The sequence below is a fragment of the Pinus tabuliformis genome, chromosome 9 (assembly GCF_031772625.1).
Source record: "Pinus tabuliformis cultivar Carrire ecotype Pingquan chromosome 9, CPIR1, whole genome shotgun sequence".
In the NCBI taxonomy this organism is placed as follows: Eukaryota; Viridiplantae; Streptophyta; class Pinopsida; order Pinales; family Pinaceae; genus Pinus; species Pinus tabuliformis.
Window position 1 is genome coordinate 898,666,932 of NC_142307.1, and position 72,089 is coordinate 898,739,020.

Consider the following 72,089-nt stretch of genomic DNA (forward strand, 5'->3'; position numbering starts at 1 on the left):
TCAATTTCTTCATGACCTCTCTAAGAATAACATCCAATGATAAGAAACCCCCCCAACTAATTCAACCTCATCTACTAGGTGAATTAGAAGATGAACCTACAGTTGCATGAAACTTGTTGGTAGTTCCTTCTCAAACATACAAACAATCTCAACTATCTCTTGATGCCACTGTGGAATGCTAGCCATATGAATCTCCTTTGATGTTATCCAACATAAAAATGTAGATAGTTTAGATATGGCACATTGTAGGTGTTGGAGGAATTCATGGTTCACACATGCACACATGAGTAGAGGATAATTACATTGCATAGTAAACACTATATAAAAAAATTATTTATAAAATATCCCATTGCATAAAAATAAAAAAAATTTTTTTTTTTTTTTTTTCACATATGTACTCTCAGAAGGTTCAAATGGTCATGTGATTTTAACCCTGAAAAATGGTCTTCCATAGTGAGGCAAAGTCGTACTGACGACCCATATAAATAAGTCATAGTGAAGTAATGTCATAGTGATGATAAAATAACTTCTTTTTTTAAAATCCATTAGACAACACCTTCTTTGAAAGACCAATAGGGACCAACCTCTTATCTAGTTTGTTATCTTGTCCAATGTTTCTTTTTTAGTTTTTGAAGAAATAATATCTCTCCTAACAACCAATGTGTCATTTTATTTTGATGATATGTTCCTCCATAAAGAAAATGAAATGTTTTTAAATATATGCATGGGATCTAGTAAGTGGGAAATCTTAAGATGCTTCCAATATGGGAGCTCATAAAGACAAATTTTATTTTAATCCTGATGGGAAATTTCTCAACATAGGTTTCAAAAAATTCTAGATCATCAAACATAGGCTCCTTATTTGAATCAAACATTTATGCAAACTCCTCCTATTCCCATATTCTCGAAGCCATCTAGTTGGTGTCGTTATTACAGTCACTTATGTTCTCTCTAGTTTACAATTGAAAGAGAATGTTTCTCTTCTATAAGGGTGTTCTTCTAAGAGGAATACCCTGGAGCAGTCATACACTAGATTTCGTATGTGGTCAGACCACCTGTCCTTTAGAGAAGGTCCACAACATTTACATCCATGATACCATTTTGTTACAAGACCTACGAAATTATTGTATACAGGCCGACACATTAGTGACCATGAAGATTAGAACAATTGCAGAAAATTAAATTAAATATATGTGAAAGAATATTGTTACATATATAAACAAATAATTTTTTTTTTAATTTAACAGACCAAAATCCTAAGCTTAGATAACCATGTATGGTGTAATTACATATTTGATACAACATAAAACTCCTCAATGTCGCAATAGGTCTTTGATACATCGTATACATGTATCCCTTCCCATAATTCCTTCAATTCATCAAGCAATGGTTGTACGTAGACATCCATATTCTTCACTTGTCTTCTACTAGGTACTATAAGAGACAACATAAGATGTTCATTCTTTACAAAAAACCATGGGGGGATATTGTTACTGATCACTGCTACAAGAAAAACATAATAGTTAGTGTTTTGGAGGGAATATGGGTTAATGCCATCCATGGCTATTCTGAGTCGTAGACTTCCTACTTCATCCTTGAATGTTTTGGGCCATGTATCCTCTATATGCTTCATGTTTATTGAATCTATTGGGGTTCACATAACTCCCGAATCACTTTTGGGTGAGGCATGTCATCCCTACAACATAGATAATTCTTTGCAATGAAAGAGCCTTTGAATCGTTGTTATTATAAGCATGTGCCTCAATATCTTATGAGGAGGACCTTGTGATTTTCTCGTTTGTTTGAATTATGGTACCTGTCATGCCCACATTTCAGAAATATCTCTTTATCTACATATTCTCCCCTATATAGAATACAATCATTCAGATATGCATTATATGATATTTACTCAACATCCAACATTTTCAATAATTGCATTGCCTCTTCGTAGCTACTCGACAAGATACTATCACTCGAAATACCCTTATCTTTGAATAACTTTCATTTTATGGTGACTATAATTTTTCAATGTTAATATTTAACGTTCGTAAAATTGACCATTTTTAATGTTTATTGTGTGAAAATATTTCTCAAAATATAATGAAATTGATTGATCATGCAGGTGAATTACATTAGTATTTCTGAGAAACATGCATTTGACATTCCAAACTTTTGTTTCAATTTATAAAACAACATCATTGTCCCCAACTAAGCATATTTTGACTTGTTTCCAAGTCCAAAGAGAGGAGTGGTGGAAGCAGATTTCATCCTTTCAAATAAGGTATCAGTGACATGAGCATTGTTGGATAGTTGGCAGCGCAGATAGCTAGTGGAAGTGAGTTTGTTGGCATCGATGTCAATCGCCATGGGAGAGATATGTTGGAAAGTTGGCATTGTTTGACAATTGGTAACACCGTTGGCATTGATGTCAACCAAGCCAGCATGGATGATGGGTGTTAGAAGATGTGCTTTATGTGTCAAGCTCAAGGGGAGTCCCATGGTTGTTGCAATATTAGGTAGAGGACCATGATAGTAGAAGGATATGAATAAAAATATAAACTCTTATAGCTATGATGGTTAAGGAGTCCTAAGGTTTGGATAATATTCTATATCAAGAGATCATCTTATATACTCTTGGAGATTACACATTTTGATAGTGCTCAGAAAGATATTTCTAGTGGTATATTGAAGTCTGAAAATGGCCTCCTAGATCACAACTTATTTCCAGTCAAAGTTGAGGTGCCCCAAAGTGAGATGGAAAAGTTAAATGTGGCCTTGTAGTTGGCCAATGGTAAAACGTATGTTGGCATTGATGACAACTGGACTAGAAGCAAGGATAGAAGAAACATTTGTTGGCATTGAGGATTATATTGTTCATGGGGAGTTCCATGATTGTTCTAGTGTTCTGTATAGAATCATCATAATAGCAAATGTTGGTTGCTAAATTTTCCCACTTTTTACCTACCTTTTTTTATCCCTTTCTTGTAATCATTTCATGTCCTTTTTGGTCAATTTGTATTCTAAACAGCAAAGGTATACCTACTGTCATGTCTTTGTGAATTGTTAATCGATAAAGTGTAGTCATAGGGGACTATTGCCTAAAGTGACATGCTAACTTAAGTTTCCTTGCATATTTGAAGGAATGATGATCAAGACCATCATTCAAAATGCGATTACTATGGGTTGGCAACACTATATTTGGATATCAACTACAATGGTGCCTCAACTTATCGACTAGCACAAGTGATATATTTATATTATTTTATATCTTGGGAATCACTATGCATTTGTAGGAAGACAACTGCCACAATCTTAGGCATTGTCAGTTGTTAAATGAAATATATAAGTAGTGTTACGGGGCTGGGAAATCCACTGCTAAGAGATACACGAGAATTCTGAGTTGTAACAGCAAACCTCTGTAATGTTATTTTGATTAATACAATTTCTAATCTTCTGAGGATTTTATAGTTCTTGATCTTGCCGCAGCCCTGATCAGGGCATTGGGCCTAATCTCCTGACTAGGCATTGTTGGATTAGTTGTGTGTGTAAGTTTATTTTTGTTGTGTTACTTCCTTTTTGTGTAATGATTTCACTATGTTGTTGTGATTCTTAACTTGTTGTTACAATTATTACTTGTTGTTACACATTGTTATGTTATGATTGAATGTTCAATGTTGGGTAGGGAAATTGTGGCCTGCATATACCTTGTATGAAAGCCTTGAAATAACCAGTTGAGCCCCGGGTTGACAATTACAGTGGAATTAGGTGAATTGTATGATTCATATCTGAACACCGACATTTTGGCATTGTTGTTGGGGGGGCTATCGAAGGCATGAAAGTATTACCAGTGTTGACCATAATACCACCCTCTCGTCCTGGGGAGGAAATATTTTCACCCTACTCCAAGTCGTGAGCATTAGATTGTGTTGTTTCTTTCATAGGAACCTCTCTCTCATCCTCAGAAAGGGAAGTTGTTTTCACCCCGCTTCAGGTCCTGAGCTTAGGTTCTGTGGTTGGTTTGTTTTCCTTATTTTTCTTTCCTTTCAGGGGCCACTCTCTCGTCCTGGGGAGGGAATTTCTCACCCTGCTATAGGTCCTGAGCTTTCAATTAGCTTGAATGTTTTCCTTTTATTTTACGGTTGCATGAACAAAGATACAAATAAAAGGGGCAGAGGAAGACCCCCAAAAAGAGCAAGGAAAGATCTAGGAAGAATTACCTATATCCAATAAATCATTTCAAAATATGAATCAAGAGCATCGTCGTGAGCTACTATTAGGGTGACATCTTATTATTGATCTGGAGGGAAGTTAGTTTCACAACCAAAACCCCCCCCAATAACAGAAGCACAATTTAGGGAAGAAGAAGTAAGAAGCAGAGGATCGAGGGAACTGAACATTGTGAGTTCACGAGAAGAAGAAGACTTGAGAGAATTCACTGCACCATTTGATCAATGAAGTGTTGTTAAATAGACTCAACCATGCATTATAGAACAACTAGAACCTATTGATATTCCAAGTGAATATTAGAAGATATTCATGGCTCATGCAACTTCTTTGGTCAAGTTCCCAATTGGAGATGTCAAGGGTGATGCGCTTATGAAGCCTATTCCTTTGACAACATTACCTAACTTTCATGGTCTTTCGTCTGAAGGTCCGGACACATTCTTGTTTGAATTTGACATTGTCTATTGGGGGTATGACTATATTTTTGATGCCCAGAAATTGAAGATATTCCCCACCACTTTGAAGGGAATGACTTTGAGTTGGTTCATGGGTTTAGGGGGGGAATATATTCCTACATGGGATGATATGAAGATGATTTTCCTAAAAAAAGTACCAAGACTATTGCAAATCCTGAGAAGTAAAGGAAGAAATATTTAAGATTACGCAGAAAGAGGATGAGAACATGGAGGACTTTATGGAACGTTTCAAATATAGTTTGTAGAGATCAGGCCATAGTGATCTGGATAAGGACATCTTGAAGATAATTTTTCTCCAGCCACTAAGGGAGGAATCTTTGGAACTTTTGAACGTAGTAGGAAAGGGAGATATATCAAAGGAATAATTTGACACCATCTGTGAATTGTGCATTATGTGTTTACGTGGAGCTGCAAGGCATAGGCAAGGATCTGAACCCTCAAGACATCCAGTGGTGGTGTTGCGAAAGAAGAAATTGGAAACTTGCTTGACAACTTGAGGACTCATATCTTGAGCACATTGTCCTCACATCTATATGTTTTACATGCAAAACATAAGAATATGGAAGCAGAGAAGGCTATGTCCATTTTCTGCCCTCAATGCAGGAAGAAGAACCCGCTAAAGGAATGTCCATTGAATATTGTCGAGACCTGTGTGATATGTAAACAAAGTCATTCCACTTGTACCTGCCCATATCTTCTTGGGCTCCAAGAAGTTTTTCAAGGAGCAAATGAAGAGGTAGATCAGTTGTATTTCATGGGATCAAGTAAACCATGGAAACCATGACCACAAAAGAAGAATCAATGTATGCCTAAAAACCCCTCTCAGTATTTTAATAATTTGAATTTTGGGCCTCATTCTATACCTTTTTCACCTTCTTGGCCATAGTCCTATCAATATCCAATGTCCTAGAAACCATGGTTCCCCTAGTCTAGTCCAACTCCTTCATGGCCCTAGAATTGGCGTGGAACTCCTCCTCCTTCGGGAAAATTCTCTTAGCATATTCCAAAATAATAGTTACATCTTCCTTCTAATGCCTCCACCAGTAATCCTCCTCATCATCCACAACTTCCTGTTCAATCCATCCCAAATCCAAACAATAGGGGGGCTCAATAGATTGAGACACTCAACCTTCCTCCATACAGTATTGCCATAGCATAATGTAATGAATTAAATCTTCAGCCCGGTCGGGTGGTAAATACTCAGACTTCACCAATAAATGTTGAACATACTGATGATGAAGTCTCAGAACGAGAACCTAGGAATTCTTCTGGAAAAATTGGGGATGAGTCAATGCAAAATCCTATGGAACAACAACCCCCTTCTCAAACAATTGTTACACTAGTCCATCTTATCCTGAGAGAATATCCTTTTGAAAATAGAGTCCTCATCCTGAATTTGAAATTTTAGGGAAATTGAAAAATTTATTTGTCAAAATCTCGTTACTTAGGGCTATGAGGGACTGGTGGAGGCCTGAAAATTGTTGCCTCAACAATGGGGGATAACCACCAGGTTTGGACCTTGGTTGACAACTCCTTTTCTGTTTGGAGTAGTGGCTCCGACAACGGATGATGGGACCAATTTCCCAATCTATTTTTATGATTATGCAAATGGGGTGATGTTTGAGATTTGGAATAATACTTATCCTAAAACTAATCTAATTTAAACTAACAATCATGTGCGGTTTATCCTAATCTAAAACATTATCTAACTATAACTATCCCAGGAGTAACGTGATATATGCGATTTACAATAATGTCTGAAAGCAATTGATAATAAAGATTATTCAATTGTGATGAGAAGTGAATCCATTTAACAATAATCGTTTTGTATATAAAATTAGCTGAAACGATTTTGAGAGATATATCACATCAAAATCATTCATGTACTCAGCATAAACTATAGATCGTCATCATACAAAAGTGTAATAATGGCAATCAACAATTCAAATTATCATACATAAACAACTTGAAGATAAGTTATTGCTCGACCTATAAGTAAAAATAATTAAGAGATAAAAGTACCATTTATAATACGTCTGACTCACATGCTCCAGCAATATTCATCTACTTTCAAATCACCCAACATCATCTAAGAGTACAGAAGTGCAATTTCAGTAAAAGATGTTAAATCAAGTAGAAAATAAATCTTGTTCCATTAATTCCACCAAAACTTCCTTAAAGGGACATAAGTGCATGTTTTGAAGAATGTTTCTGATAAAATTTCTGGACCCCTCTCTAAATGCATGAGAGGGGTTTAAATACTAAAACTATAATGCTAAAAATAGATTATTACAAAAATAGTTGAGGGGGTTTAAACGACCTACCTCAATTTATGCAAAAATAAAATAAAAATTAAAGCAAACAGGGTGACTAACTATGCTCCATTCGATCCTTCAGGTCGCAAATATCCACCATAGGCTTTAGCTGTGCAGGCTGACCGACTTCAGCATTCAACTGTCCATTGAATACGACATCAGTTAGTGTTGGCACCATTTTCCTGGCAGAGGTGGTTAGGCATCGCAGGGTCATCCATTGGCTGTGAGGCTTGACCAAATGTTGCTAATATGCCTCCCAGTCTAGTCTGGTTGTTTGCCTTATCACTTCTACTTTGTCTTCTGCTACCTGTTTCCATTGTTGTTCGAGCTATTTTGCATCTTGAAGGAACCCTAGAATGGACTCTCCTACTAGATTGGCACCATGCAAATTCTCATTTATATTTTCTATGATAATGTTTGCTGCTGCCACCGCATCTGTTGTTGCCTTTTCTGCTTCTTTTAGCCAAGAATCCCAACTTGCAAACATAATTTCCTTATGTGATTCTTCTAGTTTGGGCTGGTCAGCTTTTCTCCCCTCCTCTATATTTTTCCAGGAGATGTGATCAGAGGCCTTTTTAAAGATCTCATCATATTCAAGTTTCATTTCTATGACTTGACTTGTCAGTTTATCACTTGTTTCGCAATAAAATTTCCAGTGTGAAATCTTCTGGCACAGTAATTCTTTCTGATGTTGCAACTGGGTATTAAGTGTGAGTGCTTCGGTGATAAATTGATCAAGTTTTGGATCGTCTTTATGAAGATCAGTTATCGCTTGCACCTGTGCTTCCTTCTCAGCTAAGCTGATTCGATGTTCTATTTGCATCTTTTCAAATTCCTATTGAAGCTTGGCCAACTGTATCCCTGCCTACTGGTCGAATTTAACTTGTTGTAATTATTGCTCGAGTGATGTTAATTTGTTTTCCTTTTCTCTAAGAAATTTGTGGAGTTCTGTTGCTTTATCTATGGTCATTGTAGCATAAGCACCTGCAAACTATGAGAGTCTAGTTAAGTTGGTGGATGGATCAACTGGCGAGTCCTTCCATAGAACATCCATTACCTCGTTTTCGGGGGTAGTAGCAGCTATAGAGTCCAAATTTCTTTTATTTCTTTTCCTTTTCACCATGGCTTTATGCTGCGGGCTATAGAATACATCCAAAGGGGGTATTTCTTCAATTTTTCAGAATTATCTCGGAGGTGGGGGTGACAGGGGTATGCTCTACTTCTGGTTTATTTGCAGTTTCTTCCACTGTAATCTACAGAGATGTATTGTGTTGTAGTGTTTGTAGCTATGGCACCTGTTCCTCTATATTAAGACTTTTATTAAAATTATCCCACTCTTCCTCTAAATCAATTACTGTGGGTTTTATTGGTTGTGCAGAGGTAGTAGGGATTTCAACCTGCATGCTAGGTGAAGCTTGTTCAACTATCTTCTATGTAGATTTGGTTGTATCCTCGATGCTCCTGCTTTAGCTGTTATGTGATGAATTTCATGATTCCTTCATAGATTTTTCTTGAGACTCTTCTGCAGAATCAAATTTGGAGTTTTCTTTGGAGTCACCTTCTATAGTCATGTTGGGAGTAGGCTCCCTTATTGCTTTATTAACAATTGGTCCAATGGGACCATTCCGAGCCTTCTTTCTCTGTAACTGTAAAACTTTTCCAGATCTTCATGGTCAAAAAGTAGTTGGGCCATGTGTTTCACCTCTAAAAAGGTGTTTTTCTAAAAAAGTATATAATCAAAAGCATCCTCCTCATTGGCGAATACTTTTATTTTCACCATGGTGGTGAAATTCTTGACTATTCCAAACGAGTCATATTGCCATCCAGGGAATTTCGGTAATTTCAGAGATAGCATGTTCTCTGCTTCTTTTAACGTGTGTCCTAGGTTGTGTAGTTCAAATGCTCCGCACTGTATAGGGAATGTAGGCCAAATGGCCTTCTTTGACTCTTTCAATGTATGGCTCATTCCTCCCTCAGTACATGTCTAATAAGCTATTTCCCTAGCCATCAATTTATCTGGAACATAGTATGGGAGGATGTGCGGGGAGATGATGCTTCCAAAAAATCTGATATATGTAAATGTCTCCTCCCCGAACCATTTGGCGACTAGGAAGATGTCAACTTCAACTTTTTGAGAAAATCTGGGAGCATCTCGATTATACATCCGCTTATAAATAGGGAGCATAACTCCATGGAAAATCTTGAAAAAATGTGGTTTAAAATTGGATTTCCACATGACCTTGTGGTGCACATGAATGAGAAGCAGATTCTAAATAGTCCATTTCCATCCCATGATGAGGAAATTTGAACTAAAACAAGTAGCATCCATAACATAGGTGCTCATAAAAAATGGAGGGTAAACCCTCGAACCAATGCTTCTTCTCCTTCTATACTTGATAATTGTTTTTGCTAAATTATCTAACAAGATTTGGACCCAATTCATGATGGTTGCGTTAATGACTACTTCTATTAACAACAACCAATCTGTGGAGAGGAGAACATGGTACTATCATGTCTACCAAATAGTCGACATAACATAGCCGCAATAAAACTATAAGGGGGACAAAGAGATGAAGTAGTGTACATACCATTTTTGTCTTTCTTGATCTTCTCTTCATTATTTGACCAGGCATGGGTGCAATCCGCTGGGTCGTTGTTCTCTTTAACAAACTTTTCTACGAATTGTCTGTTGTAGATGACCTATGGCTCTGGTAGGTGGTACAGAAGCCGTAAATTGTCTAAGGTAAAAGATCCAAAGGCCCCTTGGCTTCTCGTCCTAATTTGTCTGTCTGAAATATCTGCTTCATCGATAACCAATTTTATCATATATATATAAGCAATTATCTTCGGTCGAGTAGCTATTTGGTGTAAAAACGAGAAAGTCGTCTCTAGCATGGAAGCGTCTAAGGAATATTGACCATCAACTGTAACATTTGTTTCCATAATCCTCGGCTATTCCTCCTTCTAAGTGTTGTACATACTCTCCGATGTAGAGGTTCCTCCCTCTCTACTGCATGAGGTGTCTATGAACAGGGAAGTCATCTCTGTCTTATCATAGGCTACAGCCTTGCCCTTCTTCCCCATTCTTCTCAACACTCTCCTCTACAGGTTTTTCTTTAAAATGAAGAACAAAAGCTATCGGACACTCAAAGATGAACATAAAAATGAAATGATGCCGATAGCTTGTAAAGGTCGTAAAAGAAGCGTTATTTGAACGCACGTAGCAAGATATCGTATCAAGCTAAATGGCTTTTCAAACATTAATGCAATTATTTCTCACTAATTCCCACTCATGATTCGTTATCCCTTAGCTCTATTGCTCATAAATGTTTGCGTCAAAAAACAGGATGAAAGTTTTTAGGGTAGTGAGCCATTATACTGCGATGATAGTGATTGTGCGATTTGTGAAGCAATATCGCAGATCACAATATCACAAGGTGTGCCTTTTAGCATTGTTACCTCCTACTACATGATTTCGAGATGCGAGATGCGAGTTGCCCATTAGTTGGTTCTTGTATGGTTACTTACTAGGCTTACCTTAGGCAATAGACTTGATGGACTCGAAATATTTGCTTTTAATACTCTATGGTGCGGGTCCGGGTGCAAATCGCATATTGCAATATCGGCTTATGATAAGTGTAAAGTGTTTGCTTGAATACCCAAAATGCGATGCAATAAAAGCCAAAGTACCATCGCGATTTCGCAACTCGCAAACCTTGCTATATCGTATTTAAGAGAGAACTCTTTATGGGTTGTGCTATGCGATGTGAGACTTAAGCCTAAAAAAGTTTAAGGACTTCCGTTTTTGTCGGATTTTATGATAATTTAGACCATGAAGCCCTTATCTTAAATGATTTGCTTGATTTTGGAGGTTTTTAGAAAGTTCCTTTAGTGGGTTTTTTAGACGTGCTATATATGAGAACGTGAGTTTTTAGTAGTTCCCAAAAAGGTCTTGATTGTTATTTTTCTTTATTAAAAAAATAAAAGAAATGACTAAATGCTAAGTTTTGTTTTTTGAATAAAATTTTTAAAGGGTCCCCATTTAGTTAATGTAACATTAACTACTATTATTACTAAATGGGGGGTTGTTGAATACCACAACAATTGGCGATTCACTTGGAAGAACCAGTTAGCTCTGAGAGTTTTTTGAAATTTCTAAAACTTCCAAAATAAAGATAATTTTGAAAATAAAACATTACATGGAATATAAGGTAAGAATTATTGCTTTCGTAATAAAACAATCATCTGCCTAACTACCATTCTTTTGACTATTCTTTTCTTAAAAAAGATAACATTGTCTACATTAGTCTTTACTTGGTTTTTTGAAGATAAACCCAAGAGTCTCTCTCGAGATTGGTTTTTGTTTTACTCGGTTGTCGTAGGTAGAGCCTCTACTCCAGCAGGCATTCATAGCCTCGATAGGGTTACCTTTTAACCAACAATGACCCAGTATTCCACTTAAATCAGAATTTAATTTTAAAGATAACTTCGTGAGTATACTTATTGCTTTATTTATTTCCTGGAGTAATTCATTTATTTCTTCAGCTTTTCATTTGTATTTCCTAAAGGACAATGTCTTGGTTTGGTGACCAATATTGACAATGGCATTCACTTGATTCGTAACTTAACTGAAAAAGCTGGCTCATGATGAGACCCCTTGTATTTTGATTATTATAATCATAAGCCATTATCTTGTGTTGGTATGCAGTTTTGGTAATTTCAGTTCAGTTATAATCTTATAATCATGGTCAGCCGGCTCTTGATGAGACCTCTTAACCCTTAAGTTTAGGTATATTTTAGAATTACACTCTACAAATGAAAATTGACTAAGTGGAGAGGATCATTGGCCCCTTAAGAGGTTCTGGACGATAGTTGTGGAGTTTTTATAGATGCCTTATTGGAGAGAGATTTTGCTTTGTATAGATACTTTTCTAGACAGATATATAGGAGTAGTTTCTCTTTTAAAGTTAAGTTTCATCAAAATCAGATAATTTAAGGAGGAAGACAGTCAATTTAAAAGCAATCAAACTTAAACATACATTTCATATGTGAAGATTACTGTCATAAAAATATTTACTTATACAAGCGAAATGTCAAAATTAAGAAGAGAAACTTATTCTTTGTAAAAGCAAAAGTAAATGTTTTCAACTTGTATTATTTTTTAAAATAAAATTAACTAAAGACTATAATATACAGTGAATAGAAGAGATCATCTTCTATGGAAAGTATTTCTTTAGGACCTGCCCATTAACAAGTAGAGATTCTCTCTTACCTGCTAAATCTTGTAACAGAAAAGTTGATGGGCCTATTAACTTGATAATCTGGAATGGGCCAAGCCACATTCACTGGAACTTGGTATGCTTGCCTTTCTCTTTGTGGGTTTTATCCCATTTTAATACTAAGTCTCCAAGTTGGAAATTTTTTGAAGATACAGAATTTGAATCAAAGGAGGATTTGACTAACTGTTGATGATGTGCATGGGTAATTCTAGCCTTCTCCCTTTCCACTTTAAGCTTAAGAATTTGTAATTGTCTAACCTGCATAGATGAGGAAGGGGTTTCTTTGATGAATTGAACTAAGGAAAATGAGGGAATAGCTACGTTTGTTGGTAAGACAAATTTTTTCCCATAAACTAGATTAAAAGGAGAAGTGCCAATGGAGGTTTTATGAGTTATTCGATCTGCACATAAAGCAAACACTAAATATTTATGCTAGTTATTTTGACTTTGATCAACAGTTCGTTTAATAATCCTGATAAGGTTTTTATTTGTGGATTCGGCTAACCCATTTCCTTGTGGATAATAGATAGCAGAATATTTAAGTTTAAATCGTCTTTTAATATCAAACTCTGTCATAGCATTTCCTGAAAAATAAGATGCATTATCAAACATTAAGGAAAAAGGTAAGACAAACCTGGTGATGATAAATTGATCTATAAATTCAATAATGTTCTCGGAGTTAGCTACCTTGAGTGGAATCACTTCTACCCATTTGGTGAAATAGTCGGTGGCTGTAAGGATATATTTATGTTTCTTTGAAGAATGACGAATGATCTCACCTATTATGTCCAATTGCCATTGTTCGAATGGTTGATCAATGTTGATTGGCTGTAACAATAATGCTAGTTTCTTCTGTCTTCTGATAGCTATATGATAAATCTTACATTCCTTACATAACTGTGTGCATCTTTAAATAGAGTTGGCCAGTAATAGCCAGCACACAGGGTTTTATGCGTTGTAGCATCTCATCCAAAGTGTCCGCTAGCTGGTCCATCGTGAATTTCCTGCAATAATTTCTTTGCTTCAAAATTTTCAGGACATCTAAGCAAAACATAATCATAATTCATTCTAAACAACACATTATTGACAATTTGATACTGTTTAGCTTTCAGTCTCAAGGATCTTTTCTTGATGTAATTCAAATGTGGAGGGGCATATCCATTTTTTAAGTAGAATATAATACCATCATATCTTGATTCAGTGTCGTTAAGGATTACCTCATAGACTTGTACCTCACCACCTGAATGCTATAATTTTGATATATTTGATGCTCCTGCCAACATCCTGCAAAAACCTTGACCTTTTACAATGTTTGCTGGTTTGATTTCATTGTCATATTCTTCTAGAGATGTAACCCAATTTGCTCCCTTTTCACCCACATCCCTTTGTATTAGAAGATTTCTTACTGCTGGGAATGGTACTATCACCTTGGTGTGGGTTTTAAGAATAAAAGGTCTGAAGTGTTTTATTGATTTGAAAATAGTGTAAGCTTGTTTTTCAACATTTGAGTAGTTCAATTTAGCTCCCTGTAAATTTGAGCTAAAGAAAGAGATCGGGGCTTCAGCTTTTTCTTGATTTACTTGTGTCAATATGGCTGCATATGATTTCTCGGAAGCGAAAGTGTAAAAAATGAAATGATTGGAAAAATTCGGTGTTGCTAAAGATGGGGCATTTATGATTGCTTGTTTTATCAAGCTAAAAGCTTCATGTTCCAAATGACCCCATTTAAATAGAGAATTTTTCTTTATCATGGCTTGAAGGGGTAATACAATTCTTGAGAAATTAGGGACAAATATTTTGACAAAATTTATTTGACTAAGGAAAGATTGCATTGATTTCTTGTTATGGGGTAAAGGTATTTCAGAAATTTCTCTAATTCTGTCTGTGTCAATATGAATTTCTATTTTGGACACAATAAATCCAAGGATCTTTCCTTCACTTAACGCGAGAAAAGACTTCTTGGGGTTACGATAAATTCCATACCTTTGACAACATTCAAAGATTTGTTTCAGACCTCTTAGATGATTACTACATTTTTTGGAATACACATTTATATCATCTAAGTAGATTACCACTGACCTGTTTACTTTGAAGGCAATGTCCATGGATCTTTGGAAATGGGCACCAACATTGATTAGTCCGAATGGAATCTTTTGATAGGCATAAGTGCCCCATTATTTTCTGAATGTAGTTTTCAATTGATCATCTCGATGGACTAAGACTTGATTGTAGCCTAAGAAGCCATCTAGAAAGGACATTAACTTTGAGCCTGCAACTGATTGCAATATCTGTTCCATAGGAGGCAATGGAAAATTGTCCTTTTGGCAAGCTTTGTTGAGATTGCGAAAGTCTATACAAATCCGAATATCATTGTTCTTCTTTCTGACTGGGACAAGATTGGAGACCCACCTGGAATGCCTGACAGGAAAAATAATCTTGGCTTTCAGCAGTTTATTTAACTCAGACTTAATCTGGCTTTCCAAATTAGGATGAATTTTCCTCAATTTCTGTTGAACAGGTTTTTCATCAGAAGTCAAAGGAATAGTATGTTGAATAATAGAAGTGTCATAGGTTTTAAGATCGTCATAATTCCAAGCAAAGACATTCTTATATTGTTTCAACATACATATAAAAGCTAATTTCTCTTCTGATGTAAGTCCGAGACCTAGATTAATGTTTTGTGGTTTTGTGTCAGTTCCAAGATTGATCAATTCATACCTCAGAGTTGAACTCTGAAGTTTTGAATTAGTAGATCATTTAAATCTATCTTTGAGGTCATATAAATCTTCCAACTTAACTATGGATTTTGGTATAGCATTGTTGGTGGTTTCTTGTTTCAGTTGGTCATCATGCTGGTCTTCATCAATTATCTGGTCATCATAAGAGCCTTCTGAAGTAAGGAAACTTACGATATCCAGATCGTTATTAAAGACTCTCCAGTTGGTGATATTATCAGGAATAGAAGGTCTAAAAATCAATTCAATGGAAAATAGATATGGGTTGTAATCTTATAGTGGAATAAGCTCTGAAGCCACATTAGCTAGGAGATCAGCACTAGCATTTTGGAGTCTTGGAATGGGGGAAATATTAAACATTGTAAAATGTGAGGTCAGGTCTTGGACTAATGATTGATAGTGTTTCAAATGTCCCGACAAACAGTGTATAGTATTTCTTACTTTCCTAATGACAATTTTAGAATCTCCAAACACTTGGAGGTATTTGATATTAAGACCAATTTCTTTGTACAAACCTTGAACCAACGCTTCATATTCAGCAGTGTTGTTTGTGCAATCAAATTCAAGTCTGCATGCTAACATAGTCTTTTCTCCCTCTAGGCTAACTAATATGCATCCTGCCCCTGCTCCATCATTGGATCGAGATCCATCAAAAAATAATTTCCAAAATAAAGATTTATTTACATGTTTATCTACAAAATTCACACATTTAGAAGTGTCTGTTTGGGAATAATTTTCGATTTGAGATACAACAATGTTTTATAAAAAGGTGAAGTACGAGCATTGATATTCCCTCGAAATGACTCAACATAATAGTTTCTGATTATGTTGTTGCTATATGCTATTGGCTCATTTTCTCCTTCCAGTTCTGTTACTATATAATTTTGATGTTTCTCTCGGTCAACCCTTATTTGATTTGGCTTGTTGTTATAGGGAAGCCACATGTGAGACTAGTCAGTTGCAAAGTAACCATGAAGTTTTTCTGACCAGTCCCTACTAAGGATTAATCCATAGAACTCAAGAATATGAGCTACAAGTTTATCAATGATTTGACAAACTTTTGGGTTTGATGAAAGTCTAATGGTTACTTGATTCAGTTCCCCAACAACTTTGACATGAGACTGATCTAATTGTACTATTCATATTGCAGATTTTTGAGGCTGAACATTTAACTTATCGCATACTGTTCTAGGCAAAATGTTAGATGAAGCACCAGAATCAACTAAACAGTTGTGTAAGTTCCTTTTAAAGACTTCAAAAGTGAGGAGAAATGACGGAGTATGGGATTTAGATCTTCCGCCAATTAGAGCGATGTCGGTTGGATAAATTTTGCTTGAAGAAGTGTTAAGGGGTCTTCCCATTTCTTGAGCAGCATGTGATATTACTACGGCAGGAAGCAGTGTAGTGGGTACTGCTTTGAGTTCTTTCAGAAGTAGCTTCTGCTAATGTTTTAATTTACTAAGCTCATGAAAGGTGATGTTTGCCCTAGTTTTCTTCATATCATCAATAATATTGTATTCCATTTTGTCTGAAACTATCAGAGTTTTAGATGAAGGTGAATAATCCAATTGGGTTGGGTTTGTTTGAGTGGATTTCAGTGAAGATTTCTTTTCTATGAATTTATCTCTGGGAGGTGGCATGGAATTTTTTGTTTTGAATTTGATTGGGGTGGGTCAAGCTGAGTTCTACTTCTAGTAGCAATAGGTAGTGCTTCTTGATCTTCCTCGTTGGGAAGGATAAAATCCAACATCCCTTGTAATTCTGCTACTTCTTCATCGTTTGTTTGTTCTTCATTTGAAATATCTTCCTCATCTCCATTTGATTCAGCTTTTGATACAGCATTTAGAGGTTTAGCATCAGTTGGGGAATTCCTTTTAAATGGTATAAAAGGTTTTTTGGAGGAAGTTTTAGCCACTTGTTTTTTTATGTCAACCATTTCGTTAGACATGGTCTTGAGGACTTTCTATAATCCTTCCAGATCAAAAGGATCCTTTGGTGGTTTCTTCCTAGAGTCATCTCTGAAGGTTACTTTCTTAGATTTTCTTTCTTCTAATTTGTTTTTCTTTTCTACGGCTAGAATGCATTTTTCCATAGCTATTGCCTCTTTCATGTTTTATCCTAACGTTGGTTTGGCAGCTCTATCAATGAAGATGGTTGTGTTTGAAGGTAGAGCAGAAATGTACCATTCATTTTGGACCTCATCGCTAGGTTTGGATGTCGTAGGTATCCTATTTAATAACTTATTGAAGTGAGAGTTAAAGTCTTTAATGGGTTCTTTAGGTTAGGCTTTCAAATTGGAGAGATCATTGATTAGAGTTGTTGTAGATCTATCATCTCCAAATTTAGTTAAAATTTGCTCTTGAAAAGCATCCCATCTATTAATAGAGCCTAATGGTAATGAAAAGTACCATGATCCTGCTACTCCTTGTAGAGTATATGGGAATAATCTTACAACTGTGTCTTCTTCTACTACTCCATTCAAATTAATGGACAACATGAAATTATTTATATGTTCTTCAGCTCGCATGCCATTATCAAGATTGAATTTAGGTAACCACTTCTCTGCATGTGCTAGCAATTGGGATAAAGGTCCAGCCATTCTAATAGCTCCTGGGTTGGTCCATAGCATGGGAGGATTTTGTGCCATTGTTTGGATGTGAGCAAAAGAGGGTGTAGCAGTCGTTGAAGGTGATTGAGTAGAGGAAGGTGTAGCTCTTGTACCTGTGTGAATCAGAATCTAGAGATGGGAGGCGGATGTGTGACCTTGTGATGTTATAGATGGAATGGATGTAGATGATGAAAGAACCTCACTGTGAGATTCTGATGGTGTTTTATTAGCTTTCTTACGAATTGGTAGAGGGAATTCAAATGGTGGGATTCCAAGTTTTTCACTTTTTGCTCTAGTTAGTCATGGAGATGGGTAAATTGAGAAGTGACACTGCCTTGGGATAACTCAGATTATTCTTGAGATATTGAAATCCCTCGTAATTTATGAATCAAATATTGTACTTCAGGGGGTTCAGAAGAAGAACTGTCTAGCTTGTTTAGGATTTCAATAGTGGGCTATGTATTTTTCTTTGCAACTTCTCACTTGGGATTAGGAAATTTAGAATGCGAATGAGAAGTTGGAGGTGACGGTGAGGGAGTTTTACTCTTAGAATGGCTTGTAGATTTATATTTACTTTCCATTCATAGTTAGGCCCTCTTTCTAGTGCCAAAAATGTTGAAGGCCCGAAAATCATTTCCTCAACAATGGGGGATAACCATCTGGTCGAGACCTTGGTTGACAACTCCTTTACTGTTTGGGGTAGTGGCTCCGACTGCGAATGATGGGACCAGTTTCCCAATCTATTTTTATGATTGTGAAAATGGGGTGATGTTTGATATTTGGAATAATTCTTATCCTAAAACTAATCTAATATAAACTATCATGTGCAGTTTATCCTAATCTAAAACATTATCTAACTATAACTATCCCAAGAGTAACGTGATATATGTGATCTACAATAATTTCTAAAAGCAATTGGTAATAAAGATTATTCAATTGCGATGAGAAGTGAATCCATTTAACAATAATCGTTTCGTATAAAAAGTTAGCCGAAACGATTGTGAGAGATATATCGCATAAAAATCATTCATGTACTCAACATAAATTATAGATCATCATCATACAAAAGTGAAATAATGGCAATCAACAATTCAAATTTTCATACATAAACAACTTGAAGATAAGTTATTGCTCAACCTATAAGTAAAAAGAATTAAGAGATAAAAGTACCATTTATAATACATCCTACTCATATGCTCTAGAAATATTGATCTAATTTCAAGTCACCCAACATCATCTAAGAGTACAGAAGTGCAATTTTAGTAGAAGATGTTAAATCAAGTATAAAATAAATCTTGTTCCATTAATTCCACTAGAACTTCCTTAAAGGGACATAAGTGCACGTTTTGAAGAATGTTTCTGATAAAATTTTTGGACCCCTCTCTAAATGCATGAGAGGGGTTTAAATACTAAAACTATAATGCTAAAAATATATTATTACAAAAATAGTTGAGGAGGTTTAAACAACCTGCCTAAATTTATGCAAAAATAAAATCAAAATTAAAGTAAACAGAGTGACTAACTATGCTCCATTCGATCCTTCAGGTCGCAGATATCCACCATAGGCTTTAGCTGTGTAGGCTGGCCAACTTCAGCTTTCAACTGTTCATCGAATACGGCATTGGTTAGTGTTGGTGCCATTTTCTTGGCAGAGGTGGTTAGGCATCGCAGGGTCATCCATTGGCTGTGAGGCTTGACCAAATGTTGCCAATATGTCTCCCAGTCTAGCCTGGTCATTTTCCTTATCACTTCTGCTTTGTCTTCCTCTATCTGTTTCCATTGTTATTCGAGTTGTTTTTCATTTGGAAGGAACCCTGGAATGGACTCTGCTACTAGATTGGCACCATGAATATTCTCATTTATATTTTCTATGATAATGTTTGTTTCTGTCGCCGCGCCCACTATTGCCTTTTCTGCTTCTTTTAGCCGAGAATCATAGCTTACAAACATAATTTCCTTATGTGATTCTTCTAGTTTGGGCAAGTCAGTTTTTCTTCCCTCTGTATTTTGCCAGGTGATGTGATCAAATACCTTTTTAAAGATCTCATCATATTCAAGTCTCATTTATACGACTTGACTTGTTAGTTTACCACTTGTTTTGCAATAAGATTTCCAGTGTGAAATCTTCTGGCACAGTGATTCTTTCAGATGTGTCAACTAGGAATTAAGTGCGAGTTCTTTGGTGATAAATTGATCAAGTTTTGGATCATCTTTATGAAGATTAGTTATCGCCTACACCTATGCTTCCTTGTCAGCTAAGCTGATTCGATGTTCTATTTGCATCTTTTCAAATTCCTATTGAAGCTTGGCCAACTATATCCCTGCCTATTGGTTGGATTTAACTTGCTATAATTGTTGGTCGAGCGAAGTTATTTTGTTTTCCTTTTCTCTAAGCAACTTTTGGACTTCTGTCTCTTTATCTATGGTTGTTGTAGCATAAGCGCCTGCAAACTGCGAGAGTCTAGTTAAGTTGGCGGATGGATCAACTAGCGAATCCTTCCATAGAATATCCATTAGTTTGTTTTCGAGGGTAGTAACAGCTAAAGAGTCCAATTTTCTTTTATTTCTTTGCCTTTTCACCTTGATATTATGATGTGGGCTATAGAATACATCCAGAGGGGGTATTTCTTCAATTTTCAGAATTATCTCGTAGGTGGGGGCGATAGGGGTATGCTCTACTTCTGGTTCATTTGCAGTTCCTTCCACTATAATCTCCAAATTTGTATTGTGTTGTAGCATTTGTAGCTCTAGCACCTGTTCCTCTATGTTAAGACTTTTATTAAAATCATCCCACTCTTCCTCTAGATCAATTACTGTGGGTTTTATTGGTTGTGCAGAGGTAGTAGGGATTTCAACCTGCTTGCTAGCTAAAGCTTGTTCAACTATCTTCTATGTAGATTGGGCCATATCCTCGATGCTACTACTTTTGTTGTTCTGTGATGAATGTCATGATTCATTGGTAGATTTTTCTTGAGACTCTGCTCCAGAATCAGATTTGGAGTTTTCTTTCGAGTCACCTTCTATAGTCACGCTGGGAGTAGGCTCCCTTATTGGTTCAATTAACAATTGGTCCAATGGGACCATTATGAGCCTTCTTTCTCTGTAACTGTAAAACTTTTCCAGATATTCATGGTAAAAAAGTAGTTGGGCCATGTGTTTCACCTCTAAAAATGTATTTTTCTGCAAAAATATATCATCAAAAGCATCCTCCTCATTGGTGAATACTTTTATTTTCACCATGGTGGTGAAATTCTTGACTATTCCAAATGGGTCATACTGCCATCCAGGGAATTTGGGTAATTGCAGAGATAGCATGTTCTCTACTTCTTTTAATGCGTGTCCTAGGTTGTGTAGTGAAAATGCTTCGCACTATACAGGGAATGTAGGCCAAATGGCCTTCTTTGACTCTTTCAATGTATGGCTCATTCCTCCCTCAGTACATGTCTGATAGGCTATTTCCCTAGCCATCAATTTATCTGGAACATAGTATGGGAGGATGTGGGGGGAGGTGATGCTGCCAAAAACTCTGATATATGTAAATGTCTCCTCCCCGAACCATTTGGCCACTAGGAGGATGTCAACTTCAGCTTCTTGAGAAAATTTGGGAGCATCTCGATTATACAGCCACTTGTAAATAGGGAGCATAACTCCATGGCAAATCTTGAAAAAATGTGGTTGAAAATTGGATTCCCACATGACCTTCTGGTACACGTGAATGGGAAGCAGATTCTGAATAGTCAATTTCCATCCCATGATGGGGAACTTTGAACTAAAACAAATAGCATCCATAACATAGGCGCTCATAAAAAATGGAGGGTAAACCCTCGAAGCAATGCTTCTTCTCCTTCTATACTCGATAATTGTTTTTGCTAAATTATCTGACAAGATTTGGGCCCAATTCATGATAGTTGCGTTAACAACTGCTTCTATTAACGGCAACCAATCTGGGGAGAACTTGGTACTATCAGGTCTACCAAACAGTTGACATAACATAGCCGCAACAAAACTATAAGGGGGACAAATAGATGTAGTAGTGTACATACCATTTTTGTCTTTCTTGATATTCTCTTCATTATTCGACCAGGCATGGGTGAAATCCACTGGGTCATTGTTCTCTTTAACAAACTTTTCTATGAATTGCCTATTGTAGATGACCTGTGGCTTTGGTAGGTGGTACATAAGCCATAAATTGTCAGGGGTAAAAGATCTAATGGCCCCTTGGCTTCTCGTCATGAATTGTCTGTCTGAAATATCTGCTTCATTGATAACCCATTTTATCATATCAATATAAGGGATTATCTTCGGCTGAGCAGCTATGTGGTACAAAAACGAGTAAGTAGTCTCTAGCATGGAAGCGTATGAGGAATCTTGGCCATCAACTGTAACATTTGTTTCCATAATCCTCGGTTGTTCCTCCTCCTAAATGTTGTACATAGTCTCCAATGTAGAGATTCCTCCCTCTCTACTGCATGAGGTGTCTGTGAACAGGGGAGTCATCTCTGTCTTATCAGAGGCTATAGCCTTGCCCTTCTTCCCCATTCTTCTCAACACTCTCCTCTGTAGGTTTTTTCTGAAATGAAGAACAAAAGCTATCGGACACTCAAAGATGAACGTAAAAATGAAATGATGTTGATAGCTTGTAAAGGTAGTAAAAGAAGCATTATTTGAATGCACGTAACAAGATATCATATCAAGCTGAATGGCTTTTCACACATAAATGCAGTTATTTCTCACTAATTCCCACTCATGATTCATTATCCCTTAGCTTTATTGCTCATAAATGTTTGCCTCAAAAAACGGGATGAAAGTTTTTAGGGTAGTGAGCCATTATACTATGATGATAGAGATTGTGTGATTTGTGAAGCAATATCGTAGATCGCAATATCATAAGGAGTGCCCTTTAGCATTCTTACCTCCTGTTGTGTGATTGTGAGATGTGAGATGTGATCTGTCCATTAGTTGTTTCTCGTATGGTTGCTTACTAGGCTTATCTTAGGCAACAGACTTGACGAACTCAAAATATTTTCTTTTGATACTCTATGGTGTGGGTCCGGGCACAAATCGCATATCGTAATATCGGCTTACGATAAGTGTACAGTGTTTGCTTGAATACCTAAAATGCAATGCGATAATAGCCAAAGCGCCATCGTGATTGCGCAACTCACAAACCTTGCTATATCGTATTTAAGAGAGAACTCCTTATGGGTCGTGCTATGCAATGTGAGACTTAAGCCTAAAAAGTTTAAGGATTTCCATTTTTGTCGGATTTTATGATAATTTAGACCATGGAGCCCTTATCTTAAATTCTTTGCTTGATTTTGGAGGATTTTTTTAGAAAGTTCCTTTGGTGGGGTTTTTAGACGTGCTATATATGAAAATGTGAGTTTTTAGTAGTTCCCAAAAAGGTCTTGATTGTTATTTTGCTTTATTCAAAAAATAAAATAAATGACTAAATGCTAAGTTTTGTTTTTTGAATAAAAATTTTAAAGGGTCCCCATTTAGTTAATGTAACGTTAACTATTATTATTACTAAATGGGGGGTTGTTGAATACCACAACAGGGACATACCGATTTATGCCAAAACTAACAAAGAATATTTCTCTAAAAAACCTGGAAGAAAACTGAAGGATCCTCTCACTATTCACATTATGGGAAAACTATCAGACATAATGTTGGAGAAGCCTACACCTCTTAAGTATGGGGATCCAGGGGACCTGATTCTTACAGTACAGATTAATGGGGTTGCTATCCCAAATGTGCTTGTAGACTTGGGGGCAACAATTAATTTCATAACTTCTACAACTGTGACTACCTTAGGCCTGTGAAAGCTTAAACCAACTCCCACCATCCTAGAATTGGCATATCGGTCTACTACAAGACCGGTAGGGAAGTTGGAAGATATAACCATTTCAGTACACTCATAGCAGTACCTTGTCGATCTTTTGGTATTACATACCCAATCCCTAGGTAGTGGGCATCCTTTAAGTTTAGGAATACCATGGCTTGCGATCACTGATGCTTACATTAGGTGTCAATCAAGAAATACAGTAATATCCAATGGGGAACTCAAAAAGAAATTTATCCTTTATCCCCCTGCAGAATCAAGTTCACTAGATAAACCAGGATTTACCTTAATACAAAAATATCTACCTGCGAAAGTGCCTGAACTTGAAAATAAAGAAATTAGACCAATTCTTACAATTGGTGACACCCTTTGTTTTAAGGATGAAATGAAAGATGATTCCATTAGTACCTTTATTAGCATCCCCAAATTCGTTTCTAATTCAACCCGCCAACTATAAGAATATGTTATGAGTTTCAATGTTTAGGAAGCCATTGAACCAGACACTGAAGTTGAAAAAATTCTTATAATTGTACCCTGCAACAATGTTCTTGTAGAAATTGAACCAAGGAAGACGTTGAACGTTAATCCTGACCTTTCACCTTCCCAGTCTGAATGGTTTCTGAAAGTCCTCCGGGAACAAAAATAATCCTTCACTTGGGAATACACATATATGAAAGGAATATTTGATGCCTTATGTAATCATCACATATACATTAAAGAAGAATGTTGATCTATTAGGAGACCATAGAGAAGAATGAATTCTTGTTTAAAGAACATTGTCAAAGACAAATTACAGAAACTATTAGATGTGGGATTTATTTACTCAATCTCGAATAGTCAATAGGTATCCCCACTAGTCATTGTTACAAAGAAGAATGGCAAGTGGTGGAATTTTGTTGATTATATGGAATTAAATAAAGAAACTCAAAAATATCATTTTCCCTTACCTTTTATTGACCAGGTCCTTGATACATTAGCCGGAAAGAAGTTCTTCTCCTTTTCGGACATATTTACTGGGTACAACTAGATACAAATAGCTCTGGAGGATAAACATAAAACTACCTTCACATTCTCTTGGGGAACCTTTGCATACTGAAGCATCCCATTCAGTCTCTATAATGCACCCACTACCTTTCAATGAGCAATATTAGGAATTTTTTCTAATCTAGTCAATGATAGTGTTGAAATCTAGATGGATGACTTCACCACATATGGAGATTCTTTTGAAGAAGGTCTAGAAAACTTGGAGAAATTACTTAAAATCTGTAAGAAAAAACATGTTCCTCTTAGTATAGTGGAATTCCATATGATAATGAAAGAAGGAATAGTACCAGGGCACCCACTTTTAGTTGTAGGAATTTGGGTTGATCCTGCCAAGGTAGAGGTAATATTAAATTTTCCTACACCTAAGACACCAACATAGGTGTGTAGTTTCATCGGTTATGCTAGCTATTATGGACATTTTATAGAAAAAAATTCTAAGATAACATTTACACTTTTTCAATTTTTACCTAAGGATGCAGAGTTTGTGTGGATAGATGAATGTGAAACAACCTTTGTGAAAATTAAAGAACTAGTTTTCAAAGCTCTGATATTACGTGGTCTTGACTGGAAGCTCTTGTTCCATATCTCAATAGATGCTTCTCACACAACAGTTGGGGCAGCCTTGGGACAATAGGAGGACAAGAAACCATACACGATCTTTTATGTTAGAAAGAATCTAACTCCTGCTGAGCTAAACTATATGGTAACTGAAAAAGAGTTTTTGGTTATTATTTATGCTATTAATAAGTTTCAGAACTACATTACATGGTATCCCACTTTCGTGCACACTGTTCATACAACCATCATGTATCTGATGAATAAACCGATAAATATTGGTTGTATTATGTTATGGTTATTATTAATTCAAGAATTTGACATCACCATTATAGATAAGCCAGGGAAAGATAATGTAGTTGAAGATTTCCTATCTAGGTTGGATAATAGTGATGAAGGTACACTTGTAGAGGATAGTTTTCGAGATGAATATATTTTTCCAATTTCTACTCACACTCTGTGGTATGCAAATATTGCCAACTATTTTGCTACAAGAAAAGTACCTCAACATTTGCCATAAAGAGAGGAGCAAAATATTATCCATCATAGTGTCCGTTATTCGTGGATAGAGGGATACCCCTTTTATATAGGACCTGGTCAACAAATCCAGCAATACATAGCTGATGGTGACATCTATGATGTCTTGAAAGCTACTCACGATGGCCCCTATGGAGGGAATTTTTCAAATAAGTGGATATATCATAAGGTGTTACAGATGGAGTACTATTCACCCTCTATTTTTCGTGATGTAAGGAAATATGTCTAAGGGTGTGGTAGCTTCCAGCAGATGGAATAGCCTGGTCAGTCAAATGAGATGTCATTATAGCTTCAACTAGATCTTGAGCCCTTTCAGAAATGGGCTATCAATTTCGTTGGGCCATTCAATCCACCTTCACATCAGAAAGTCCACATTCTGGTATGTATGGGTTATATGATGAAGTGGGTAGAGGCCAAGGCTATTGCAAAAGAAACATAACAGTTTGTCTCAGACTTCTTATTCGAAGAAATTTTCACTCGGTACGGAGCTCCTAGAGAGATAGTTTGAGATGGAGGGGCGCAGTTCACATCACATATGATATTAGGACTTATGAAGAAGTATGGAATCAAGCATAGGGTGACATCTCCATATGACCCTCAAGCGAATGGTCAAGTCGAGAGTAAAAATAAAGTGTTTGATAATATCCTTATGAAGGTTGTAGCAAACCATCGCTAAAATTGGACTAAAAATCTTCCTAAGGAACTTTGGGCGTACAAAACAACATGGTGGAACACAACATGATTTTCACCATATGAGCTTTTCAATGGGAAATCCCCTTTGTTTATGGTGGAATTTGAAATTAAGATGCTCAGGACAACCCTTGAAGTATGTTTGGATCTTTTAGAAGCCTACAAACACCAACTGAAATAATGAAATGAGTTGGATGAAATTCATTTGATAGTTGTCCAGAACAGTACTATAATTCAACAACAATGAACTGAATGGCATGATAAATTTATCAAGAAAAAGGTGTTTCAATGTGGAGATTGGGAATTTCTCTATGACTCATTTCAAAGATTTTAAAGGAAAACTCTGCTCTAGATGGATGGGACCATATGAAGTTGACATGGTGTTTCATAACGAGACTGTTTGGCTCGTAACAATCGATGAGGCACATGCTCCCTTGATTGTAAATGGACATTGCCTTAGATTGTATCGTCGTCTAGTTTCTAAAGACTCCTTTATTAAACATCTCTTTGATAATTCTGGTTTTGAAATTGTTAGCGCAGAGAACTCTTCCTTTACACCTCTTTCCTAATTTTATATATATATATATATATATATATAAACTTTTGTTACTACTCTATCATTATTTTTCTTGCAAGTACTTCACTTATGTTGTTAATCCCCTGGTGTTGTTATTCCTTTAGCGTTTTTACTCTGTTCCTCGTGATTCTAAGTAAACTAGTCTTTTTACTCCTCCAGTGTTGTTCCTCCATTTGTCGCGACGATCTAAGTACACCTCTATTGTTACTCCTTTGGTTTTGTTACTCCTTCGATGATGTTACTCCATTTGCAGCAATTCGGTCTAAGTACTCATTCAGTGTCCTTAGTCCATCAAGGTAAGTTGCTGGGTACATCGCCAACCAACTTCATGGATTTGATTGATATTTCACCTATGACATGACTAGACATGACCATGGACGATGATTCCTTAGTAGGGGGGGGGGGGTATCCAATTTAATGTTAAAGATGTTGTATTCAATAGAAATGATGATCCGTCATTATCATTATTGAACCTCATGCCAACTCATACATTCCACGATCATTATTCTAATCCCCACCATACCTTACACATTTATCCATACACATTGGGACTTTAAATACATAGTATTAGATTGAATTATGATCCTTCTTAATGAATTGTAATAATTATTGTTATTACCAGGATCCACCATGGATTCTCCCCATAACATATGCTTGGATTTCCCTATCACCGCATCCTTTTCCACCACAATACCTATCATCGCAACTTTACCAGCTAACACTCTCCTCAACGGTTTTTCTTCTACTCCGAGTGTTGATATAGAGCAACTGGAAGAATGAGTGGGCAAGTTGTTAGGCATGAGTCGGAAGACATAGCACAGGTTCGGTGCCATCTGGATGTATCATAGTTTTTTCAAGATGTAGGATGGCACACCTATTTTGAGAGGCTACACAGATTTGATGAAGTCATTACAGCCAAATTTGCATTGAATTTGGATGGAATTATTCCATAGTACATGGGCTGGACATTCGTGTCACTAAAGAAATTATCTCGACTGTTAGCAGTTTTTGCAAGGAGGACCAGAATGGTTTGCCCGGAAATCGCCCTTACTAGAATTTTTGAAATTATTCGTGTAGGCAGGAGAAACCATGGTTCAAAAAGGAAGGGGATATAATTGGAAATCCTTGCCACATCCATGGGTCGAGGTCACGTACATCATTATACGATACATTACTTGTCAAGGTTGGCTCTCTACCTTGTTCATAAAGGAAGGGGATATGATTGGAAATCCTTGCCACATCCATGGGAGGAGGTCACGTCTTCGTTGTGTGATACATTACTTGTGAAGGTTGGCTCTCTACCTTATTCAAATATCATTTTAAACTTCTTGCATGCCTTTGGTTTTGTCATGTGCATTATTTGGGTATGTCGTATTTCTTATGGAATAACCTTCAGTTAATGGCATGGTCTACTCGTTGGTCGTGTCAACCTTTGGCGGTTCTCACAAACCATGGGCTTGTCAGGCTACTGGTGGTGCATGCCTTGTCAAAGACATCCATGGCTTCACCACAATTCACTGAATTAGCATAAGAGGAACTTGTGTCCATGATTCTGACAAGAGAGGAAGAATAATTAGTGGCAAAGGAAAAATCTACAAACAATGCTACTACACAAGAACTAGCATCGGCTGCCAAGCAATTGGAAGAATTAGCGACGGAACAGGCTGAAAAATAATCTCCAATAGAGGAAAGGGTTGTAGATGATGATGTTTCAAAAGCAACAACATCAACTGTTGATCTATAAATAGAAGGAATGGAGGTAGAAGGAAGTGCAAGCAACGTTGCTACACAAGAACCAGCATCGATTGTCGACCTGGATGCAGGAGCAATGGAAGTAGAAGTAAGCATAGGCGATGTTGTTACACAAGAATCAGCATCAACTACTAAACTGATAGAAGAAATGATGGCAGTGGAAGAAACTACAGGTGACATTGTTACACACAAACTAGTGTCGCCTTCCAAAGTGGCGGAGGAACCAGTGGAAGAAGTGGAAGCTATAGTTGACGCTGTTACACAAGAACAAAGGTTGACTACCAAGCAAGTGTTCGAAATTGAAAAATATGTAGCACATGAAGAAAAGGAGAAGGGAAGTGTGGAACAACCAGTAGAAAATGGGGAAGGCCAAAGAATTGAAACAACAGGCACTAAAGGATGGAAATCGAGGAGGATATGCCTTGTTCTCTTCTTTTCACTGCCCTGCCAAGAGGGGCAAGAAAATTTCACTCCCAAGGATGTTCAGTAAAAGAAAATAACTCTCCCCTGATATTAAGATTTATAGGGACAGTTACAGGCACCATCGTCGACACTATCACACAAGAAATAGTGTCAACTCATGGAAAAATTGGGTAAATTGAAGAAATAGTGGTCGACACTATTACACAAGAACTAGTGTTGACTGAGGGGCAAGTTGAAGAAACTATGGCTGATGTTGTTTGCACAGAGCCATTGGAAGAAAACGTTGTTGTTGGTACCAAATCACAAGTGCCAAAACCAGCTTTTGAGCAAATGGAAGAAGATGACCAGGCAACAGAGTGGTCACAGGAAAAGGGTGTTGAAAATTCTATTCCAGAAGGGCCTGTAGTGGCTTCAGAGTCATTCAGGGAAGATATGGAGGTTCCAAGACCTACGGAAGAAGATGTTAGGCCCGTCCCCCGATTTGTCGAGTAGAGAGAACAAATACTTAGGGTGAAACAAGATATGGTTGATGAGTTTATTGGCATCAATCCACCAAATCCAACACCGGCCATGAGACCAGTGGAGGAGGTTTTTATCAAATAGGAATTCATTTAACAATTCATAAAGAGAAGGGCCCCCATCTAGGAAAGGTATCGGTTGGAATTTAAGGAGAATATGCAATTAAAAATGGAAATTATAAAGCTAAGAAAGAAAGTGTTACGCCTACAGAGACGGGTGAGGAAGCATAAGAGGAATGAATATTGGGTTGCCATAAATCCTGTAGCTGAAAACACTTCAGCAGTAGCGCAGACTAAAGACAAGTCTACCGCTTCAACAACCACACAGACCGAGTCATTTTTGCATTTGTTTGAGTTGTGGGAATTCTTGTTCACTGCAGAAATTCAGAATTGGTGGGCTACTACCTATCTCCTTCAATAAAGGTCTATATCTTTGGAAGCCCATTTGGAAGGGGTGGGAGGAATTCGGGAACAATCTACGAAATTAGCGACTGATTAAATGACCCTGATGGAGAAAGAAAAGAAGAAATAGGAAAAGCAACAAAAAATGATTGAGTAGTTAGAAGAGCAAGTGCAACTACTAAAGGCTGACAAAGATGAAATGTTTCTCTGACGCAGTAGACAATGGCATGCAGACCTCATACTCATAGTTATGCTTTGTTCCTCCATGAAAATAACCTATTTTTATGTTTGGAGAGCATCCATCAAGATAAAATCCATGAAATCCAAGATCCTATATAGTTTTTGCAGATCCATAGGGGTCACAATACCCTGAACCAACACTTAATATTCGAACTCTACATGCACGATTATTTTTTGGGGACCAACCAATCATTCAATCCAGTGCCATATGTACGGGATATTTAGTTGAGAGCCTTCACCTACTTCATGATTAACCAAGTTAATTGAAAGAAAGTCTTTGACATGTTCGAAGAGAGCTAAGCAAAGAGGCCACTCATAGTTAGAGCAGAGCATTGTTAGGCTGTGAATATTTTTAACAAACATAATACCTTCTTGGGAATACAAGAACGGAAGGGTCATATGTTGGAAACACAAAAGCGGTGCACTGACATGTGTTGAAAGAAATTTTTTACTTGTCAGGAGGAGCCCCGAGCCAGCTGTCAAAAACAATGGGTGTTGTCATCATATGCAGTAAGGATACACGAACCTTTTGGGTCCCCTAATTTTGTTCGAGGTTTGGATAGAATACCATGATATATCACATGTATTCAGACCTATTGGACCCAATGGATGGGACTGAGATTTTGGTTTCTCATTGTTTAGCTAACAGCTGAGTAATAGACACTAGCTTATGTGGTATGCAAGGATTGTTGGAAGGAAGTCCTTCACACAGATGGATATAAGGTTCACAGAATAGAAATGGTTGTTAAATATGACCTTGCACAGTTCCATGCTGACCATAGTAGCTCTAACACAAATTTTGGCAGAAGAGGGGTTGCATGAGGACATGAAAAAGGCTAGTTGGGGGGATTTTGGTTTCTGAATTTCCCCACTTTTTACCTGCCTTTTATTATACCTTTCCTGTACTCATTTCATGTCCTTGTTGGTCGATTTGTATTCTAAACAGCAAACCTATACCTATTTTCATGCCTTTGTGAATTGTTAGTCGATGAAGTGTAGTCGTAGGGTATTATTGCCTAAGGAAACTTGCTAATTTAAGTTTCCTTGCAGATTTGAAGGAATGATGATCAAGACCATGATTCAGCATATGATGACTATCAAGTTGGCAGTGCTATCTTTGGATATCAGGTACAATGGTGGCTCAACTTATTGACCAGTGCAAGTGATATTTATATTCTTTTATATATTGAGAATTGTTATGCAATTGTAGGAAGACAACTACCATAATCTTAGGCATTGTCAGTTGTTAAATTAAAGGTATAAGTAGTGTTATAGGGATGGGAAATCCACCACTAAGAGATACACAAGAATTCTGAGCTTTAATAGCAGACCTCTGTAATGTTATTTGGATTAATACGATTTCTAATCTTCTAAGCATTTTATAGTTCTTGATCTTGCCGCAACGATAATCAAGGAGTTGGGCCCGCTCTCTGGATGAGTCAATGTTGGATTAGTTGTGTGTGTAGGTTTATTTTTGTCGTGTTAATTCCTTGCAATGTAATGATTTCAGTGTGTTGATGTGAGTCTTAACTTGTTGTTACTCTGATTGTTGTTACACATTGTTATGTTATGATTGAATGTTCCATGTTGGGTAGAGAAACTGTGGCCTGCATATACCTTGCATTATAGCCTTCAAATAACCAGTGGAGCCCCAATTTGACAATTAAAGTGGAATTGGGTGAATTGTATGATTCATATATGAAAACCAACACCAAGATAAGTGGAGAAGCCATAAAGATATGGCTATAATGATTGGGAATCCTAGAACTTGGAGAGGATTATGTGTCAACCTACTCAAATGGAAATTTCTCTGAAATATATTTCCAGCAATATAAATATGTCTACAAGTGGCCTCTTCAAGCATAAGTTAGAGGTAGTCAAGGTTGGGCCCACAAAAATTCAAAGCCCGGAAGGCCCGAAATCCAAGAACCCTAGAAGGATGGAAGCCTAAGATCATATTTAAAAAAGCGTTACAAGAATATAGTGAGTCAAGGAAGCGAGAAGCCTGGAACCCCAAAACTCTGAAAGGATGGCAACCCAAAAGCATATTTAAAAGATGGCTACGGGAATATTATGAGTCAGGGAAGTGGGAAGCCCGAAACTCTAGAAGGCCTGGAAACTTGGAAGCCTAAAAGATGAAAACCCCATAGCTTTTTGTTAAATGAATTCCTTATAAGTGTTGAGGTTGTGGGGAGTAAGGAATAACAAATGAAATATGCAAAATACAATGCCTCGGGCCCTTCTCTCCCCTCTCTTACAGTGAGAAACATGGTAGCATTTGATTGGCTCATAGGAGATGATGGTGGTTGATGATATCAGCATGACATAGTAGTACACGGGACACGTGGCAAGATGACTTCGCATTTTTGGGTGGTCTAATGGGCCAAATTCTGGTGACACATGTTGCCACTCAAGAGGCATCACGTGGGTTGATGACTTAAGCATGACATCATCCAAAAAGGGCTACCCTAGAAGGATTAGAATGGTGCACTTAGATGAAGCATTGTTTAAGAGGCATCGAGAAAATGTGGAAGCTGACTCAACCTGACTACATTTTAATTGGTGCGCAAGTGCAACAATGGTCCCATCGAGACATGTCATCTCGAAGGGATGTAGCCCAAAAGTTTAATAAGGAAGCGCAAAGGGAATCCATTGGGAATTGAGCGTTGGGACAGGTTGGTTAGAAAGCTCATCTCGGTGGGGTATTTGATTGGCCAGTGAATGTGTAGGGCGGACCCCACGGGATAACTAAGCCCACCAAGAAGAGCCTAGAGGACTTTAAAGAGAAATCATGCGAAAGTGCCTAGACTTGGGAGCTACAAGCTAAGTGTCAGATGAAGGCATATGCAACAGGTAAAGACCAAGGGCACATGATAAAATAACAAAGGGAATTTATCCCGCGAAGGGCTTAGAGAGGATTAGTGCCTATAGGCTTAGTTGATGGTCACAACACTGAGTCCTATGGTGGATAAGAGGCTAAGTGCCAACATGATAGGGGCTATAATCAACAAGGGCCATAGAGTTATATTTGGTGGCATTGTTAATGGAAAGCCTTTGGGCTTTGGATGAATAAGTTGACAGCTACTTTGGTAGGGTTCCATGATATTTGGCAGTTGTGCCATAATTTTCTATGGCCGTTGTTGGGTTAAATAGGCATGGATGAGTTGCAGCTGAAATTTTTATATGAGTCAGTGGAAAATGCAGATAATTCTAACTCAAGATAGTGAAGGACCACGATGCACAGGAGAAAAATAATGGATCATGTCTTGAAATAAAATTATCCACCCCTGAGTGTCCCTCATGAGAGGAATTAAATGAGAAGTAGAATTAGAATTGAGAGCCATGTTATGTGTGCAAGAATAGTTTAATGGAAGAACTCATTCATTTTATAGTTTGATTGAGATTTAATTCTCAGTATGGAAGAACACTCATGTTCCTATTCCTTGAATTAACTCAACTACCATATCTGAGAACAGAAGTGATTGCAGTATGGAAATACATGTTTTGAGTACACTTGGGAATTGTGGAGGACAACGGAGACATCATCAACCAGTGTGTAGCATAGGGACAAAACTTAGGATTGTCATTGAGAAATTGGGGGGAAAATAATATTGTTGAGAGAGTTGTGTAGAGAGCTTTGGGTGTGTGTGTAGTTGAGAAGAGTCCAAGTGAACCCGAGCTATAGAGAGAGGCTGTGTGTGTGCCTATGTTGTAAACGAAAGAGGTTGAGACTCTAGTGATGCTATGCAAGGCCGATAGATACCGTGTAATAGAAGAGGGCCGAGAGTAGAAGCATGATGTTGTAGTGTGGATAGAGTGTTACACAGGCTATATATGAGTGACTACTGCTAAAAAGAACATAGGGCCAAAGACAGAGGAGAAAAAAGCATTGATATCAAGTAAAGTGGCTACCATATACAGAGAAAATTAGTTCATTATTAAGTGTGGGTTGGATCCTGCATACAGGAAGTTGGTGCTTCCATATCTAGTTGGTGTCTAAAGAATGATTGGGGGTCAGTGCCTCTTGCAAGTTGCTGCTTGCATAAATCCTAGGTGCTGCAAGTTGGTGCTTGCAACAAATCCATGAAGTTGGTTCTTCACATGGTGCTTTTGGTAAGTTGATCAAGTGTCTACAAAAGAAGGGAGTTGGTTCTTCCTACTGGTGGGTGCTAGAAAAAAATCAAATGGAGTTGGTGCTTCCTGAGTGGTGGCTCACAAACAATTTGATGTAATAGAGTAGGTGCTCTTATTTTTACATCAATAACAAAACCAACTTTGTTGGTTTTTCTCCTGGAAGTGTTTCCACATTAAACCTTTGTGTCCAATGTGTATGCTACTCATGGTCATTGTGTTCATGTGATGATTTATGTTGCTTCACATGATATCTTATTTATTTCTCACATGAATGGATGCCAATTTGAAATGTTAATATTTTGGAAGAAAATTTTAATTTATCCTTAATATTGATTCAACCCCTCTTGGTAATAACATTATTTCCAACAATCGGTATGAAAGAAAGGTTCCCTCAAGAATGAATTAACTGCTCGAAGGTAGATCAAAGGGAAACAATGGCTAATCAATTTTCGCTAATGCTAGAGGGAGTTACATTTTTAAATGGATCAGACTATGAGCTATGGAAGATTAGAATGGAACCCTATTTGATGATAATCAAGGAAGACATTTGAATGTCGATGATATATGGAGGGAGGAATGAATTCAATACAAAAGCCAAGGAAATCATATTGAAAGGGCTATCAAATCCAAATGTTGATAACGTAGGGAATTGTGACATATCTAACTAGGAAATGCTAGAAAGATTGTAATGTCTACATGGAGGAGAGAGCTATGCAACAACAAAGAAAATTGAAGAACCTTGTTTCTCAAGTAGTTAACTGGAGCATGTAGCTATTGGTGATTAGAAGTAAAGGAAGAAGAAGAAGAAGGAATATGAAAGTAAAGCTGCCCAAAAGATTGAATATCTTTCTTCCAGTGAGAAAACTGATGATCTTCACTTGAATGATGGTGAAGAAAGAGACCTGGATGAGAGGTCATGCTACTCTAAAGGTAATCTATTTTTTTGTAATAAATATAAAGAGACAGATCATTTAGACACTAGATTTACATATTCCTATTTTGAAGATAAATACAGTCATATATCTAGTTGTTGTGGAGAGAGATCTATGTTTGTAGAAATAGCTAATGAGGGTATCTTAGAGGAAGAACAAATATCCCAGGTGTGCTCATCCATAGGAGAAAACAAGAGTACTGTTGGAAGTGATGAAGATGGAATACTTCTTAGACCTGTGGAAGATTCCATGGACATAGAGAGGATTTTAGATCTATGTGGCTGTTAAGATAACACCTCTTACAACAAAGAAAAAGATCTAGATGAAAGGATATACTTTAGAAATAATTTACTCTCTACTCTAAATGAGATCAAGGATCTGCTAGAGGCTAATCTAAAGTAGAAGGAGGAGTTTCATTAATATGACCTTGAGAATGAGAAGTTCAGAAAAATAATAGCCAATCTTAATGCTCAACAAGAAGAGGCTAGCAAGTTGAATGGGATATTGACCAATCAGATAAATGATAGAGAATCTTGCTATGAGAGACCACAAAATGAATGTGTCACTAAGACATGTCCTATAAAGGGAAAATAAAGAGTTGTCTCAATATCAGAAGCTTGAGGAGAGAAGAAAGGCTTTGAATGAGATGATTGTTAAGTAGAGATACCCTCTCATCAAGGTCGGTTTGGGTTTCAAAGAAGAATGAAGCTCCAAGAAGAAAATGTTGGAAGGTCAACCACCCATGTAAAGGGAATTGAAATTAAAACAAAAGCAAAGGAAAAGAAGTTGTTGGACAATGGAAACAACAAGAGAAGAAAATATAGCAGTAGCAAGGAGAGAAACATAAGAGGTCCAAGCAACAACAAGAAAGTGCAAGGAAACAATGAAAACTTCCATGGAAGGCACATAAAGAACCAACATAAGTTATTTCGCCTTGAAGGACAAAGCCTTCAAAGAAAAGGTAACTTATGTCATCAAAATCATTTTCATGGTTATTATTTTTCTTGCAATAATTTTGGACATAAATCCATAGATTGTACATGGCATGCAAGAAAACAAGATATTTTGGGTAGAAGTGATGCAAGATTTAACAAAGTGGCTAGGAGTATCATGTTGGAAGCGATAGAAATTTTTACAAGAATGTTTTTTGAGAATGGTAATTCATATGCTACATTCTTAAGCTATCTAAAATGGTACAATTGTGGCAATATTGGACACAAGAGATCAAGATGCAGATATGAGAAGAAATTGCATGCTTCTCCACATATGCATGAAATTGTAGAAACTTAGGTTTTGAAGACAAAAAGAAACAATAGAGAAAAAAGAATATGATTTTCTTTTCAATTCTTTGTGTCAAAAGAGAAATCTAAAAAGAGGAGGAAGAAATAAAAAGGAAACTGGGAATAATGATCCTCTTACTATTGTGGTGGACTCCTTTATAAGGAAGAAAGGCAGTAAGAATATTTGGGTGAATAAAGAGGACGAGAATGAGACGTGCCCTCTAGCCCTTCACAACAATAAAAATCCCAAACTGAAGCAAATAAGGATAAGCTGGAAAGAAATGCTACTATTTGGACTCAATGAAGGAATACTTGGGTGAAGAAGGACAATCTACTCAAGGGGAGAAGAATCTATATTCCTCTTTAGTAAAGGAAGAGAATGGCCTCAAGGAAGATTGAATAAGTCATATGCAGGAAGCTAGAAGGAATAGATGGAATGTTGCATCTAGATGATTAGAGGTATGACTGAGTCCCCTTGATGAGTATAGTAATGAATTCATCTACTTCAAATGTATCATCATTGAAAGAGAGAGGTGAATGCAAACAACATTGTGCCAAACGGAATACACAACAATATTCTATGTTGTGGAAGACTAGGTGTTGTAGCAAAAGTGTGGAATGCCAAAGAGGCCCAGACTTAAGTCAGGTACACAAGATCAATCACCACACAGAAGAAAGGAAGAAGTTGTAGGATATCAGAAAGAATTGGTTCAATGGGAGCTACTTTAGTAAGCAGTAGTAGGCAATGATCATTATCCTCAGGAAGAGGTGATTGTTCAGGAGATAAAAGGTTTTCATCTTCGGTGAAATATCCTTATTTCATTTAAGTTCTGATATTGATTATGCCTAGCAATCTTGTGTTCGTGAAAACAATTGGTATAAGATTTGCACGTAGCTTAGATTTCAATTAGGATCATTATGTCAATTGGTGGTATAGGTTCATATGGAGTTAGCTTTTCATGTGAATGGACGTTTCGTTTTGAGTAGGAGCTATAAGAGTTTTCCTGATACATTGTCTAATTTGTATAAACATTTTGGTGCAATTGGTATCATCCAAGAAACATTCCATATTTGAACTAGCATGATCTCAGGGGAGTAGTGTTAAATGTTAGGGGGCTCAAGTGAACTGAGTGCAATCTCAGAATTAGAAACAACGGTGAATAGAAAGCCAAAATGCATCATTATTGGACGGTGTTTGCAACATCATCAATACCATGAGAAATTTTAATTGGTGTCAATTTCTTTTAATTGGTACAAAACAGGAATTGGCATAAAGAGGACTTGACTAGGAGTCATAACGTGATGAGAACTGAATGGGAATTTAGAGAAGAGGCAATATATGTTCAAGGGGATCATATCACATATTTCTAGTTTATAGAGTAGCAACAACTATCAGCCCTTGAAGAGAAGTATGCAGAGCAGAATGCACATCAACATCTAGACCCTCTGTCATGGAGCGTTAGTTATTGCATGGGGAAAAAGAAACAAAATGTATCCCTTTTTCATTGATGTCAAAGTGGGAGAGAATCATTAGAGAAGCTGTGATGGACCATATAGAGGAAAAATATCCATTAGTGGCTGATGCAAGGAGATGTGTGGAAGAAGCATGAGGAATAAACATCAACCTGGAGAAGTTATGAGGTGTTACCATCAATTCCAAAGGGGGATGTTGTTGGACAACTGGAGTTTCCTGGATGGCTAGTGGCAGTGAGTGTTTTAGCATCAATGTCAACAACCATGGGAGAGATATGTTTGACAAATCGAATTGCCTGACAGTTGGAAAGTGTGTTAGCATTGATGTCAACCAGAATATCATTGATTCTAGGTAGTAGCAAATGTTCATGATGTTTAAAGACCAGGGGGACTCCCATGGTTGTTGTAGTATTAGGTAGTGAACCATCATAGTAGTAGGATATGAAAAGATTCTATAAAGTTTTATAACTATGATGGTTAAGGAGTCACAGGATTTGGAGGTGATTCTGGCTCAACATATAAACTTAGATACTCTTGGAGATTGCATAGTTGGATGGTGCTAAAAAAGAGATTTCCAACGGTATATTGAAGTCCGCAAATGACCTCTTGGATCACAACTTATTGCCAGTCAAGGTTGAGGTGCCCCAAAGTTAGATGGAAGAGTTAAATGCAGCCCTGTTGTTGGCTAATGGAAGAAATTATGTTGGAATTCATGACAACTAGACTAGCAACAAGGATAGAATCAACAATTGTTGGCATTGATGAGAATGGTGTTCAAGGGGAGTCTCGTGGTCGCTGCAGTGTTCTGTAGAGAATCCATAGTAATAGACAAGGTGGAGAAGCCATAAAAAGATGGTTGTAATGGTTGGGAAGCCCCAAACCTTGGAGAGGATTATGTATCAACCCACTAAACCAGAAGGTGCTCTGAAATATATTTCTAATGGTATAAGGAAGTCTATAAATGGCCTCCTAGATAATAAGTTATAGGTAGTCAATGTTGGGCCCACAATATGTCAAAATCTTGGAAGGCTTAGAACCTTTGAAGGCTGAAAGGAAGAAAGCCTAGAAGCATATTTAAAAAAGAGCTACAGGAATACAATGAGTTGTGGAAGAAGGAAACCCAAAACCCCATAAGCACAGAAACCCATAAGCATATTTAAAAAAGGGCTACGAGAATACTATGAGATGCGGAAATGGGATCACTGGAAGGCCTCAAAACTTAGAAGCCTGGAAGGTCAGAACCCTGTAGCTTCTTGTTAAATGAATACCTTGTAAGGGTTGAGGCTGCAAGGAGTAAGAAATAAAAAAGGGAATGTGTAAAAAATAAGGCGTCAGTCCCTTCTTTCTCCTCTCTAACAGTGGGACACATGGAAACATTTGATGGGTCACAAGAGATAATGGTGGTTGATGATGTCAGCATGACGTAGTAGTACAAGGGACACGTGGAAAGAATATTCGACATTTTTGGGTGGTATAATGGGCCAAATCCTGGTGATATGTGTCACTAGTATGGAAGCGCCACATGGTGTTGATGACATAAGCATGGCATCATCCTGGAAGGGCTACCCCTAAAGGATTAGAAAGTTGTACAGAGAGAATGTGTCGAGCAAGAGGTGTCGAGAAAATGTGGTAGCACACTCAACCCGACTACATTTTAGTTGGTACACAAGTGCAACAATGGTCCCACCGTGACACGTCATCTCAAAGATATGGAGCCTGAAAGTTTTAATAAGGAAGCACAAACAGAATGCATCGGGTAGTAAGAATTGGGACACGTTGGTTATACAACTCATCCTAGCAGGGCCTTTGATTGGCTAGTGAAAGTGTAGGGTGGACACCATGGGAAAGTTGAGCCCGCCAAGAAGAGCCCAAAGGAATTTAAAAGGAAAGTAGGCAAAAGGGCCTGGACTTGGGATCTACATGCTAAGAATCAGTGAAGAAATATGCAACAGGTAAAGGCAAAAGGCATGGGAGAAAATCAAAAAGGGAATTTAGCCCGTGAAGCGTGTAGAGTGGCTTAGCACCTATAGGCTTAATCGACGGTCAGAACACTCAGCCCTATGGTGGACAAGAGGCTAAGCACCAACATGAGAGGGGCTATAATCAATAAGGGTTGCAGAGTTATATTTGGTAACACTGTTAATAGAAATTGTTTGGGCTTTAGATGAATGGGTCAAAAACTACTTTGGAAGGATTCCAACATATTGAAAGTTGTGCCATAATTGGCTATGGCGATTGTTGCGTCAAACATGCATGGATGAGTCGACAGTTGAAATTTTTATTTGAGTCGATAAAAAATATCGAGAAATCTAACTCAAGAAAGTGAAGGACCATGATGCACAAGAGAAAATTAATGGATCTTGTCTGGAAACATAATTAGCCATCCCTGAGTGTCCCTCGTGTGAGGAAGAATTAAATGAGAAGTAGAATTGGAATGGAGATCCACGTTGTGTGTTCACACAAAGTTTAATGGAAGAAATCCTTGAGTCTCTGGTTTCACTGAGATTTAATTCTTTTCATGGAAGAAAACTCAGGTGACCATTCATTTAATTAACTCAATTGTCATGTTTGAGAATAGCAGTTATTGTACTATGGGAAGACATGCATTAAATACGCTTGGGTAGTATGGAGGAAAATAGAGACAACATCGACCAGTGTGCAACAAAGGAACAAAAATCAATATTTCCATTGAGAAATTGGAGGAAAAACAAGATTGTTGAGAGAGATGTGTGGAGAGCTATGGGTGTGTGGGTGTAACTAAGAGTAGGCCAAGTGAACCTGGGCTATAGAGAGAGGATGTGTTTGTGCCTATGTTATAAAGGAAAGAGGCTGAGAGTGATGGTGCTAATATGTGAGTGTTGGGTCCCTATAATACTAGTGACTACCCCATTACTATTGTAGTTATACCCCTTATTAATATTGTTGTGCCCCTATTGCCCTCATATTTTTATTACTGTGCCCCATAGAATCCCTCTATTGTTATTTTTGTGGCTTTATATTATTATTGTTAGGTCAGCTGGATTATATTGTGACTCCTTAGACTCCTATATATAGAAAGGAGGTTTTGTCATTTGAATCATCAAAGAATTATTCATTTATGTAATGTAAAGGAGGTTGCCCCCTCGAAGAGGCTGAATTCCAAGGCGTTGATCTATCTTTTCAATATTTTCTTGAGCTAGTTTCATAACATTTGGTATCAGAGCTTTGGATTCTAGGGTTTCGCTGCTCCAAACAGGTCATCGTGGAATTTTCGCTATAACTTTTTTTCTGTGATGTTTCAAAAGTCACAAAAAATACCCATTTGAGAGGAAATCACGCTGAACCTTGGATCCAAACTTCAGAGCCTTTCGTACAATATTTGTGGAGATATGATCTGAGGAAGTTGGTCTTTTTGCAGACTCCTGAATTACATTCAAAACAGGTGACCTAGGGAAAATCGTCAGAATATTCTCTCTGGGGATCGGATTGAAATTTCATAAAGGTATAGAAAGAGGATGGACTGTAGTTTCTTGTATACATGTTTCAGATCCAAAGGTCGAAACAGTGACTCGTGGCATGTCGTACAAGTTCGCTCTACCGAACTAGTCTATAATCAAGTCACTGTGGGAGATTTCGCATAACTCTTCCTTGGAGAATCCAATTTGGGTCAGACTTGTGGCATTGGAAAGAGGACACAGAGGGCTATTATAGGTCAAAAATTCAGAATTAGATGATCAAAAAATACAGAGATACATCAGAGGCAATATCGAGCTTCTACAAAGTGAAAAAAGGTGTGTAGATTTTCTTAAATTTTTGCTTAAGCTTGGTTTGAAAATTTATTTTGAAGGAATTCAAAGGGCATAATAGAGAATTATTATCGGTAACTAATGCCCTGAGGAAAGAAAATGCAAACACCTAGTAAGGAACCTGAAATCTCTAGCATGACTCATGAAAAAGAAGAAGAAATGCTATATGATATATCAAAACTACAAGAACAAGTGCAACGAGTGTCACTTGCACAAAAAGCAACAGAATCTAAGATGGATGGTTTAAGGAAAGATGTAGAAGCTAATATGGATGGTTTAAAGAAAGGCGTAGAAGCTAAGATGGATGGCATGGAAGCTAAGGTGAATGGCATGGATGCTAAAATTGATGGCATGGATGATAAGATGGAAGAATTGAAGATAAATATGAATAAGTTGCTACAAGAAATGGTCACTAAGGGTGAAAGGGTACTAAAGAAAATTCATGATGAGAACAAAAGAAATGTTAACCATGATTCCATAGACTCTAATGGTGGATTGAAGACTCACCATGTTCCAAAAATCGATATGAGGAAGTTTGATGGCAAGGATCCTGCCACATGGATATTACAAATGGAGCAATTCTTCGATCTCAATAATGTGCAAAACACACAAAAGGTACGTATGGAAACTTTATATTTGGAACCAAATCAGTTTGTATGGTACCAATGGCTTTGCTCTCATAAACAATTTATCGATTGGGCAATTTTTATCGAAGAATTGATAGCACATTATGAGGATACAAAAAGAAACACATTTTTTAGCCAACTGATAAGTCTCAAACAAAAGGGTTCAATAATGGAGCACATTGAGGAGTTCCAAAAATTGAACATAAGGGTAAAAGATATTCCAGAGGAGCATAGGATTGATGTGTTCATAGGGTCTTTAAAGGATAATATCCAACATGATGTTCGCCTTTGGAAACCTGATTCATTAGAGAAGGCATTCAGGTTAGCAAGAAAAATGGAAAGCAAAATTATGGCAACCAGAAAGCATACCACTCACAACTATAAAGACGGAACTGTTGTTGCCCCTAGTCTTCCACAACCTATAAGGTTGACACCACAACAATTGGAAGAAAAAAGAGCAAAAGGGCTTTGTTACAGTTGTGATAGCAAGTACACTAAAGGTCATAAGTGTGCTGAGAAGAAATTATTCCACATAGATTGTGAAGAGGAAGAAGAGAAAGAGCAAGAAAGGTCAAAAGAAGAGGATATACTCCAGGAACAAAGCCTAGATGAAGAACAAATAAATCCGACCATATCTTGTAATGCATTGGCAGGAATTACCACTCCTCAAACCATCAAGATACAAGGACAAATCAAGAAGAAAAAGGTAATAGTGTTGATTGATTCAGGAAGCACCCACAATTTTATTCATTGTAAGGTAGCAAAAGAATTGAATTGCTTCCTATATCCAGAACCAGAGTGTCAAGTGATGATTGCAAATGGAGGAACAATAAATTGCTCTGGAAAGTGCCATAATATCAAGCTATCCATGGGAGAATATGTATTGACTAGCCCAATGCTTTCCATTCCAATGGGAGGTGCTGATGTTGTACTAGGAGTCCAATGGCTACAATCTTTGGGTACAATAGCTTTTAATTTTCAAGAACTTTTCATCAAATTTTCTACGGAAGGAAAGGAATTTGAATTAAGGGGTATTGCAAGGAAACCAGGAAAGATAGTCAGCTCTAATGGTATGAAAAAGCTTCTAAAAAGGAGAAAAGAGGTGTAATTGCACAATTATGTTCACTAAATGCTTCCACATCGGAATCATCTATTTCTCCAGATCTCCAAAAAGTACTGGACAATCATTCCTAGGTATTTGAGACTCCCAAAGGTCTCCCACCTAGGCGTGATCATGATCATGCTATTCATCTGATTCCAGGAAGTGTTCCTCAAACATCAGGCCGTAAAGATATCCCTATGTCCAAAAGAGTGAAATTGAACGTATGGTTGCAGAAATGCTAGAGGCTGGTATAATTCAACCAAGTCAAAGTTCTTTCTCTGCTCTAGTAGTATTGGTGCACAAGAAGGATGGATCATGGCGCATGTGTCCAGATTATAGGGAGCTCAACAAGCTCACTATTAAAGACAAGTTCCCCATTCCAGTCATTGATGAATTACTGGATGAATTTCATGGATCAATTTACTTCACCAAGTTGGATCTTCGTTCAGGATATCATCAAATCAGAATGAAGACTGAAGACATTCCGAAAACAGCATTTAGAACTCATGAGGATCATTATGAATTTTTGGTCATGCCTTTTGGCCTTACCAATGCACCTTCAACATTTCAAGGTTTGATGAATTCATTTTTCAAACCATTCCTTAGAAAATTTGTGTTAGTATTTTTTGATGATATACTAATCTACAGCAAGTCTTGGAAGGATCATGTTGAACATGTTGACAGGGTGCTAAAACTATTGGAGGAGAAACAATTATATGCAAAAAGATCCAAATGTTTCTTTGGAGTCCAAGAAGTGGAATATCTGGGTCATATTGTATCTCATGAAGGAGTTAAGGTAGACCCTAGCAAAATTAAAGCCATTAAGGAATGGAAAATCTCCACATCCATAAAGCATATGCGAGGATTTCTCGGGTTTATAGGGTATTATCGCAAGTTTGTTAAGAATTATGGGATAATAGTAGCACCTCTAACAACATTATTGAAGAAAGATGCATTTTCATGGACTCCGGAAGCAACAAAGGCCTTTGAACATCTTAAAGAGGCAATGTGCCAAGCACCGGTCTTAGCTACACCGGACTTCACAAAAACCTTTATTGTGGAATGTGATGCTTCAGGAAATGGAATTGGTGCTGTTCTATTGCAAGATGAAAGACCCATTGCTTTTGAAAGTCGTCCAATCAAGGGAAAGTTTTTAAGCAAAGCTATTTATGAGAAGGAAATGTTGGCAATACTCCATGCACTTAAGAAATGGCGACCCTACCTAATGGGAAGACACTTCAAGGTAAAAACGGATCATGATAGCCTTAAATACTTTTTAGAACAAAGATTATCCTCTAAAGAGCAACAAAAGTGGGTCACAAAGATGTTGGGTTATGACTTTGAAATCATCTACAAAAAAGGGAAGCAAAATGTGGTGGCAGATGCACTCTCAAGAAAGGATGAGGATGTGGAAGCATTGTTGTGCGCAATTTCTATTATCCAACTAGATTGGATAAACGAAGCAAGGGAGGAATGGAAGAATGACGAAGAAGTGTGGGCACTTATTCGAAAGTTACAACAAGATTCCAATACATCTGATACATTTAGCTGGCAAAATGATTTGTTATGGTACAAAGATCGATTATACCTCTGTAAGAATTCCTAGCTAAAACAAAAGATTCTTATGGAATTGCACACTTCTCCCTTAGGAGGGCACTCAGAATTTTTAAAAACTTACCACAGGGTTAAGAAGGAATTTTTCTGGGATGGCCTTAAATCAGATATTCAAAAGTTTTTGGTGAAATGTTTGGTTTTCCAACAAAATAAAGTTGAAACAATTAAGACACCGAGTCTATTACAACCTTTATCCATTCCAAGCCAACGTTGGGAGGAGGTTTCAATGGATTTTATCACAGGTTTACCCAAGTCTGAGGGAAAGAGTGTCATCATGGTGGTAGTTGAAAGACTTACCAAGTATGCACACTTTTGTGCATTATCACATACATTTAAAGCCAGTACAGTTTCTACTACATTTATGGAAACAATTCAAAAGCTACATGGAAACCCAAAGATTATTGTAAGTGACAGAGATCCCATTTTCACTGGAAATTTTTGGACAGAATTATTTTCTTGTCTTGGTACTCAGTTAGCTCATAGCTCATCTTATCATCCTCAATCTGATGGGCAAACTGAGATAGTAAACAAATGTTTGGAAGGATATCTTCGTTGCTTTGTATCTGATAAACAGATTCAATGGGTCAAATGGTTGCCTCTAGCTGAATGGTGGTATAACACTTCCTTCCATACAGCAACAAAAATGACCCCATTTATGGCACTTTATGGGTATCAACCACCATCCATCACATCATATTTAAGAGAAAATTCTAAGGTTTGGGCAGTGGAACATCACATCGAACATCAACAACAAGTCCTCCAACTCTTAAAGGATAACCTCATGTTGGCACAGAATAGAATGAAACAACAGGCAGAACAACATCGTAGTGAAAGAAGTTTTGATGTAGGTGATTGGGTATTCCTACAGCTACAACCATATAAGCAAATGTCCCTCAAGAAAGCTAAGAAGGATAATAAATTATCACCAAAGTATTATGGTCTGTACAAGGTGTTGCAAAATATTGGTACTGTGGCATACAAATTGGAGCTTCCTGTAGCTTCTCGATTGCACCCAGTTTTCCATGTTTCATGTTTAAAGAAGGTTATAGGCGACAAGCTCCCAGTTCAAACAATATTGCCAGAAGTTGATGAGGAAGGAAAAATTATATTGGAACCGGAAGCAGTCACAGAAACAAGAACTCGACAGCTACGAAATCGATCAATTTCAGAGTATCTTATCAAGTGGAAGAACTTATCCGCTGAAGATTCCACATGGGAGGATGAGAATTTTATATAGAAGTATCCAGAACTACTCAAGCGTTGAGGACAACACTTTTTTGAAGGAGAGGGGCATGTTGGGTCCCTATAATACTGGTGATTACCACATTACTATTGTAGTTATACCCCTTATTAATATTGTTGTGCCCCTATTTCCCCCATATTGTTATTATTGTGCCCCATAGAATCCCTCTATTGTTATTTTTGTGGCTTTATATTATTATTGTTAGGTCGGCTGGATTATATTGTGACTCCTTAGACTCCTATATATAGAAAGGAGGTTTTGTCATTTCAATCATCAAATAATTGTTCATTTATGTAATGTAAAGGAGGTTTCCCCCTCGAAGAGGCTGAATTCTAAGGCATTGATATATCTTTTCTATCTTTTCTTGAGCTGGTTTCATAACAGTGAGGTTGAGATAGCCTATGGAATGAAGGAGGTCCAAGAGCAGAAGTACGATGTTGTAGTGTGGATAGAGTGTTGTGTCAATTGTATATGAGTGACTACTAGTAAGTAAAAGAGAGGGCCAAAGTAAAAGGAAAAATAAAGCTAATATCAGGAAGAGTGGTTTCCATCTATAGATAACATTAGTTCTTTATTGAGTGCGGTATGGAGTTTTCACTTATTGAAGTTGGTGCTTCCATCTCTAGTGTGTGTCTAAAGAAAGCTTTAGGTTTGGTTCCTCCTACAAGTTTGTGATTGCATAAATCCAAGGAGCTACAAATTGGTGGTTCAGATGGTGCTATTGGTAAGCTGATTAGGTGTCTACAAAAGGAGGGAGTTGATGATTCCTACTAGTGGGTGCTAGCAAACAATAAAAGGGATTTGGTACTTCCTATGAGTGGTGGCTCACAAACATATTGATGTAAGAGAGTAGGTGCTCTTATTTTTACATCAATAAAAGAACAAGCTTTGGTGTTTTTTCTCCCAGAAGCATTTCCATGTTAAACCATTGTCTACAATGTGTATGTTGCTCATGTTTCTTATGCTCATGTGATGATTTGTATTGTTGCACATGATATATTGTTGATTTATCACATGAATGGATGCCATGAGAGCTTCCTTAATGAACCTATGACATATCACGCGCATTCATGGCATATTAAACAATACCCTTAATTTGATAGCATATTGGAAAATATATCTAATAATCACATTATTTAACCCCCTACCAATACAAACCAATACACCTCCTAAATTAAATATAATTTGGAAGAAAATTTTAAGTTAGCCTTAATACTAATTAACCCTCCTCTCAATATTAACATTTCTTCCAACAACTATCACTTAGCTCATCACTCTAGAACATATCTAACAACATTGCCTCCATGGCTGTCGTTTCCCATAATTAACCATCCATACCAACGTCTACTTGACTACCTCCATTGCCAACTTTTGATGAACTACTATTGTTATAGTCATACCTAATTGGTGAATCTTGACGTAGTGGGAATTGAATAGGTGGTTGATTCAACCATTCTTTGTATGCTTCCTCTCCAAGTATTTCTCTTAATGCAACATTATCTCAAGTTGATGTTTTAGTGGGGTGCATCAGAAAATGGTAGTTGTGTCACTCATCATTACTAGAATCCTAATTTCAAAACATATTGAACATCATTAATACAATATTAATGATATTATTATGCATTTCAATGCAATTGGTTTGTTGAGATTATGTTATACCAAATAATCATTACCAATGTTGATCCAGGATTTTGGTTGGAAGATGCCATGTTCCAATTGGCAAGGTGAAGAGGCTATTCATTTTCATCTACAAACTGATTGCGATATGTTGCTCTTGATAAGAGCTCCCAACAATTTTTGAATGGAGGAATACCTTTTCCATTTGAACTCAATTCTGAATCAGGATCCTACAAATTTAGATACATTTTTATTCAAATTGACATGGATTAAAAAAAAATCAATTAGATAATCAAAATATAAATGAAATATGAACTTACTAGAGATGGAAAGGGAGAAATTCGCTAAGGAATTTGATCAACGATGTGGAACGAGTTGGAATTTCAAGAATTGACCATTTGATATTATTGAGATTTTGTCCCTGCAGTTGAGAAAAATCAAAAATAAAATTTTGTGTGCACATCTAAAATTAATTTTGAAAACCATATAACCACAATCTAAATTTCATTATAGTTTTCAAACCATTTTTCAAGAATAAGGCAGCTTTAAGTGGAAAATGCATACTATGAACTACTGTAATTCATTTGGATCCGTCCTAAAGGATAATTGAAGATTAACATGCAATTTTATGTGAAAATAAAATTTCAAATAACTTTTAAACCCTACTAGTGCACTTACTAGAACAAATCGCACCGACCTGTTTAAATCATAACAACACCAGGGCATTCAAATAATACCCACACTGATTTCCAACATTCCAAAAAATATAAAATATGTTATCATATGAGTGCTCTTATAAAAAACACACTGATATGTTTAAATAAAAACAACACTTGTATGCACCTATTTTTGGGATTTTGAAAATAAAAATGAATTTTACCATGTCGATGCTCTTATAATAATTACAACACTGATGCATTTAAATAAAAACCACATTGTTATGTTAAATTATTAATCACACAATTTCAGTATTTCAAAAGAAAAAAATTGTATCATGTCGGTGCATTAAAAAAGTTTGGTGTCCCGACAATGTTGGTGCGCTTTACTTGTAAACGCACCAATGCTCTTTACTATTAAACACATCAATGTTTGGATTATGTGACAAGAAAACCACGATTTTTTTAATTAAAAAATGAGTGGCAATTTATTTTTCAAAGTCTAATTTCATAAAGTCTTTTAAATAGTATAAAGTTATTCACTATTTCATTATTTTTTCCAAAATTTCAATGGAGTGATTTGCAAGAGATACATACCAGGAGCACTGTGCAACCGCATAATACTTTATAAAGATCAAAAGTTGAAAGTTATGATGATTCACTCAAAACCTTACATAGTAACAATTTTAAATTTAACTGTTGATTTTATTAATTAAAATTTTTACTATTTCTGTTAGGATTCAATTAAAAGGGAAATCATTTGCAAGAGAGACATTTTGGGAGCACTGTGGAGTAAAAACCTGTTTTGATGGAAGAAAGATCATAATTTTAAAAATATGGGGATTCACCCAAAATCCTGCATAGCAAAATTTTTAAATGTTACTGATAAAAACTTTTACAATTTTTTTTATATTTATTCACAATTCAGAAAAAATAAAAAATTTAAAATTTAAAACCCTGCATAATAAAAAAATTACTATTAATTTTACTAATAATTTTTTTACGATCTTTGTTCCTATTTAAATTTAATAACAAAACAAACAAAACAAAAAAACAAAAAAGTTCAATACTTACCTTAAACCCTTGCTTCTTCTTGCTTATGTGACTGCAGAATTTCACCATAGGGTTTAACTCCCTCTACCACTTCACAATTACAATTTTTCATTTAGGAATTTTAGATTTAATGGGTTTGTGTACTTACTATATATATGACCTTTGACCTATAAAGTAGGGGGATCACTTATTGAATTAGATCCAAATCTTGTCGGTCCTGTCTGTTTTTTTTTAAACGATGTATGTTTTGTGGCGCGTTAATGTAATATAATGCACTTGTGTTCCTTATGTAATATAGCGCATCGACGCACCTCTACAAAGTAGCATTGTTAATTCATTTTGATGTGTTTATCATTACAAATCACACAGTCATAATTTAAAATTATTTTAAGAAATTACTTTTTGCTAATTAGGTTGAACAATTAAATTTCTGGTGCATTTAATGGCCTAAACACACCAATGCATTTATTCAAATAAACACACTAATTACCAAAGCTCTTTTTTGCTGAAAATTATTTCATTTATGTACAAAATGTATTTAATGGATTTTGTATTGAATGATAAAGGTTTTGTATTGATAAAAAAAATGTCTAGGAAGGTGTCAAGTAACAAAAATATAGATCGACATAACGATAGTACATCGGAAAAAGCAGATAAGGCAAGTTCTTTGTAAATTCTTTACAAAATTAATATCTTTGAACTATATGTAAGTTTAACTAATATGTACTGGTTAGTGTGTGTCATGCTCAGCCAAAAAATGGAGAAGGCCGATAATATTATTTCTAATCTAAGTGTCGAAGAGCGTAAAATCCTGATAGAGAAATTGCATTAGGATGAATCAAGTGAATGAAAAAACACTATTCAATATGAGATTTTTTTTTTAATTTTCAATAGTAATAAACTTAAGAATATTAGATAATATGTTTCAAACAATCTATTAATTCATATATGTTTAATCTTCTATAGAGAGAAACAATGAAGGAAAAGATCAATTTCGTTCTAAGAAAAGAAAAATTATAAAACATGTAAATGACGATGAATTGGTCCTTATCTCATCTGGAGTGGTGTTGGATGTTAAAGAGAGGGAGGAATTGTTTTACAAAGCTATGATTGATCTAGTGGAATGAAAATACAGACATACTTTCCACTTACAATACAAAAATCAATTCAATGATTCCAAGAACCAAATTATATATAAACTATAGGAAGCATTTCCAGAGAAATGGCGAATGAGATATGTTAGACTTGCAATAGCGAAAACATACAACAACAAAAACAATCATTCCAAAGGTAGTATTCCTAATTAAAATGATTTTCTTGAATTATATGTATATATTACTACAAACATTTATTTATTAAGATCAATTTTGTTATATTTATTATTCATATATCAATATAAAAATAGTTTATTGCTTCTTTTAGGAAGATTATGAAAATCCCAAATGATCAACAAGCTAATATGTGAAATATGCCAGTAGGAATGTCCAAAAAATTTTAGAAAGAGATGGTTAAAGAAATGGACATATTTTCATCACAGGAGGAGCCATATCAACAACCTGCCTCAAATGTATGTAATAATGTCTAAATTTGTACATATCAAATATAATTTAGCATTAAATATTAATTTTCAAGTATTTTCTTGCAGAAAAGAAAACAAAATGGAGCTCATTCAACACATAAAATAGGATGACAAGGAAGAAAAGGGTTGATATCAAGGTTTGTGAGTAATTGTTAATATTTCCTTATCACAACTCAAGGTTTCATTTTTGTATATTTTAAGTTTTTTACAACAACCATCCTTGAATGTTGTCAAATAGGTCCTAACATAGAAAGAAGAGCCATCAGAAGAATTGATTGACATTGGGTTAAATATGGGTTGTGAGTATATGTTGGCATATCAAAAATTAATTGATTTGAAAGTATCTATGTCTTTTTACTTCTCTGAGTTTATAATTAATAGAACAGAAAAATCTTTATATTAAATCTATGATTTATAATGGGGTTCAAAACATGTAGGAAATAAAGTATGGAACTGCCCCACAAAAGACTTGGTTTGACAAGGCATGTGACTTGGTTTTGAAACCATGTGTGAAACTTATGAGTCACTTCTTGCTATGGTACATTGTTATACGATTTACATTGATGTATATTATTTATTTTAATTTTCATTATTCTCACTAATGTAGATACACTCGTTACACTTTACTTTTATGTTTGCAGGTGGAACAAGATCAAGAAGATGAAAACCATTGATTCAATGAATAAAAAATTCATCCAAATAAACCAAGAAATTGAAGTAGGTTGAGCACTCACAATAGTTCCATTGAATATTGATGATCTATTTGGATATCAATGCAACCTATTGTATTTTTTGAAATAACTATCTGTGAAAATCAGACATTTGTTTAATGTAATGGACATAGTGTCCCAATTGAAAGACAAAGGATTACCAATAACAATCCCATTTTGTATGTAAAATAGCCTCTTATTGATATATAAGAAAAAACATTTTAATTTATTATATTGTGTTATCTAGTGTCGCTGTGAAATGCTACACCATTGATTAATTATATGGATGATTAAATATTATAATGAAGAGATACAAAATATGATAATATAACAAATTAATCCAAACATGATATACAAATGCACTAATCAAATTTTAAATTATAGGAATACTTTTATAAGATATATGTCGATTTTTCGATGAATAATGTGTTTAAAATTTACAATAATTGCACGGTCATAGGTCGATGTTTCCAAAAAAGAGAAAATATCATTCAAAAAACTAGTGTGTCCATAACATAATGCACTAGCGTGTTATGTTATATAAAAACAGCATGGCGACATCCTTTTTGCATGATTGGTGCCTTTTCAAAAAACAACAACACTGAGACGTTTACCTCTTCAAGCACCAATATTGTTTGCAATTAACACCCTGTTGCATTAAGATTTAGTAACGCACTCGTGCTTTCATTGAACTAACACCCTCATCCTAAAAGATATTATTTCCATCCTTGGTACATTATTAAAGTTAAAATCTCTAGTAATTTTATAATTTTGGTACACGTATTTATACAAACAATATGCATTGGCACTTTGAGTTTAAATAAAAGCAGTAGGTCTACAATATTTTTTGCATACCTCAGTGTCGTTCCTTAAAAGAATGCCCCAAGGCATTTTTTGATGTATACACACCAGAGTAGTATACATTTCAAGCACCAGTTTTATTTGCATTCAACGACATAGTGCTTTTAGTTATGTATTCATCCAGAGTGCTTTCGATATATGTATAGCATCGATGCTACTTTTTCCATTAATTACACTGCAAAAAAAAAACATTGCTAAAACCTCCAACCACCTATATTTTTTCAGTTGTGATGAATTTTCATTATAATCTCCACAGAAACATCTGCTATCACAAACAGATCTTTTATTTTATTTTATTTTTACAATTTTTTCCAATTTTATAGCACTAAAAACCTCTATTATAACCTCCACTAGAAATTATTTTCCTTCTAGTGTATTATTTAGACCACAAATTTAAATTCCATAAGGGCACTAATATAATCAAATTCAAATCTAGCCTACATATAATAAAAGGTGAGCCATGCCCCACCATAGGCTCGCCCATCTATTTTATCCTTATAGTTTCATCCCCATGATAGACCAAGAAAGAATGACAAAAGTTCTAAGTCGATGTTAAATGGTGGATTAATTAAGGCCATTATCCTTCACCAATTCAAAATCATCAGTTTCTCTTTAATCCCACTAATCCTAGACTCTATCCAATTGATATGGGTGCTTTTTCAATTGTTCTACATAACAAGCACCCAATCTAAAATTTTATCTCAGGACACTAGTGGTTAAGAATGAAGGTCATTTTCCTTCATCTACATATAAATGAATAATATGTTCTTCAACCTACTAAACTAGGGCCTATTATCTTTAATATTATTTACACATGTGTCTTGCATAAAATAGAGGGAGTCCTTATCTAATCCATTAGTCCCTCGATACTCCCCTTTCTCAATGATTTCCGTGCATAAGTACAACAAACTTTCTTAGTGATTCCTAGCCCTATATTTATGGTTAATTACTATAACATTGTATTCTCTCATCAAATAAGGTGGATTATATTCATTTATAGGTTACTATGTATGAGAACCCTCATGTTTTCTATTTCTTTTCCCACACAAGATCATCATCTACTCATGCATGTGGATACACATTCTCTTATATTTCTTCAATCTTATCTTCTTCATCTCTCACACCCCCATGAATACGAATCTCTCTTCCAATTCTCTTTGATCATTATTTTTCTTCGTCGATTTCTTATTTGATGGATTTCCATGCCATATCTATTAGTCATGGTTATATCATAAGATTTTGGTTAAACCTTTGTAGTTTCTAAATGTTTACTCTACCAATGCTTTGGATGTGACAATTTGGGCACAACTCAACTCCTTCCATAAAGATAGAAGTTACTACCACATCATCCCCATTGGAGTTTATGAATATTTTGTTTAGTCAAATAATTTATTGGAAAGGATTAATTCCATTACTCCATTTTGTTGGATTCCTTCCCCTCTCATTCCTTCTCAAGGTCCATATCAAGGCTCAACCTCTTCATCAATTGTTATTTAAAATATAATTGCAATTATTTATATGTCTTTTAATGCATTTACATTTACATGCCCATGCGTGAATCATCAACATAATTAGTTAGAATTAAAATATCAATGGGGTATTAAATTCTAGGGTGTTATAATCCTCTCCCCCTTAAAGGAACAATATCCTCAGTGTTCACACTATTTTAGGTGACATTTATTCACTGTAATTGTTTGTGACCTACTTATAGCTACATTGACATCATTTCTCTTGCATAACATCATCATCTTTCATGACCTTTTCTCTACCATTGCTTCAAATGACATTTTTCATCAAAATATATCCTCCTCCAAACTTGTGGCACTCCATCTAAGTACATACATCTAAAAACCATTAGAAAATAGGGGTCATAACAATTTTCATATATACATCAACTTTTTTTTCATAAGAAATATTAATTTCCCGAAAGAAATATGTATTTTAACAATTAAAATTTCAACTCAATACTTATATTTATGGTTGTCCTTTGCATCACAAAGCTTCCAAAGGAAACAAATTTATCTCACTTCTCATGTCAGGCACACCCATACATACTGATGATCCCAGTGAATGTGCGACATAAATAAACTTGTAGAAATTTCCTTCAAGTCCCCTTCTCTTTATAGTCACTCTCACTTTTATGTTTAAACAATCCCCTTCTCTTATATATATTTCTTTAAGTGATGTACCTAACTAAGACACATAGAGTCCTATAGATAACACACCCATATAGCTTAATCTAACATAGTGTACATGTCATTGACTCATGGAAATCAAGCCATGTCATAGGATTCCAATGTCACTATAATTTTTATGCTCTTAGGCTTTCTATTTCACAACCTTTAACTATCCTTCTTATATGGATTCATTATCTCACATATATCACAACATACAATTCTCATGATATATAACCTAGATTTTGCAAATAAATTTTTTTGTTCAAAGCTTTCCTCATACAAGGGCTAGTTCTCACAAACATGAGATTCTTCTTATAAACTTGAGGCTCTGTATGTGGTAATATTCTCATCCTTCATCATGGATTATTCTGCAGCCACACCCAAGGCATTTTACCTACAATCTACATTTGTACTTAATCAAACAATGTTAGTTTATCATGCATAAAATCTTTTCAACATAACATTACAACAATGACTAAATTGTTACATAGTCAATCATTCAATAAATTCAGGTGCATTCTATACCAATTGAAAACAAAACATCATTGCATTACATAGTAATCCAATATCATCCCATCTATTGTAGAAAATTCATATGTTTCAGGCGTATAATTTAAATTAACTCAAGGATCATAGTTTCATATTTACTCTCTCCGCTAATATATCAATCTCATAATTTATCAAAAAATATGTTTTCTTGATACTTTCAATGGGGTGATGGATTCACATCACTCACTTTAGCACTTTATAACTTTTCAAAAATATTACTAGATTTTAGAAATCATTACCATACCAAATGTAACAATTTGTCATGTTAGGAGCTTTATACTTCTATAATACTCCACTAAGGATGATCATAATTAATGCTCATGTGCCTTATTGTCATTCTATCATTTCATAAATCAATAAAATATAATTTGCAAGGATATACCATCCTACTTACTCATTCCAAAACCCTCAAGGATAAGTTTCCATCATTATTACTCTCTTTTCCATCAGAGTTTTCCCTTCCACACTTCATCATATGTTAACCATGTCGCACATGGCTTCCTAGTAAAGCAAAATAGGAAGTACCACCTCTTCTAAAAACATAAGAACCAACCTCATGCTTGCTAAATTTAGTAGATCCAAGTTTTTGTCCTCTTGCAATCCAATTAGAAAAAAATCATGTTCCTTTCTAGATATGATATTTCTCACCATTTCACTTCAAGGAAAATTCCCATGCCATATAGAATAGGTGTTCTAAATAGTTGAATGCAATTACATCTACTACAATTTCTATATTTAATTATACCTTACTTATTTTAGATCAATATCATTCATATGAGATATACTCCTTAAAAATGCCTTATTCAGGGCACACAATTTTTAATCATAGCTCTATTTTCCTAGAGAGTGGTATTCTAGACGTCCACTATATGGATTTTATGTACTTTACATCACTTCCACAAAGCTACACCTAGCCCCAGCTTTAGTGCCACTATGCTTCTATCCCCAACAATTCATTACACATCATAAGAGTCCACATGGGTCAAATCCCTACCTTTTTTACTTGGAATTTTTTTTGGCATTGGGTATCACCCAAGGAAGAATTTTAGCCTCCCTCTCAGCTTGGAGCCAACAGAGAGGTTGTTGGTACTAGGCTAGCCCTTAGTATAGACTCACTTAATATCACAACAAAGTTACTCTTTTCCAGAGCATCGACATGTCAACTTTACGAGACTTGAACCTAGGTGGGGAGGATAAAAACTATTCTACCCAACCACCCATGCTAAATTGAATTGACAGGTCAAATCCCTACCTATCCCAATATCCAACTTTCATTTTTTTGGATTCATTTATATCTATCTATATTCAGAAAAAAACAAAAGGTCCTCTTTCACAACCCTTTGGATTTCTCAATTGTTGGATTCCATGTTACTTACAACAATACTTTCCACATCAATCACCACAATGACTCTTCCATACCGAGTTTTCCACATCCCCATGGAACACTAGCATGCCAGAATTACTTGTTCGAATGCCATGTAATCCAAAACTCTTCCATGTTCCATATTAGCATGACACATCATACACACCACATTGGCACCCACCTACCAACAATTCTTGGAGTGATCATGTAGACTCCATGTATTCTACTTGTGGCCTACTATGATGGCATTCGACATCCAAGTCTTTCCAAAATTTTGGATATGTATCTTTTCTAGATCTATAAACTTGTGGTAAAAGTTTTGTTTTGGTGTAACAACAATTCATTATTTTATATATGTGTAAAATAATAATGACTTATTTATTTTAATTTTCTTTGATGAAATACTCCTTTACTTTGTATATTTCTTTCATATATAATATTGGAATAAAAATATAAAAAAACAATTCTTTATTTATTGATTTATTCTTTGAACTCCATCATGAAAATCCCCAAATTTCTACATAATATCGGACACTGACATAATATATTTTCATATTCTTCAGTCATGCCAATATGCTAACATGAAGTTGTAAGAGGATAAGTTCTTTCCTGCTGTGTTCCATATTAGATATCAGACCTCATCTATTGATTAAATGATCAAACTACAAATCTGATATATGATATTCCCTTTTCCTATTGAATGGCATCGCATTGTAATGGATTCCATTAACGAAATTTTGACTGAGTGTTTCTTGTCACCCAATATCGGGTATCAAAGGTCCATTCCATATTTGTTCAAGCCCGCCGATATCTGATATCTTGATATTAGATGCATTACATATTAGGTATTCGACCATGCCCTTTAAAATGAAAAAACTTCACAAAACCTCAATACAACGATATACCACCTTAGCATGAAACCTTAGATCCAATTCTGACATGTCATTTAAACATGGCTATGTTGAGATGTCCAGTGACGTGTTACTCATATTTTGTCCCACTTGTTAATTGTTTTAACTTATTATAAAAGACACATGTCCTCTAGGTGGCATAACCATGCCACTTCTGATTATGCCATGGTTTTATCACTTCATCTTATTCATATATTATATCAACTTATCATATTAAAGGATTATGTCAAAAGGTTTATTTGATATATGATATTTTCAATAACGAATAATGATCATTAGTTTAAGCAATAAGACACGATTATTAGGGAGATTAGTCTATCACAAAACCTGTAGGATTCATGCAATAGCTTTTAAATGTTTCCACCCAACATACTAACTAATTCAAAGTATACAATTATATGATATATTCAATTGCATAATAAAAAAGCGTACACAAAAATATTCATTCAGATAATCTCAAGCATTTCGTTTGCCTAGCCCAATGATGCAATTCTCAATAATAATAAAAGAAAATGATTCATACTAACTAATTCAATGTATACAATTATTTGATGGATTCATTTGCATAATAAGAAACGTACACAAAAATATTCATTCAGATAATCTCAATCATTTCGCTTCCTAGCCAAAGGATCTAATTCTCAATAATAATAAAAGAAAATGATCGTAATAAATAAGTAAAAGCACATATTTTATTAATGAAATAGAGGGTAAAATAAGTAAAGATAAATCTATGGAAATATTAAATTAAGAAAATGTTAAGATACAAGATATAGAATAATAGAATTGTATGACAACAAGGGGATCATGTGTATGGAATTCTTTGTTGTATTAATGGACAAAGGGTTTTTATTTAATTAATGATGAGAAGGATGTGAGGCATCTTATTCATGGAGATTTATTGGGAAGAAAGAATTAAACACGAGAAGTGGTAATTGATTGAGAGCTTAGGGTATCTCAATTTTCATAATTAATTGGTTAGTTGGGTGGAGAGTCATATCCCACACCCTATTGTGGACAGTTAGAAAAATACTAAAGTGTAGTAGTTCATGTTGGCAACATTTTATGTAAATTTAATTCTCCAACTCTTAGGTAATATTTTCAACACTCACTTCTCATGTGAACTAGGCAATTAATAATGAATTTTTCTTTACTTTTATTACTCAATGTCTATGATTTTTTTTGCTAGCATTTATTTTAACCATGGTGAATTGATAACTCAATGGAATAATCTAGACAATGCCTCGTTCAAACCTTCCAAATGTCACTATGACACCAAGATTTTACCCAATAGACTGAAAACTACATATACCAATAATTTATGACTTAGAAAGAGCCAAGACATCTTGATGTACCAGATGGAATTGTATCTAAGGAGGAGCCTACTCTTCCAGCCTTATCACATTAGGAAAACATGTCCCTTGAGTGGAATTGAGACTAGGTGGAGAGGATAACAAGTTGTTTTCCTAATCACTTGAGTTAAACCAACAATTCTTGTATATCTATTTAATGTATTACTATAAATTGAAGTTTGAGTCATTACAAATAATATTAGAGTATGATTTCAACATTTAAGCCCTATTTACACTTATACACTATAAACAACCAATATTTAAATATACATGTTTATGTTTCTTTTGAAGGATATAAAATACTTTGTTGATTATGACAACTAATGTAGTTCTATTTGAAACGCGAGCATGAATATAGATTAACACATAAATAGATGATTCCACTGAAATCCTTGGCGTCTACTAAATGTAGGTTGTCCATTGTCCAATTTATCAAGAGTGTGGATGCTCTAGTAGATCAACAAGTCATTGTCTTATTTATCCTCATATTGTTATAAGCATATGAGTAGCCAATCAATCACTTTGTTTTTTTCTTTTAAAATAAGGAGTTCGAAAACCACTTTTGAACACCTTCCATTGAACTACATGATTTCATTTTGTTGTTGATCTCCTACTCACTTAGATATAATTTCCTAATTATACCAAAAAAAACATGGTTGGTTACCTCTTGTATAGCTAACATCTACTAATTAAAAATTTCAACCACACATTAAATAAAGCACAATGTTGTATAACTTTACAAGAAACATTAAGTAGACTAGTTTCTTTATAAATAGTGTAATTATGAATTCTATCATCATATGTTAAAGATGGTTAAATTCCTGCAAAATATTGTTTTATGTTTCCAAATTGATGTAGCCTATGTAGATGACTATATCTGCCCTTGCAAGAACCTTTTGTTGGCTTGACATAGTTGATGGCACAAAGAAGCATAAGGTTTTTGTTTTATAGGGCTTGCATTGCCATCTCATGTGGTTCTTAGAGAATCTCTTTATCCACAAAAACAAAGAAATTTTCTCAACTTTCGAATCCTTTACATCAACTTGTAAACATGGAATGATAAGAGATTACCTACTCTTAGTAATATGTATATGAACTCTTTAATATTAGTGCTCCTATAAAGTATTTGTATCTAGAAAATATTTAGAAGCCTTTCTTTTGGGGCATTCTTAAGGCACATTAAAGGTACTGCCCACCCTAATCATAATAATAAAACTTGCTTCATGTATTCTTTTTCATGAGAGACCTAGAGTTTGTAAAAGTGGACACGATAAAAGATACTTCATTGTAATTTTATTTTTCCGTTTAATTTTTTTAAAGAAGGTATATGTTATAAATTCATTTCTAGTTTTATTTATGTCATTATGCCATGTTAACTAGGTCATGTTTATATGTGGCGTTAAAAAAAAAAAAAAAATGGAATCCGATTCATATAATTTTAGTTGAAAATAATTATATTATTTTGTATTAATGGAGAAAATGGTTACATAGTTGTAACGTATCTCCCTAGTTTAGGATTAGTTCCTAGAGTTTAGGGGTTTGGTTGCAACTTCGTAATTCCTAGTGTTGTACTTAAATGATGTAATCTTTCATTCATGAAGAGTAGAGTGTACGAGAGTGATCTCTCTGTTCTGAGTGTAGTCTCCAGGTGCAAGCCTCACCTGTGAGCTACATCTCCTTCTTTTTCAATTCTGTTCACATTTTATCTTGGTATCAGAGCTCAGATTGGGTGAGCCTGATCTTGTATCACCTCTTGTGACTGAAGTGCCTTTGTGGCCAGCTTGCCTTGTGGCAGAATTTCCTGTGTGGTTTGCGGTGCCTCTGTGGTCGCGTGTACACAAGAGCTTTATGCTCAATTGAGCAGGTGGACTGCAGAACACCTGGCTCAGACTCGGATGTTTTTTTTTTCTCTGAGTAGAAGGGAATTGGCACGCTTTTCTCACTGACAGCAGTGCCAGGAAGGGCTTTTGGCGCGTCTGTTAGTCCATTAGTCGCGCCACAGCGCCAAAATACCAGATTGGTGTGGAATATCCTGGATCTCTCACGCCAGGAAATCTTACTCAACTGATTTTCTTTGGGCGCGGCTTTCTCGCTTGAGAACGCGCCAATCCGCTCAGGAACGCACCAATCCAACTTCAAGGGGATCTGCACGAAGCCTCATCTTCGTTTGGTGATTTGCGAAGGTGCAGATCGGAGAAGTTGCAGATCTATCCGGGAGAGGCAAATCGGATCAGTTTTGATCAGATCGATTTTTTGGCTGTATTGAAAAATGACGGATTTGCTCATCGGAGCGGGATTGATTTTGCTGAGTTGTCAGATATTGTCGGATCTGAATCAGTGAATAGATCACGAGATCAGCAGATCGGTGACAGATCGATTTGAAAGGTATCGATTTTTTGTTACTATTGGGTAGATTCATTTTTTAAATCTGGTTAGAATGAGTAATACGATGGAATCTTACCTCCACGAGTTTGGCAAACTCGATGGATCTAACTTCACGAACTGGAAGTTTAAGATCCAGACCTTCCTTGAAGGTGCGAATGCTTGGTCCATAGTTATAGGTGATGAGCAGAGGGTGAATGCGGGGACGCAGGAGCAAGACTGGGATAAGCGAGAGAACAAGGCGAAAGTTTTGCTAAAAATGTTTGTGAAGGACAACGTTATTCTACACATCAGAGATTGTAAAACGTCTGTGGAGATCTGGATGACCATTAAGAATCTGTATCAGACCCAAAACACAAGCCGGGTTATGGCACTTAAAAGCAAGCTATTTTTGATGAGGATGAATGAAAATGAGACTGCTGCTGCATTTGTTGCGCGAATCAAAGATGTGAAAGATGCATTAGGAAACATTGGAGAGGTGGTGTCTGACTCTGATCTTGTCTCAATCACACTGAACGGGATGCGAGATGAATTTCAAATGTTCATCACTGGTTTGGCGACAAGAGAGAAAGTTCCCACATTTGATGATCTGACAGGGATCTTGCTGCAAGAGGAGGAGTAGCGGTAGAACTTGAACCCCCAGAGTGATGATATTGCATTGATGGTGAAACGACGATCATTCAGAGGGAAGAAGCCACAACAGCAATCACAGCGGAAAGAAGGAACATCGCAGAAGAGTCCACATAAAGGTACGATTGCAAATAATTCTGTAAATAAATGTTATTATTATGGAAAGAAGGGCCATGTGCAGAATGTATGCTTTAAGAAGTAGGCTGATGATGCAAAGATGAAGCAGGCAAAGCACAGAGGATACTTTATTGAAGAAGATGTTGAAGAAGATAAAGATTTCAGTCATGAATTTCGACTGCTCATAGTCGATCATGCCCTTTCAGCATCTGATGAGGATGATATATGGTATGTTGATTCTGGAGCATCCTCTCACATGATAGGTAAAAAGGAATTTTTTGATAGTCTTGAAGAAAGTACATACGGATCAAAAATCTATTTAGGAGATGATAGTGATATGAGATTAAAGGCTATGGGGTTATTCTATTCAAGTTACCAAATGGAAAAATTAGTCATCTTCAAAATGTTTTATATGTACCTGGAATTAAGAAAAATCTGATATCTGTATCCATGATAACTGATCAAGATATGCAAGTCGAGTTCTTCAAGACTCATTGTGTGATAAAGGATTGCAGGGAAGAAATAGTTGCAACAGGCGTGCGTGTTGGAAGCCTATATAGACTAGATGTGAAGAGTATATCAAAGCGAGCCATGGTTGCAGGAGGATCGACAGCCGAACAACTCTAGAATCAGAGATTCGGTCACTTGAATTTGCAGGACCTCGTGCTATTGTAGAGAAAAGGTATGGTTGAGGGGCTCCCTATCTTTCGTAATATTCAGTTAAATTGTGATGGATGTGCCTTAGGTAAAATGCATAGAGAACAGTTTCCTGTGCATGATAGGAGGAAGGAAACAGATATTTTAGAACTAGTGCACACTAATATATGTGGACCTATGCAGACAAGCTCACTTGGTGGAGTGTATTATTTTTTGCTATTTACTGATGACTGCACTAGATACTCATGGGTTTATTTTTAGAGTAAGAAAAGTCAGACTTTCCAGTGCTTTAGAGAATTTAAAACCTTGGTGGAAAAACAATTTGGTAAGAGTATAAAAATTCTCTGATTCGAGGGGGGGAAGAATACAAGCTAGGGGAATTCATGAAATTCTGCAAATCTCATGGGATTGTTCAACAGTTTACAGTGCCACACACACCACAGCAGAATGGAGTTTCAAAATGCAAAAATAAAACCTTAGTGGAGTGCGCAAGGAGCATGTTACAAGGTAAGGATCTATCTAATAGTTTTTGGGCAGAAGCTATTAATATTGTTGTATATTTTTAGAACAGAAGTCCTACCAGGTATCTTAGCTTCAAAACTCCTTTTGAAGCTCTATATGGATTCAAACCAACAGTAAATCATCTAAGAGTATTTGGGTCAAAAGCATTTGCCCATATACCCAAAGTTGATAGGAAGAAATAAGATCCTAAAGCTGTGAAATGCATCTTTGTTGGTTATGGCACAGAATTTAAAGCATATAAATTGTTCAATCCTGAGACTCATAAGATATTTGCAAGCATGGATGTAGTGTTTCATGAACAGGTATAGGAAGGGAAAGATGACATTGGTGATGATTGGCACATTCCATTGTTGATGGATGAAAATAGCGAGGATGAAAGAGAACAGGAGCAGAAAGAAGAGCAAAAAGAAGAACAGGAATAAGGTGATAAAGCAAGCCCATTTAGAGCTGAAGAAAAAAAAATTGAGGTAAGTCCCCTACCAAGGAGATCTGGTAGGAAGACTCAAAAACCATTAAAATTGAGAGACTATGCTTTGATGTAAAATGTTTTGAACATTGTAGAGCCCACTAATTACAAAGAAGCTAGTCAATTTAAGGAGTGGACAGCTGCAATGAATGAAGAGATGGAATCAATTATTAGAAATGACACTTGGGATTTAGTTGAACTGCCTAAGAATAAAACACCCATAGGATGTAAGTGGCTGTTTAAACCAAAAATGATTGCTGATGGAAGTATAGAGAAATTAAAAGCTAGGCTGGTTGCAAAAGGATATTCACAGCAGGAAGGTATAGATTTTGATGATACTTTTGCACCTGTAGCAAAGTTAAATACAATCAGAATGCTTATTGCTTCAGCTACTAAATATAATTGGGAGCTACACCAGCTTGATGTCAAATCTGCATTTTTAAATGGTGAATTAAAAGAGGATATTTACTTAGTACAGCCAGAAGGGTTTGTAAAGCAGGGGCAGGAACATCTTGTTTGCAGATTGAAAAGGCTTTATATGGCTTAAAGCAAGCACCCAGGTCTTGGTACGAAAAAGTTGATTCTTTCTTTTTAGAGTATGGCTTTCATAGAAGTTTGAATGACCCAAATTTGTATACCAAGTACAATAAGCAAGGGCAGATTATTTTGATTTCTTTGTATGTAGATGACATGATTATAACAGGAGATGCAGATGATTTAATCAGAGGAATCAAAAGGCTTATGGCACAAGTTTTTGAGATGAAAGATCTTGGAAGACTTCATTACTGTTTTGGATTAGAAGTATGTAGAGATACTGGGCAAACTTTTCTTACCCAAGGGAAGTAAGCCAGAAATCTGTTAGAAAAGTTTGGTATGGATCAGTGTAGATCAATAGTGACACCTTTGCAGCAGAATCTGAAGTTGAGTAGTGACGATGGCACTAAAGAGGTTGATGTTATAATGTACAGACAGCTGGTTGGTATCTTGATATATCTCACAAAAACCAGACCGACTTAGCATACTCTGTTAGTTTGTTGAGCCAATTCATGCCAAAACCGCTTGAAAGTCACTGGGTAGTAAAAAAAGGTGTGTTGAGGTATCTTTGTGGTACTGTTAACTATGGTATTTTATACACTGACGCATCTGATTTTATTCTAGCAGGTTTTTCAGATTCAGACTGGGCAGGTAACTTGGATGATCGAAGGTCCATCACAGGTTACGCATTCAGCATAGGATCCAGGGTCATAGCATGGAGCAGCAAGAAGCAGAGTACTGTAGCTTTGTCTTCATGTGAAGCTGAGTATCAAGCATTGTGTGCGGTGACGTGTGAAGCAATCTAGTTGAGAAGGCTTCTCAATGTTGCAGGAAAAGAACAGAAGAATTCCACTTCCATCAAAAGCGACAACCAGAGCACCATTAAATTGGCATACAATCCAGTGTTTCACAAAAGCACCAAACATATAGACACTCAGTTCCATTTTGTCAGAGAGAAGATACAGTCAAAATAAATTACTGTTGAATATTGTAAAACTTGTGACAATATGGCTGATATTTTTACAAAGCCTCTTGCATGTGTGAAGTTTGAATTGTTTAGAAAGATGCTAGGAGTCCAGGACAACCCTTTCTCCATTAAGGGGGGGAGTTGAAAATAATTATATTATTTTGTATTAATGGAGAAAATGGTTACATAGTTGTAACGTATCTCCCTAGTTTAGGATTAGTTCCTAGAATTTAGGGGTTTGGTTGCAACTTCCTAATTCCTAGTGTTGTACTTAAATGATGTAATCTTTCATTCATGAAGAGTAGAGTGTACGAGAGTGATCTCTTTGTTCTGAGTGTAGTATCCAGGTGCAGGCCTCACCTGTGAGCTACATCTCCTTCTTTTTCAATTATGTTCACATTTTATCTATTTTGAAGAAAAAACACATGCACACAAGTTGCATTAGATACAATTAGCTTGGACATTACTAAGCAATCAAGATTGGATAAGATTATAATATTAGATACAACTAGATAAGATTGAATGAGATTTTGGGATGTGCAATTTTGCAAATGAACAAGTGTTGAACTCAACCATGTCGTATTTGTATGCTAGGTTGAGAAAATATTTTATAAGAAAATAAGAGAAATTTAATAAATATCTAGAATAATTGTTAATTTAACTCATAATTATTATATCTTTTTGAATTAATTAATAAAAATATTAAGTTTATAAATTAGTATAGTTTTGAGGATGTTTTAAATTCTTTTATCTATAAATATGAGAGACTAAAAGCACTCCTGTATATTTAAATTGCATTGTATTTAAATTGTATGGTAGATGTTATTACTTTATAAGCTACATATTATGCTAAAAATACAAGTTTCAATTATGTTGAATGGTATATTAATTTTGATTTATTTTGTTCAGTCCTATATAAGACCTATGTTAACGTTAAAACCTTTTATTTTTTTGTATATACTAAGTGATTACATTTTTATTATTATATTTTCGTGTAGCCTAGAATAACTCATGCTTTCATTTTATTATAATTATACCCTTTGTCTCCTATATATACTAAGGAGACCATGTCTTGGAATAAAAAAATATTGTCTTGTATGTTGTATTAATTGTAATAAGAGGTTTCCCTCTCAAAGGGGAATGTAATTATTGGATTATTATCATTTTTAAAGCACAAGGATAATAAAACTTGGTATCAGAGCACATGACCCTAGGTAATGCTACTTCAAATAGGTCATTGCGACAATTTTGCTCTAAATTTTTTTCTAGAAGGTTTCAGATCGTAAAACTTGGAGAATAATGAGAAGACATATTGAGAAATCCTTGTTCCAATTTTTTGACCTTGAGTTGCTATATTTTTGAATATATTCTCCAAGGAAGTTAAGGTTTCTAAAAGCTCCTAAAATATGTCTCAAACTTAGTCTTTTCAGAATTTTTTCTATGGTTGTTTTTTTGTGAGGCTTAATATTGTGAAACATGAATCACAATGAACAAAAATTGTGGAGAAAATAAGGTTGAGGTTACATATCTTGGTTTGATATATGTTTAGATGTATACTCTAGGAAATTTAGGGTTTATGTATGATATGGAAACCAATCTCAAATAGGTTAGTTTCAAATTTTAACTATAAGTTTTTTTCCTATAAGGATTTGGAAAGTGAAACGTGGACAAACTTAAGGAGAAATATCAATGAATAGTTGGTTCAAGTTTCTGAATTTAATACACTATAATTTTGGATTTATACCCTATGGAAATTAAGGTTTTTGAAGATTCACAAAACCAATTTTAAATGGATCAACTTGGTATTTTCTCTATATCTTCCTATCTAGGAATTTTTAGAATATGAAATCCTCGTGGATTTCACAAGACATGCATAAATAACTCATGTACGAGTTTCAGAATTGTATTTGAATAATTGGACATGTGGCACACTATACAAATTTTCTTGTTGAAAAAGGCCAATAAATTAGCAATTTTTGGTGTTGGGTCCATTTTTGTGAACAATTTTGGTAGAAAATAGATGTGCAAGCTAAGAAAATGAATGGTTAATTTGGATAAAAAATAGTAGTGAACAAGGAGAAAGTGGCAAGTAGAGGACCAAGCAGTTCCATTGCAATTTGTCCAATCTAAGAAAGAAGGAACGAGCTACTAAGGTTGAAGAGATCAAGCGAATGTGGACCAAGAAAATAGAGATCTCATCATGTTGGTTAAATTGGACTACATCAAGTGAGCCTGGATAAGATACATGGCTAAAAAATCTATATAGACAAATATAGCAAGTCACGCAAGGAGAAAATCATAACAAGATTATTATGTTGCCATAATGAGAACCTTCATTCTACAAAAATATTTCAATGTAATCATGTTATAATCTTGACTCTACAATGAGAGTCTTGAGAGCATTTTTAAACAAATCTTTCTGAATTATTATGGATCTTTCTATGTAATGTTGAGTTGGACTGAATATATATGAAGAGATTGTTATAGGGAGCTATATCTAGGATTATGAATGAATGTGATTGTAAATGTATGCCTACTTTAAAAAATTTAAGATCTCATGTTAATGTATGTGTGATACATTTTTAAACTTATTGCGTAATATTATTCAATAGATATTTGAATGCTAATGGGCCTAATGTATATTTTATCTAAGGAAATGGAGTCTGTTGCCACTTAAAACTACAAATACCATTTATAAGTCTTATCACACCTCGGGTGAGAACTTCTTCCCCCGTGGAATATTGAGAATGTAAGTGTCATACTAAACTGTAATGGTCCCTTTGTTGGCACCCTGCAGTTGAACCCTTGGTCTCTACAATAATAAAACTTGTTTCCAACAAATGGTCTCATTGTTGGGACTTGAAGATTAATTAGGGTTCTTAGATAATGGTGACTAGGATGATTAAGAGCAGTGTTCCAGAATGGTGGGAAGAACAAACTAATTAATTTATTCAATAATAGCAATGTTACGACAAAAGAAACTAGATCGGGTTAGGGACAAGATTCTCTTTGTAGAGCTTGTATGTGATCAATATGAAATATTTTAGTGAAAATTCCCTAATGAATCATATCATTGGTTGAGTATATTGTAGCATAATTTTGGAACTAGAAGTTCTGGGAAAATATTTAGGACATGTAAACAGTCGATATAGTTACTCTACCTTAGCTAGACCATAAACTAACAAGACTTATCGACTTTTGGGTACATGCCACATTAGATGATATATCACTGAGTTTTCTGTAGAGAACCACTAGTCATTTTCTAAGGTGAAAGTAGTGTTCAACTATAGATTAATATGATGTTTCTAAAAGAGATTCATTTGTGGATTAAAGTTATTATGGTGGAATAAAGACTATTTTTGTTTCAACAAACCAATATGGTAGCATAAAACCCATGTCTCGGGGGTATGGTTCTTAGGAAAGATGTTAGCTAGTTGCAAAGGATGAAAAGAACTTGAAATGGAGACAGAGGAGTTAGAGAAGGCACAATAATCTATAGAAATTAGGATGGTGCGGATATCTAACAAATGGAATGAACACAAGTTACGTGAGCTTAGGACAAAGAGAAAGGAGTTACAATAGATAGGTGAAGTGTTGTGATATTTGAGGGTGCAGAGAGGAGAGATGAGTAGTGAGGAGTTGCAAAATGAGATAGTAGGAGAGGGATCAAATCATGGTGCAAGAGCAGGAACTAGAAGACATGTGATAAGAGTTCAAGATAGGAATAGTGAATCCCATCAATAATCAGATGGAGTCTAAATGCTAAAAATGTTAGGATAAAAGATCGTGATGGTTGATTTGAATGTTATTGTAAATCAGGAGATGCACTTTGTTATGAGAATATTTTTTCAGGAGGATGATTTATCCCCCACAAGTAGCAATAGGAAAGGTAGAAATATGGTTGGATCTCTCCTTGACCATCCCGTTATACCCTATTAAAATATTTTTAGTTCCATTTCCAAGTTAGTCAAAACCCTAAAATTTCATAGAGTTCATAAGGTGTATGCAACTAGTAGTTTTAGTAGCAATAATCAATCATATTCTGTGACTTGTCCACCTAGTCATAATTCAACGATTGGGAATATAGCGAGATAATTTACTTAGTAGCCCGAGTTTTCAAGTTGAGGAGATGAGGATGCATAACAACATTTGTACTGTGTGAAGTTATTTTGAGGGCTAGACAAACTCCAGATGATTCTAAAGTGAATGATTTCTAGACCACAAAAAAATAAAATCCCTTCAATGGTTTGTTAGATGATTAGAGACACTTGAAGATCCTCCCTTATATGCAGTTAAGAAAGAATTCCTTAAAGAATTTAAACTCCCTCAGAATGAGAAGAAGTGTTTGTTGAATTATTAGACATTAAGCAATGAGAAAGAGAAATTGTATGGAAGTGTATGCAATAGTTCAAGGATGTCATTGGGAAGTTGACTTATCCTAGTCATCGACATCACCAAAAGGATTGGTTCATCAAAGCATTGTTTCCAATGACTAGAATTCCCTTAAATCAACAGAAGATTGATAATATACATGAACTAGATCAATCTATGAAGATCAGGGCAATGGTGGGGTATCCTCATGATCTTAGAGAAATTTTTCCTTCTAGTTATCTTTCTATAATTTGTATGCAAGATAAAATTACTGATTTGACTGAAAAGATGAAGGATATGAATGTTGCTAAAATTGGTCATCCGCAAGTGTGGTGTACCATATTTCATATTGAAGGGAATCATGAAACATAATTCCCGAGGTCACAAAGTGAAAGACCTTATATTTTACCTATAGGACCACCTTTTCCACATGCAATACCTTCTGGAAGAGTCACACAAGTTTCAAAAAGTGTTCGTTTCGAGGCATATACCTAGTACCACACATTTCCTAATTAGTAAGTTATGTTTGCTAATGAATATTATGAAATCTATTATAATTACGGTCATGCTCCTCGACTTTTTCGTATGTTGAAAAAATATTCAAATGTCCCCACTAATATGTTCTATGATTTTTTTGGTCTCTCACACATCATACAGACTAGTGCAAAGCCTTGGATGCTTTGTCTAATCGTCTTAGACTGTACTACATTTCAAGTAAATGAATCCCCTCGAGGAAGAGAAGGAAGGACTAGAGGAAAAGGTCCAATTTGGTGTTATGAGTGTGATCAAGAAGGGACTCATGTTTCTCAAGACTCTCCATTTCCAAGGAGGCATTGGTACTCTAATTATCGAGTGAATTCTCATGCCACTAAAGATTGTCCATAGTTGATTTCTCAATGGGGAGATAACAATAAGAAGAGGGGAACTAACTTGATTAATGAAGAACCAAGGGAGCCTTATTCAATTCCACATCTTAATAATATTATTATTATTACAATAGGAAATCACACTAGGGTTGACAAGGATGTGCATGAACAACCTGTTATAACAAAACTTTCCTCTCCAAGGGGACTATATGATCATGTTCAACAGAAGAAATTTTATAAGAATGTTGCTAATATTTTTAAACAATTACCTTAATCTTATAGCCCTAAAGTCAGACAGCAGGAAAAGAGACAAGCGAATAATTCTCATCTCCCATAAGAGACATCTTAGTCTGTCATGGAGAGGTTCAAGATGTTTTTTCATATTATGAGTGATTATAAGTTGTCTAATTAGTTGCGGAAGAGGCTAAAATGTGTTCTAAGAGATGAGGAGTTTTCAAAACATCCCATTTCCACAAACTTTCTAAAATGAAACAATAGACAATTTCACTACAACAAGCACAAAACTAGAATGGAATTCCACATTGATGCTCAAATTGCAAGGTACCAAATTAAACATATTATGTTGGATCTAGGTTTTTGATGTAAACATTTCTTTGCAAAAGACATGTGAAGCATTAAGAAGACCCAAATTGGTGTTCTCTTTGATCCAGTTGTGCATGTCCAACCAATCATGCATTCTCCCTATTGGTCCTCTAGAGGATGTATAAGTAGACATCATTGGGGAGATATGTTGACTTTGAAGTCATCGATATTATTAGAGACAAGGATCTATATCCAACCTTATTGGGAGTTAATTGGGCATTTGAAAATTATTCTTTCATTGATATCAAATGGGAAACTATGACTTTGGAGGTGGATGGAGTCAAATTCATACAACCTTTGGATCCTTACTAGGGTCCTACTTTACGAAGGCTATTGATGATGCAGAGGAGACTAATGTTCTAGATCATCTATACCATCTAACTACAGGGAAGAGGGAGGGTTACATTAATCCTATAACAGGTGGTTCTCTCAAATGGAGTAGCGTTCAACATACTAAATCTGGTTCAGAAGTTACGTTGGAAGGATTAAAATAGGGAAACCATGAGTTATACTCTAGAAATTGTGCCACTATTCACTATACTAGATGGATTTGTATAGAGGTGATTTATTATCCTAATTTTAATGATATTAGTATTGTAGCTAATTTCCTTAAAGAAATTGAGCTAAATATTGAAGTAAAATAAAGGATTACTTGATTAGATGTTTCCTTACAAGCCACTCTACTCGATGGTGGGGATCTCATCGTTCCCAGATCCAAACTTGGGACTTGGTTAAAT